General features: G+C 37.8%; 1 long non-coding RNA gene across 3 annotated transcripts; it reads right to left on the bottom strand.

The window, feature by feature from the left end:
* Window positions 1–13,114: 13,114 nt before the first annotated feature.
* LOC108544654 (uncharacterized) lies at window positions 13,115–49,691 on the bottom strand. 3 transcript variants are annotated; one of them, XR_001889916.1, is made up of 8 exons: window positions 49,610–49,691; window positions 43,536–43,688; window positions 40,056–40,146; window positions 20,186–20,279; window positions 20,022–20,102; window positions 17,207–17,292; window positions 14,580–14,673; window positions 13,115–13,259 (listed from the first exon to the last, which is right to left on the bottom strand). It is a non-coding gene; the product is annotated as an uncharacterized LOC108544654 (long non-coding RNA). The 3 variants fall into 3 exon arrangements; XR_001889915.1 differs by having other exon boundaries at window positions 20,022–20,279; XR_001889917.1 differs by having other exon boundaries at window positions 20,022–20,279; window positions 49,501–49,679.
* Window positions 49,692–63,033: the final 13,342 nt, after the last annotated feature.

The raw sequence follows: 63,033 nt of genomic DNA, 5'->3' as shown, positions 1-63,033 counted from the left end.
GATTTTCCAGGTGTTGTGTGTCTCAGTTCCCCTGGCTAGGAAAACGGATCCCCTTCCCCCTTGCGCTTCCAGGTGAGGCGATGCCTCGCCCTGCTTCAGCTCTCGCTGGTCAGGCTGCAGCAGCTGACCAGCACCGATTGTCCGGCACTCCCTAGTGAGATGACCCCAGTACCTCAGTTGAAAATGCAGAAATCACCGGTCTTCTGTGTCGCTCGCGCTGGGAGTTGGAGACTGGAGCTGTTCCTATTCGGCCATCTTGCTCCGCCCCTTTCTTTGCTTTTGAAATATGTAGTGTTCTGCTCCAGGAGTGGGTTGTTACTCTTTTTAACCAATCAGAGCATTTCCATTTCATTTTTCAGTTAGTGATCAAAGGGTTTGTTCCATTTAACTCAATTTATAACAATTAATTTTGGAAAAATGTTTCCTAGAGATTCCAAATGTAGAATATTTCTTGCAATTCTGAGAAAGCTACAACAGCCCTCTCCTTTATTGTAGAGAGAGTTGTGCACACGTGAATTTTGGAATTCTTATAGCCACTTTGCTACTATCACGGAAGACTTACAGATGACACTGTACAGAGCAGAATTGAGTTTTTGATGACAGAGTTGAACCCCAGAACAAATCCATGCAAAAACCCGGCCCATCCCTAGCATTTTTGGTTAATGAAGCAATGAATTCTCCATTGTTTTAGTCTGTTAGAATACGATTCTGTTATTTACAACACAGAGTCCAACTGATTTAACTGATTTTAGGAACTGTAGGTAAATGATTCTTACAATTCTCCCCACTTTTTTCTTGGTCCTATCTATACCCTTCCATTATCGGTTAAACTGAAGGACTCTGGATGATAATAGTTCATGTCTCTCTCTCTCTCTCTCTTTTTTTTTTTTTTTTTTTGAGACAGAGTCTCTCTCTGTTGCCCAGGCTGGAGTACAATGGCGCAAACTCAGCTCACTGCAACCTCCACCTCCCAGGTTCAAGCGATTCTCCTTCCTCAACCTCCTGAGTAGCTGGGATACAGGTGCACACTGCCACACCTGTCTAATTTTTTAGTAGAGATGAGGTTTCACCATATTGGCCAGGCTGGTCTCAAACTCCTGACTTCGTGTTCCACCCACCTGGGCCTCCCAAAGTGCTGGGATTACAGTCATGAGACACTGCACCCAGTCATGGTTCATGCCTTAACACTGCTTTCTATTGCCTATTGTTAAGAAATTTCAGACTCTGTGTGTGCGTGTATGTGCACATGCATCTTTTTAAATATTATACATTGTGTTTGAAAATTTGGATAGTCTCCAAACAATATTTTTTGTCATCTTTCCCATTCAGCTAGAGTAAAAAGAGAATGTCTCAGTCTAATCCAGGACTGAGATTACTTGAGGCTGGATTTCAGGCTTGGTAAACCTCAGTATGCCTCTGTTTCACCTGCCACACACCATCACCAAGGGAATGGCACTAAGACACCATGATCCTACACCTCACACTAGGCCCGACTTCCAACATTGGGGAGCACATTTCAACATGAGGTTTGGAGAGCACACGCATCTAAAGATGTGGACAAATGTCCACAGACAACTATTTCTCTAGGGACCCTAACTAAAAGTCTGGAATATTTACTAGGTTCCTCCTTTTTGACATATCCTGAACTTTATTTTTTCTCTTCATCAGATCATAAGACTGCCAATAATCCCACCTTGTTTCCCAGCATGTTTTTGTCTAAGCTCTAACCCTAAGCAGTTTAAGAATTTATCATGTGGAAAAACAGAGGGTCAAGCTTACTTTCTAGTGCTTCTCTTCACTATAGTAATTAGCCTCTCAAATCCTGGTTGCTTTGACAGTCCTGAAATCCAAGTTTTGTTTTTTCAGCACCAGACTGTCGCCAAAAGTTCTACAGGGTCCTTTGTCTTTTAGAAGGATCTCCCCCTCAGTTTTCAACTGCACACCTAGCACCAAGAGTCACCTAAATTTCAGAAGGCACAAGCAAAGCATAGGATGTTTGTTAACTTCTGATATGGTTTGGATATTTGTCCCCTCAGAATCTCATGTTGAAATTGTGATCCCAAGTATTGGAGGTGAGGTCTAGTGTGAGCTGTTGGATCATGGTAGTGGTTCCCTCATGAATGGCGTAGTGCCATCCCGTTGGTGACAAGCGAGTTCTTGCTCTATTAGTTCACAAAAAGTAGGTTGTTTAAAAGGAGCCTAGCACCTCCTGTCTCACTCCCTCTTTTGCCATGCAATGTACCTGCTCCCCTCTTGCCTTCTGCCATGATTGAAAGCTTCCTGAAGCCTCACCAGAAGCAGATGTCAGTGCCATGCTTCCTGTATAACCTGTAGAACCATATGCCATAACTTATTTTCTTTGTAAATTTACCCAGTCTCAGATATACCTTTACAGCAATGCAAATGAACTAACACATCTTCTTGGTGTGATTATGGCTTTTCAAGTACTAGCTGCCTCCCTCAAATGCCTTCAAACAGTTGTTTATACTATTTTTTTCTGATGTTCTAATTGCTCTCAGTGCAAATTTCTGTTTGATTCCAGATACTTTTTCACAGTTACATATGCAAGTCCCAAGTCTGAATTTCTCAGAACTTCCACCTTCTTACATCATTTATTTTTCCAGCTTTATCTCCCACTACTTCTAATATCATATGTAAAAAGTTTAGAACATTCGTCATGCAGTTTTAGAACTAAAAGAGCATATCCTCTGACACAAGTGTCTTTTTCTCCAGATGAAGAAACAGATACTCCAAAAGACTTTTCTCAGACCACGTAGCAGAGTTGATACCAGAGCCCAAGTTCACTTCCTCCTGCATAGAAGTGAGCAGAACAAGGCAAAGAGCAAAGCAGAAGAACCCAGAATAGCAAACTTATCTTCATGTTTCATATAAAGAAATATTCCAACTCCTTTTCCCAGTGAATAAGACTTATTGCTTTCTAACATACACTTCTTCCTGACACCACACTTCTCTCCTAGCATAAACTGTGACATTTTTCCCAAATTATTAATTATAACTGTCATTTCTGAGCCCAGAGCCAGAGATAATCATCCTGCTGAAAACCAAGCTGGTTCTTATACTAAAAATGAAGAAATGTGGAAAAACATCTATAAACCACCCTCCAACCTATTTTAGTCAAAAAGAAACCTGTGTATCTCAAATTTGAAAGGCAAGCTTATAGGATTACAAGCAGAAACATCATCTAATTTATTGTCTAAGGACATCTTTTGAGAGCAATAGAGAATGCTATTTATAATTACTCTACAACAGGAACCATAAACCATTACTAGTCTGGGCACCCTAGCTATCAGATAATTTATTTCTGAATCACAAAAACAGTCCTTCTCTAATATTGTCTTTAAAATCCAATCACTTTCATATTTGAAAAAATTCATTGCTAGAGAATGCATTTTTAAAAAATTAACAGACTTTAACTTTTAGAATAATTTTAGGTTTATAGAAAAAAATAGCACAAAGTACAGGGTTCCTATATGCCCCCTGATTCACCTCTCCCCATTTTCCCTTATTATTCACACCTTGCACTGGTGTAGTACATCTGTTATTATTGGTGAGCCACTATTCATACATTATTATTAACTAAAATCCATAGTTTACATTAGGATTCATTGTGTGTTGTACATTCTATAGGCTTTAACAAATGTATAATGACATGTATCCACTGTTACAGTATCATACAGAAGAATGTCACTGCCCTAAATATTCTCTGTGCTCTGCCTATTGGTCCCTCCCTCCTGCCAAACCACTGGCAGTCACTGATATCTTTACTGTCTCTGTAGTTTTGCAAAGAATGACATATGGTTGAAATCATACAGTATGTATGTAGCCTTTTCATATTGACTTTTTCCAGGCCTTTGTTTTTCAAATTTCAAATCCTTGGTGTTAAGTAAGAACACATTATTATGAACCAAGAAGTGATTATTTTAAATCATACCATACCATTTAAAGATTCCTGTTCAAGAGCTGGACACGGAGGCTCATGCCTGTAATCCCAGCACTTTGGGAGGCTGAGGCAGGTGGATCACGAGGTCAGGAGTTCGAGACCAGCCTGGTCAACATGGTGAAACCTCATCTCTACTAAAAGTACAAAAATTAGCCAGGTGTGGTGGTGGGTGCCTATAATCCCAGCTACTTAGGAGGCAGAGGCAGGAGAATCATTTGAAACCGGAAGGTGGAGGTTGCAGTGAGCCAAAGAGATCATGCCACTGCACTCCAGCCTGGTCAACAAGAGCGAAACACTGTCAAAAAAAAAAAAGGTCCTGTTCAAGAATTTAGGGAGAAAGGAGAGGTTTCTTAGAAAGTATACAAACCAAGGCTCCTAGAGGGAAAATTTGATAAATATTACTTTTAAATTAGAAACATTTGTAAGACAAAGTAAAAGACCAGCCACAAAGTAGAATATATTTTAAAACTTATATGTAAAAGATGACTGTAATCCAGAATATGAAAATGCTTTTATATTTTTAAAAGACAACCCATTAGAAAAAATATGGCAAAAGTATAAAGAAACAGAAAAAACACCTGACTTGTCAATAAAGCATTAAAAATGCTCAACCTCGCAATAATCAAGGAAATAAAAATTAAACAATGAAATATCACTCCATATCCATTAGTTTGACAGAAATAAAAAGACTGTTAATATTATGAAAATAAGGGCATTGGAATATGAATGAGAGTGTAAATTGATACCACCATTTTGGTGAGCATTTGAAATTCTCTTATAATGCTGATGATACTCCCTAAGACCCAGCGATTTCATGTCTTAGATATCTACTTTAAAAGTCTCTCTAATGTATGCCAAAGGAGACAGAGAGGATGTTTACTGTAGCAATGTTTGTAATAGGGAAAAAGAGTAAATACCGAAGTTGTCCTCAATTAGGAAATGCAGTGTAGCTTACTAATACAATGGAATGCTACATAGAACCATAAATAAATTAAACCTTTCCATCATGATACTGAGTTGGAAAAAGAAAATTGCCAATTAAAATATATAACATAATGCTATACACACACACATTTTTTAAATACCTAAATAATAGTATTTGTTATACAAGGTTAATAAGCAAGGTGTAAAAACATGGGAACAATATATTACAAGTTCAGGATAATTATGGGGTGAAAGGAGAGTAAAGGAATGAGACAGAGAGACTTAAGTAAAAATATCAGACAGTACTAATTTATATATTTAAAGATAAAGATGTGAAATTCATTTTGCAGAATATCAATAGCTGTTTAAAGTAATGGTTGACAATAACAGTCCATCATAATATTTTTTGTGGTTTTTTGTTAGTGTGGTATTTCCCATATCTAAACACTTAAAAGGTTTTGAAACATATAACCTCTTTTCTCTTAAATTCCCTGCAAGAACTACTAATTATAGGAAAAGCTCATTGCACAATATGATATGCAAAGAGAACAGAGAGTATTATTTGGAAAAAAAAAAATAAGTCATAAGATCTCAATTCCTAGCTCTTGCACTTACTGAACACGAAGCCTTTAAGCAAATCACTTCACCTTAATAAGTCTTAATTTTCTCGTGTATAAAATGAGGACACACTATTCATAATTATGCTAATATCTACCACAGAATTTTGGAAGCATCAAATAAAAAAAATACATCTGAAAACATTAGGTAAACTGAAAGTCAAAAATAAACACTAATTTCCATTATTGCTATTGTAGCATTTGAGAAAATACAATTAAATTGGTAAGTTGCATTTTTTTATTTATTCTACCTGGGTTCTGGCTGAGATGTTTATGATGAAAGAAATGACAAAAAATAAACAACAAGATTAATAAAAATTAAATTTAAAAGGCACATAATTTAGAAACTGTAAATATAACATTAAAATAAATTATACATATGTATAATGTAGTGTATGCAACAATAAATGTATATGTAAGATAAGATAAATAAAAATTATCCAGAGCTCATTGTAATTTTAAAATCAGAATGTTTTAAAAATAATTTCAACTTTTATTTTAGATTCAAGGGGTACATTCACAAGTTTGTTACATGGGTATATTGCATGATGCTGAGGTTTGGGATAGAAATCACCCAGACAGTGGGTACTAACCAGCAGTTAGTTTTTAACCTTTTTCCCTCTCCCACCATCCCACCTCCCCACCTCTAGTAGTCCCCAGTGTCTATTGTTGCCATCTTTATGTACATGAGTACTCATATTTAGCTCCCATTTGTAATTGAGAACATGCAGTATTTTGTTTTCTCTTCCTGTATTAATTTACTTAGGACAATGGCCTCCAGCTGCATCCATGTTGCTGCAAAGGACATGAATTCTTTTTTTATGGCTATACAGTATTCCATGGTATATATGTGCCACATTTACTTTATGCAATCCACCATTGATGGGCATCTAGATTGATTCCATGTCTTTGCTATTGTGAATAGTGTTGTGATGAACATATGAATAGATGTGTTTTTTAATAGAATGATTTATTTTCTTTAGGGTATACACTCAGTAGAAGAATTTCTGGGTCAAATGGTATTTCCGTTTTAAGTTCTTTGAGAAATTTCCACACTACTTCCCATAGTGACTGAAATACACTTGCAACAACAGTGCATAAGCATTCCCTTTTCTCTGTATCCTCACCAGTATCTGTTGTTCTTGACTTTTTAGCAACCATTCTGACTGGTGTGAGATGGTATCCCATTGTAGTGTTTATTTGCATTTCTCTGATAGATAATGAGGTTAACTTTTTTTATGTTTGCTGGCCACTTGTACATCTCCTTTTGAGAAGTGTCTGTTCATGTTTTTTGCCCATTTCTTAATGGGGTTATTTGTTTTTTGCTTGTTGAATTGCTTAAGTTACTTATAGATTCTGGATTTTGGACTTTTGTAAGATGCAGAGTTTGTGGTTATTTTCTCCCATTCTGTAGGTTGTCTGTTTACTCTGTTGACAGTTTATTTTTACTATGTAGAAGCTCTGCGGTTTAATTAGGTTCCATTTGTCAATTTTTGTTTCTGTTGCAATTGCTTTTGAGAACTTAGTCATAATTTTTTTCCCAAGGCTCATGTCTAGAATGATGTTTCCGGGTTTTTCTCTAGATTCTTATAGTATGAGATTCTTATAGTATGAGATCTTCTATAGTATGAGATATTTAATCCATCTTGAGTTAATTTTTGTATATGGTGAATGGCAGGGATATAGTTTCATTCTTTTTTTCTTTTTCTTTTTGGAGACAGATAATTTAGACTCTTCTAATTATTTGCAAAGCGAACACAAAAGTTTTAAACATATATTTCCTGTATTTAATTAGATTCTTTATATTTTAATGTAAAACAGTGCTACAAAAGTTAGTTTCTGACTTTCTGTCACATATAATTGGATTTTCATTGTTTATGTATCATAATGCATGTCATGTATAATGTTTTGGATATGTAAGTAAACACAAATAAGAATATTAAGATAACCTGAAATGACAGTTACACTCTGCAGTACTTCAGATTTAAAGTGTGGATCAAAATGAAAGTTATAATAAGATAAATTTTAAGAAGAAAATTAATTGATTCAACAGGAATCATTAAAAGAATATGTTTTTTGGCATGACATCCAGTTGATTCTACCTTTTACATTTTTCTTCACCACTCCCATTCTACTGCTTGGTTCTGGTATCCTCTGGGGCAATGACTTCAAAACTAGGTGTGTGAACTCCAGGATTTTCTATGATGAATCCCCGGGGTGTGGGAAGAAAGCACTGCATTGTCAATTTATAGTTATTTTTACCTTAAAGTTAGAAAACAATTGAGCTATACATTTATATACATTTATGTAATATACAAATGTATCTTCTACCCTTTCTTAGTCTACACATCAGATGTTCTAATATCATGTCAGGTTGTCAAAGGAATCTTTCAGAAAGAGTGTGAGTTCTACAATATGGAGGACTGATGTTATATCACATCTTTATTTACTTTGAATTTTTCCTAAGCATCACAGTACTTAGCGAGTAGATTTCTACATTAAATTATTTCATTTTAACAAAATCAACTCTCACTGGGTGACTCAGGTCTTGAAAGGATTACTGCAAAAAAAAAAAAAAGGGGGGGGGCGGCAAAAAACATAAACTCATAAACTAAGGGTAAACCTGAAAATGCAAGCACAAGCAAACCTAAGCAAATGGAAGCACAAATCATCCCCCTATGTATAGAGCAAGTTTGTTGTTAACTGCATTATGAAGTATAAACAATGAAAATCTAATCATATCTGACAAAGCTTCAGAAAGTTTTGAAATCATAAAGACCCTTTGAAATAAAGATTTATACCCATATCTTCCCGAAGTGTGTATTATGCCTTGAAATTCTAGCTAATTATAGTAAAAAGTAGCATAATAGAAAATATTTTTTTTCAAATTCATGGCATTCTTTTCTAATTTTATTTTGTGAGTTTTATGGTATATATAGTATATTAGTGCAATACATGTTCATAATTCATAACAAGCAAACATGTTTTGGGCTATGTTGCATCAAGAGTTTTATTCTGATGTGGTATGATCAAAAGTTTTTCAAGGTGATTATACTTAATTGTTTCTCCTGCCTTACACTGTTTCAACCAATCTCCTACAGTGCAAGGAGGGTGCTTTCTCAAATCAAAATTTAACCATGTTAACTTGTTCCAAAATCTCTCAATGCTACTTTGCCATCTTCTAGGCAACACATACATCTTGGGCTTAAAGAGCCCTTCATAATCCGACTGCTCTCATTCTTCCTGCTCTTCTATCTTCCCCTCCCCACCAAGCATGCTTGGCCTTGCCCTCTTCAATTCCTGGCCTCTTCTAAATCACTCCACATTCCCTCACACTACTAAGGCATTAGACATGAATGTTCTCTCTCTTTAAATGCCTAAGAATATATCCTGTAAAACACCAGTTCAAATATCTCTTTGTAACGCCTCCCTAAAGCAGAATGAGACCTCTCTCCCCTAAGCTTCCCCTGCACCCATGCGTGCCTCTATTGGAGCGTCATCACAACATCCACATTCACCATCATTTGTGGGGCACCGTCTAAGGGCAAGCAAACATTGTGCTAGTTTATAAAATCTGTTCTCTTATCAAAAATAAAGCAAAGAATTAACAAACTCAAGGTTACCCAGATAATAAATGATAGAAAAGTATTTAAACTCTGATTTCTATGACCCCGAAATTCCATGCACTCCACTGTTTCTTAGCAACATGATTCCTATTATATGCTTTTATGTTCTCACATGTGATACTCTGAAGGTGTTCATATTTGCATCATCAGTGTTTAGCACAGTATCTGGCATATGATGGGCACTAGACAGTTATTCCATTGATAAATAATTGAATGGAGGAATGAATGACTAGGGCAGTGAGAGAGTATGAGAAGTGAACAGGGGAAAGACTTTTGAAGACTTAACAATTTGCCTATCAGTTCTAACTTCTAATGAGTGGAAGTGAGTCTCAATTACGTGGGCATAGGGAAAAATACATAAATGTTTATTTTAATTCATATTTTTTCTTTTATTTTTAATTGATAAGAATTCTATAAATTTGTGGTACAATGTAATGTTTTGGTATATGTATACATTGTGGAATGATTACATCAAGCTGACAACATATCCACACCTCACATACTTATTATTTTTGTAGTGAGAACATTTAAAGTCTACTCTTAACAATTTTTAAATATACATTTTTATTTAAAACTTTTTTATTGTGGTTTGATTCACATAGTATATTGAACAAGTATTCAGTGTACCACTGAATGAATTTTTTACATATATACACTCACACATACCACACTCACTCAGACACCCACATTTGAGATGAATATAATAGAACATTTCTAATAGCTCAAAAGGCTATCTTATACCTACTCCCAGCCAGTATCCCCAAAGGTCACATCTGCTCAACTTTATTGCCACTGAATTGTTTCACCTGTTCTTGAGCTTAGTACAAATGGAATCATACAGTATGTACTATTTTGTGTCTGGCTTCTTTCATTCAACATTATGTCTGTTAAATTCATCTACACTGTTGCACATATCAATTGTCTGCTCTTTTTCAGCTCCCAATCACCCCATTTCCCCAGCTCTAGGAAACCACTAATCTACTTAGTCCCTATAGATTTGTCTATTCTTAGCATTTGATGTAAATGAAATCACACAATATGTTGTGCTTATGATTGGCTTCTTTTACTTAGTGTGTTTGCAAGATTCATTCATGCTTTTACTTAGTGTGTTTGCAAGATTCATTCATGCGTAGCATTTATCGGTGTATTTCTTTTTACTGTTGAAAAATAATTCATTGTTTAAATATACCACATTATATTTATCCATTCATCAGGTAATGGGCATTTGGGTTGTTTTCACCTTTTGGCCATTACGAATAATGTTGCAATGGAGATTCATGTAAAACCTTCTGTTTGGAGAGTAGACATATGTTTTCATTTCTTGTGGGTGTATACTTAGGAATAAAATCGCTGGATCATACGGTAAACTTTATGTTTAACTGTTGGAGAAATTGCTAAACTGTCTTCTAAAGTACCTGTACTATTTTATATTCCCACCAGTGGAGTGAGAATTCCAGATTTTCTACATCTTCACCAATGCTTGCTTTCTGTCTTTTTTATTCTAGCCATCCCAGTATGTGTGACGTGATATCTCACTGTGTTTTTTATTTACATTTTTAAGAAGGCTAATGATATTGAACATCTTTTCATGTGCTGGATGATCATTTTGTATCTTCTTTGGAGAAGTATCTATTTAGATTGCTTGCCTACTTTAAAAAAATGGGTCATCTATAGTCACTATAGCCTAGCTATGGAAGCAACCTAAATGTCCATCAACAATAGATAAATGGATTGAGAAAATGTGGTATAAATGCCCACCATGGAATACTATTCAGACTTTTAAAAAGAAGGAAATTCTGTCATTTGCAACAACATGGATAAACCTAAAGAACAATATGCTAAGTAAAATAAGTTAGGCACAGAAAGACAAACACTATGTTATCTCACTTCTATGTGGAATCTACAAAAGTCAAATTCATAGATGTACAGAGTAGAATGGTGGTTGCTAGAGGGTGCTGGGGTAGGAGAAAGTGGGAGACAGGAGAGATGTTGTTGTCAAAGTGTACAGTTTGAGTTAGACAGAGGATATAGGTTTTAGTGATCTATTGCAGGACACGGTGACTATATTTTAATATACTTTAAATTAAGGCATCATATATATTAAAATTGTTGATTTGAGATGGGAATGGAAATCAAGCAGTCAATAAGCATTTCTTGGATGCCTGTTGTACAGAAGTGGACCCAAAGCATGAGAGAAGTAATGCTTTAAAATACAGGTTTAAAAGAATTTACTGTACTTTTCTTCCCATGTCCTTCTATTCTTTTTGTATGTGTGTATTCTCTAAACAAAATGTTTGGTCAGAATTTTATAACATTAATGTAGTACTTCCCACTTACCTAGTAATTCACTATTGTTTCTCCTGTTTGTGCCTGCCAGTTCCTTTCTTATTTATTCAATAGTGGTTTAATAAAAAGGAAAACAATATCTCTGCTGTTACTGAGCTTAAAATCTGATGGTTTAGTTAGTAGTAACTAAAGACAATAAAATTAAAGCCTAGTATTCTAACTGTCTTGGTCTCAAAAAGAAATCCTCTTTGAGTATTCAGAACTATGTCAATGGAAACTTTTGCAACTGTACATTTCTTCCTTTAATCTGATGTTCACTTAACCATTCATTCAACAAATGTTGACTAAGTACTTATTGTGTATATAAACTACTCAGACACTAAAGAGACATCAGTGAAAAAGCCAAGCTTTGCCTTCATAGACTGTATGTTTTGGTGGAAGATAGACAAAGTTTTGTCAGAGAGTCAAAATTGGGAAGTGAGCACTTTTGTCATTATTGTAAGTTTATTTTCTCCTTTTTTAAAAGTTGATTTATTTCTAACCACATTCTATTTTATGTTATTCCCATTTTCTGCTAATTACCTATTAGAAGTTTAGGTGATAACAGTTCTAACTATCCTTAACATATATTTGATTTTTAATAAAGGCTCTTATGAAATGAAAGCTACAAAAATTAGAAATGTATGCACTAATCTCTGGTCCTAGTGGATACTTTAATGTATGTGGCTTGTGATTCTGTAGCTCAGATCTAAATGAGGTCTCTACTGATAATTGTTGCAATGTGAAAGTTGGGAAGTCCCAGAGGAAAATGGAGCAGAGAGGAAAATACGAAGACTAAGGGGAAGCATTTAATTTCTCTTCTCCCCAATCCTCCCAGAATAAAATAATAAAATAAATGCTTTAGGATACTTGGAAGTAGGGAACTCAGGAGAACAGGCCATAACTCCCCACATTTTGGGCTATGTATGTTCTTGCCAAGAGTCCAAAATAAGAATTGACAGTGACCTAAGCCAGAGTGGAGTCAGCACATGGAGTGAGAAGGTGAGTGGAAAGGATTCTAGGTTCCTTCAAGGTAGGGAGGGTGTCAAGTAAAGACTCAGGCCTGTCTCAGTGGCTCATTCCTGTATTCCTAGCACTTTGGGAGACCGAGGTGGGTGGATTGCTTGAATCCAGCAGTTCAAGACCAGTCTGGGTAACATGGTGAAACCCCGTCTCTACAAAACAATACTAAAATTAGCCAAGAGCGGTGGCATGCACCTGTAGTCCCAGCTGCTTGGGAGGTGGATGTGGGAGGATTGTTTGAGCCTGGGAAGTGGAGGTTGCAGTGAGCGAAGATTACACCACTGCATGTCAGCCTGGGCAACAGCGAAACCCTGTCTCAAAAAGAATAAAATAAAGGCTCAATGGCAAGAGTGGCCCTGGAAAATCACAGCTATAGACATCAGCATGTTTTGAATACCAGGATCCTCCACCCACCAGCAGCTGTGCTAGCCAGCACCTAAGGTTCTTTAATGAACTCAAGACCCTCCTGTGTGCTACTGCTCTGCCCAATGAAAATCTACCTGCCCTGCATCTTATTATACCAGAATTTTCCTTAGCTTTCTTCCACATTCAGAGGATCTGGCAAACTGTCCAGAAAAAAGTAAACGTGAATGATAACAAGTTATCCCATTCAGGAACATTTTCATTTGTGACATTACAAAAAAATCAGTCTCTGCTGAGTCAGCTCACATTAGTGAATAAAGACTGCTGGTGGAAGTAAAGCACAGACAAGGGTCTTCCTCAGTTCTCAAAATGCACTGCATTGGCAAAAATTCAGGCTTCTTACGTCAGACCAGCCTTCCTCTGGAATATGATCAGCAGAAAGGGAGGAAAATAAGAGAGCAGTCAGAATACAACCTGGAAACCAGTTCAGATGATGCCTACTGAATAACAGCGAATACAATACACATATTTATAGTGTACCCATCAGAGATATTGTGCACCATCTGCGATGGTTTATCTTTCCATGAAATAAAGGGCAAACTGTACCCATCTGTCAATTTTCTGGACAAAGTTCATATGGAATCTGGTGATTATGACTTAGCTCTGTCAATTGCATTTGTATTCATGAAGGAAATTGCAGCTAAATTGGTTTCTGCAACTCCTAATCCTAAGAGCAAATATTGTTGCTAAGATGTGCACATTACCTCATTCCCACAGTCCAGAATAGATCTGGCACATTTACTTAGAAACAAGAACACTACCTAGGGCAAAATTCTAGCTCAAAGGCAATCAGGTCCAGTAGATGAGGGGATCACTACAACCATAAAATAGAAACGTCAGATTAAGTAGAACATTTCTAACCCTCACAGGAATCTTATGAAATATTATTATCCCCATTTTTCAGAGGAAGACATGGTGGCTCAAAAAGTCAACTTACTACTAATTGAACATACAACTTATTAGTTGAGTGTGTGAACTCCACACTCAACTCCATAAGTTAGCATCACAATATCTCATCCACGTAACTCGGGATAAAGCAAGATAACACAGGTAAAAACACTTGGAAAATTAAACTGCCTATACTGATGATAAGCATTATTATTATGTACAAACTTTCTTGGATGGGAACAGACATTAAAATCTTGATCATGTGCAAAATTGTTCTTAATTTGAGAAGTTGTTCAACCCTGTTTTTAGCCCCAGGATTCTCTGCTTCTATGTATGAAGTGGGAAATGAAATATAGTCATGCAAGAGGCTATTTCTTTAATTTTCTGGATTGTCACATTCATTCAGCATGAAATTTTGTATAGAAAGTCAATTTTGGAAAGTTCCAAACTTAATTAGATCTTGCAGTTTTGTGATCTTCATTATAATTATCAAATACTGAAGAGCTAATAAAGGATCAACCTCTGGGCTGCAGAATAACCTAATATATTCATACCTCAATGACATCCTGAATTACAACTGTGGGCTGATGAACTCCAGTGAAGCAACCAGCCACCATAGTTGCCAAATTCAAATTGCAATACACAACTGAGCCTTGATCAGACCAAGATGAATACATGATATGTAAAATAACCCAATAAAGTTTATCAATAATACATGGGCAATCCAGATGAGACATACACTGGCATAGCAAGTCTAATTAAGAGCATTTCTATGATAAACTGAAGCTCTACCTTCCGCTATCATGCAATGATTCATTTGAGTTTGTTGTTACAAGAAGAATGAGCAGTGGGCATCTTCCTTATTAGTGATTCTTCTTCCTGATACCTGCAATTTAACCAAATAACACATATCACCCTTTTAATATTTCAAAGGATGTTTCAATACCCAGACATTTTTCTTAATGTAGATTCTGTGGAGGACAGAGTGGTGAATTCCGGATTATTTCTTTTGTTTTTTTGTTTTGTTTGTTTTATTTTGTCTTTTTAAAAAATTGCTGCAGATACTTTTCAGAAGCCTTTCCATAACTGTTTTGGACTAGTAGTATCTTAAAAATAAATGCTACCACAACAGAGCCATGATTTTAGCAATATTAGAAACCCCATTAACTCCTTCAGGTCCTTAGCACGTTGATTTAGTATCGCCTCTACAATTATCTCCTAGACTCTTGCCAAAATTTAACATTTGAAAGCCAAAGAAGTAGCACAGATATTGCATAGGAGAAAAATTCTAATTTAACTAAATATATTGGTGTATATTGGTAGTAACTTTGATCCTAATTTTGTGGAGAACTTTAAAGATAGAAGCTGGAGGAAAACCCACAATTATTTTAAAATGTACCTCTTTTATTTTAGAAGTATAGACTTTACATTTGACAAAACTGTTGCATTCAAATCCCTTGCATAAGTTTCTGAGTTGTGCATGTAAAATAAGCAAACTGAATTGTTTGTAATATAGGTGAACAAAGGCCAATCCAGAGCCAACTCCATATTATTTTAAGCCTTACAGGGGTAACTGAAAGGAACAGGTTAGAAATTCTTGAGGGCAAGAGTCATCTCATATTCTTTGCTTGTGTATGGATAAAGAAAGTACTGTGCCTGAGCTGTTGTTTGATTCTGTGAAACAAACGTGGTTTATTTTGTGTTGCTTGCATTTGTCCGTCTGTCTATTTGTTGGAAGCATTCAATTTTGTTTGAGAGAATCATTTGAGAGTTGCTTGCAGAAGCTAAAGAAACGGGGAAATATTGAAAGGGCTGCTATGAGAAACTTTGAGAAACTCCAAGCTTTGAGAAAGTCAGATGCTGAGCACAAGCAATATTGTTTTGCTTCCAAGAAATAATATATGCCTCAGATTCAGGTGGAGGAGTGTTCTCCCATCTATACAAAAAATCCAGCTGTGTGTAGCACCTTGATGAGTGGCAATTTAGAAAGAAAATAATAAAGCATTCTTGGCATAGACACTGGTGATCTCATGAAAGCAATATCAGAAATGGCAAAAATAGAACTTTTGCTCTTTTGAGAGAAGATGACTTTGGCCAAGGGCAGAGTTAGTAGGAGCGTAAGAACATGGCATACCTCCAAGGTGAAAGTCATAGGTTTATTGGCCTGTGAGCAAACATGAAGGACCAATATGGGCACTCCTCTAAATATATGGGGGAAATTTGTTGATAGGAGGTTATGAAATTAGGCAATAAATGTACTTGGGTTTTGAGTGATTGTAAATTTATGCTAAAAGGAAGTTGTAATATTATTATGTAATCATAGACTGGTATAATTATTGATTTCAAACTGGGTTTTTGACCAGTCTTCTATTCATTTTTACTTAAGTGAAAGAAAATTCTAAAAGAAAGATAACCTGTTAGGTCAAAGTAATGGTTTATCTATTTCTTCCAAAGTATGACTTTCCAGATGTAGTTAAAATGCTTTCCAGAGAATGCATCTTCCATTTACAGTCACGTGTTGCTTAACTATAGGGATACATTCTGAGAAACGTGTTGTTAGGCTATTTCATCATTGTGTACTTACACAAACCTAGATGATATAGCTTACTACACACATAGGCTATATGGTATAGCCTATTGCTATATCTAAGCTACAAACCTGCACAGCAGTTTACTGTACAGAATATCGGAGGCAATTATAACACAGTGGTAAGTATTTATGTCTCTAAACATATCTAAACTTAGAAAAGGTACAGTAAAAATATAGAACTATAGTCTTATGGGACCCCTGTCATACATGTAGTCTGTTGTGAACCAAAACATTGTTATTGGGGCACATGACTGTAGTTAAAGGTGTTTCACTGTTTTTATGAATAAGCCATAAAAACAGTTGTTTTGTTGTATTCAGCCAAACTGATTTGCTTGCAATTTCTTGAGCTGAACTTATATTTTGCACTTTTGCTGGAAACAATGTTCTTCTTTACATCTGTCTATCCAAGCCAATTCTTACTTAAGATTTCAATTTAAAATTCTAACTCATTAAAAAAAACTCCTAGGGCCAACTGAGGACAAAGCCCTTCTCTTTCCTCTTAACTCATTCATTTATTTGTTCTGTATATATTTACTGTGGATGACAATGTGCAACTCATCTATTAAACACTCACTTACGCTTTTGGATTGTCAGTTATCTTGGTACGTGTCTTGACTTTGTCCCCTGTGACTAGGATAAACAATCAGGAAATGGACAGTATTTTACGTATCTTTTCTCTCTGGTTTAGTGCCTACTTTCTTCAACACAGCAGGCTTTCAATACATGTATGATGGATTTGATTCAGATTCGAATCTTTAAATACAAGAAAATGTCAACTGAATTATATTCCTTTAACAAGGGCTGAAAGACAATATCATTGATTGAATACCTGTTGTGTGTCAAGGCGTTTTCATAAGTGATCTCTAATCTTTATGATGGTCCACTAAGACAGAATTTCAGTAGTCCTCAATGTGTCTATAAGGAAAGAGATACTGTGAGATACTGTTAAAACATTTCTCTGGGATACTCTGCTGGTAAGTTGCAGAATTGGCTCTGAAACTCAGGCTTATCCCCTTGAAAACCAGGAGGGTATTCAAGTGGGAAAAGATTCTGCCTCTGCAGTTGTCACTCTAACAATTTCCTTTACAGATGAGCCAACAGACATATATCTTAATATTATTCAGAAAATGTCACATTTGTCCAACTCTTTTTGTTCTTTCACCTTTGTGTGTTTCCTTAGCTAAGATTCTAATGATATTAATCTTTTTTAGAAAATTGAAATCGACCAAACAATAAACAGCACTTTCAGGCTGTAATATAAAAGCTACTGAGTTAATTATTTTTATTTCAAAAAGAAAAAAAGCTTTATTTAATTGCAATTACATACCCAATAATGGAGTGTTTTCTGTGTTGCTTTGGTGTAAATGTTCACCAAATGTATCAAAATATTATATCTAGGTATTTAATTTTTAGATTTGTTAGAATTGCTTTGAAACTGTAGAAACATAGGAAAATGTATAATTAAGAAGTATACATTGAAAAGAAGCAAGACACTAAACTGATTTTCAGAGTGGCTGCTATTCCTTATAGATGATAATACAGTAATAAGAGGGAGATCAAGGATAGCAAGAATCTTATCAATTCAAAATAATTGTTTATTACTTAATGATACTTTTAGTGCAGCATTTGTAATTATAGATTATCATTTCAGTGTGTTTCTTTATAAATGACGACTTTTAAACGATTTTCTAACTGTTGCCAACAACTACAAAGGCCCCCTTACAGACTTGTGAGGCCTTGAAAGCACCTAGAGGAGATGGGCTATAACAGGAATAAACTTGGTAAGTGGGAGAGGGAAGTGATCTACAGTCATAATAATGGCATCTAACGAGGCACAGAGAACTATGGCCCTATTCAAGTGGGTTTTGTTACTGAAGGACTATGACTCAGTGGGTAAAACTAGAAAATATGTTTCTCAAGGTCAGTGATTCTTAAATGAGGGAAGAAGAAGGTGGCATGTTGGAATTGCCTGGGGATATAGGGGGCATTTTTCTAGCTATTCTTAGTCCTCCAGAGATTTTGGTACTCCCACCTCCCTGCCAGTAGCTATTCATCAGCAGCTATTTATTGTCATACTGATTCGCTGTTTTTAGCCCTCTGGTATGTTAGAGATAAAAAAAAATAGTTAATAATTGCTAGTCTAGTCACTGGGGAAATGTGTAGCAATATGGGCAGTGTAGGTAGTAGCATCCACATAGCAGGAGATAATTCTGGTTTGAAGTGGGTCTATATCCTTAGTCCATCCCCTAAAGTGGAAGAACTGGCAAAGATTAATAGGACACTGGGCCAGAATGAGAGGACTCAGGCAAGGATTAGCTTTCAGCAGTTTGTTTCTCAAATAACAGAGGGTTTTAAAGGAAAAGACCGAGGATCAGGGGCTTTTACCACAGGCTTGGGACAATTTAATTTCCAGCTCACCAAGTTCTGGGAATGGCATTATAATATACTTCTGGACTTGGTTGTAAAGAAATAGATATAACTGAATTCTATAAGTTGGGGATAGCCAAGGACTGGAGAAGGCAGAAACAGAGATAAACAACATATAGATTTGATTATGAATCATTACTATGACAACACAAAATCTCTGGGCAGTAAAATATTATTGTAAAAATGTGTGTTAGGAAATAAAACAATGTGCACTGTCATTGCCTCTGTGCAAACCTTCCCTGGAGGTCCCAACCAATGTAAAAAGATTAGAAAAAAAATAGAATGATATATCAGGATTCAAAAAGAAAAGTGAAATTATTCTTTACAGACAAAATTACTTTCAATATAGAAAATCAGAGATACTCTAGAAATAAATGATTAGAAATCATCAGAAAATTCAACAATGATACTAGACACAAGATAATTATACAAAGAGCAACTGTGTTTCTGAATGTCAGCAACAATCAGATAGAAAAAAACAATAACAAGTATTCGTTCATGAGAGAAACAAAAATAATCAGCTATATAGAGAAAAATATTAACAAATAAGGTGAAAACATGTATGGAGAAAATTAGAAACATATTTAAGGTTGAAAAGATAAATAAGTAAAGTTCTTCACATACAATGTCATGAAGAGGTCAACGTTTTCCAAATTAACCTCAACATTAAAAAAAAAAATCCAACCAAAATTCCAAAAGGAATTCTACATTTCCTGAAGGGCACAGTAAAGCCAAGAAAACTTTAAAGAAAAATAAGATATGAGACAGTTGAGAACTCTTCTGCCATATGTAAAGACTTATCATAAAGCCTTAGTAATGAAGATAAGTTTGTATTGGCACAGATGTGAACAAATAAGCCAATGATACAAAGAAAAATTGCCCACAAACAAACTCTACTGGGATGAACAGTGCCTCATACTCCCAGTCAAATTCATGCCCACTCAGAACCACAGAATGTAACCTTGTTCAGAAATAGGGAGCAGTTGTAAATATTAATAGTTAAGTCATACTATATTAGGGTGGGCCCTAATTCAAAGACTGGTATTCTTATCAGAAGGCCATATGAAGACATGGAGACACACAGGAAAACGGCACATGATGATGAAGGCAGACACTACAGTGATGCATCTGCAAGCCAAGAATGTCAAGATGGCCAGGATGACCAGAGGTTAGGATAAAGCAAGGCTCTGCCAACACCTGAATTTAGAACTTCTCACCTCCAGAACTGTAAGACTCCAAAACTGTAAGACAATTTCTGTTGTTGTAATTCACATAGTTTGTGGTAATTTTTTGACAGCCTTGGAAAACAAATATACAAATGTGTACATTAGAAATTTATACAGGGCTGCCACATTGCATAGCTCCAAGGGATGCCATTTACATTATATTCTATGTGCTCCAGAATTTTGCCATTCATCTTGAATATGATGTGAATGGTGCCGCTTGGAATTGTACAGAGCAGCAGTCTTCTTTACCTAGGAGAAAAGAGGTAGTACAAATTACTGGATAAAGGACTAGTTTTTCAATGAATCATGCTGGAACTAAGGGCTAATCATGTGCAAAAAGGATAAAGTTACAACCTCATCTCATGTCATACAAGCAAATTAATTCTAGATGGATTGATGGCCTATATAAGGAAATAAAAACTGAGAATTACTTATTAAGCAAAACCAACACACACACAAACGTTTTGGTAAGACTGACGATTTTGAAATGTAAATTTTCTGTGTAACAAAGGACACCATAAACAATTTGAAAGTACAAGGAACAGAACAGGACGTATTTCCATTATGTATTCTTTATGAAAAATTGATATCCAAAATATTTAACTCCTACAAATCACAAGAAAAATAAAAATAGTACAAAAGAAAAGGAACCCACAAAGTATATGAACAGGTATATGAGGAAAGCCATCATATTTATGAAAATATTTTAACTCTGTTTATACTCAAAGAAACACAGATTTAAATACATGAGATTCTATTTTATGCCCTGAGGATTAGGAGTAAAGAAGAAGTCTGAAAATACTAGTGGTTTTTGCAAGAATATGGGTACATGAGAATTTTCATGCATTGCTAGTAGAGGTGTGTAAACTGCTACCCCTTTGTAAGGCCATTTGGCAATACCTGGTAAAGTTAAAGATATCCATTCCCTATAATCCAGTAAGTCCATTTTCAATTATCAACCCTAGAGGAACTTGGACATGGGCACAAGGAATCATGTAAAATGTGTTGATCGTGTACCATTTTTAATAGGAAAATTCTGTGCATAATCTAAGTGTCTATCAATAGGAGAATGTATAAATAAATTGCTTTATAATTATATAATTACATATTTATGTATTCTATATGTAATCATTGTACATCTATAAATAAACTAGAACTACATTTACATTAAAAAATCTCTAAATAATAGCATAAATTTTTTAAGATGTGAAAAATACCCGCTGTATAACATCACCACGTAAAATTTTAAATCTCACAGAATAATAATAAATATTGCAAAAATATGTTGTTTTGAATAAATACATATGTTGTGATGATTTAAATAGGGACTATAAGAATACAGTGGCCGGGCGCAGTGGCTCACACCTGTAATCCCAGCACTTTGGGAGGCCAAGGCGGGCGGATCACGAAGTCAGGAGATTGAGACCATCCTGGCCAACATGGTGAAACCCGGTATCTACTAAAAATAAAAAAAATTAGCAGGGCATGGCGGCGCATGCCTGTAATTCCAGCTACTCAGGAGGCTGAGGCGGGAAAATCACTTGAACCAAGGAGTCAGAGGTTGCAGTGAGCTGAGATTGCACCATTGCACTCCAGCCTGGGCAACAAGAGGGAAATTCTGTCTTTAAAAAAAAAAACAAAAAAAACAACAACAACAAAAACAGTATATACTAAATTCAGGATAAAATTCACTTGTTGGAAGATGAGAGAGGAATGAGATGAGGCACCTTTAGTCAAATATATAATGTTTTGATTGTATTTTTAAAATATAAAGGAAACATGACAAAATATTAACATTTATAAACTCTGGTTTTGGGCAGTACATGGATATCTTACATATTATTTCCTATTATTTTAGTAGAGTTGAAATATGTGGTAAACAAAATAGAGACAAAGAAAGAAGAAAAAAAGGTCAAAGAGAGAGGAGAAAAGAGTTGGAGGTGGGAGAGGACAAAGAAAAGAAAATAAACATGGTCTTGGAGACAAACCACCTGCATGCTAATTGTGGCAGGCAATGGGGTTTAGTAGAAGCAGCTTGGCAGTGTGTTCAGGTAAATGTATTTAATTTTAGCTTCTTTCAACTTGGACAAGTTAACTATTTTAGGACTCTATTTACCCATCAATAAAATGGATAGATTAAAATTTAACTGAAAGTGCTCTGTGAAGAATAAGCAGAAGGAAATATGTAAAATGCTCTGTGTTGTGCCTGCTGGGTATTTACTGAGCCTGCCATGGATAGTAAAGCCCTCTCTCTCTTTCTTAAAGCAGTGAGAAACAATAAAGCCTGTGCAGAAAATGTACTACCTTAACTCACTGGGTGGAATTGAATTCTTCCTTCTCATGAAGTTTTTTTTTTCTTCATCTCAGTAGAAGTAATTTTGAAAGGAGATTAAAATGCCTTTGGCATAGAGAAAGATGCATACTATGGAGAAAATTGCAGGGCTTCAGTTTCCACCAAACTATCCATTAAAAAGGTAGGTGAGGAAGTTCCCATGGTTCTGCATTTAAGCTCAAGTTGCTTATTTAGGGGATCATGGTTCAGGCCCTTCACCCTTAGTTGTTAATGACCTTACATTGAAGTATTGAATGGAATACGCAGTAGGGTCAATTGCAGACTCAATGACAAGAATTAACGCGCAAAGCTCCCTAATGAGATCTGTGCTTATTCCTTGTGGTTCAAGGAACACTGTGGTTAATAGTTTACGGCCTGCAGGGTCAATCCGCTTTCAGAAGCAGAGTTAACTTAGGCATTCCCTGGGCTGTATAAACAACGCTGTATGTAGTTGGAAGCTTAACCCTCCTTTCATCATGCCAGAAAATTATTGGACTGCTGCCATGGTCTGATATTTATGGTTCTATAAGCATTTGACTCTGAAAAGTCTCTTATTCTGGAAAATGGCCACTGGTCAGTTGCTAATGCACAAGTGGTAGAAGAAAAAGCCACCCTTTAAAGAAGAGAACGAAGGGAAAAACTTATGAGAATAACAGTGTCATGTCTACCAATAGGATAAATGTATATGCATGTTTAATACATACACACGAAAACCCTATATGTGTATTTCTACACAAAAATGCTAAAATGGTAAAAGAAATGCTTTTAAAAATTTAAAGTTACCAAAATAAAACCATTTCGCTTTTCTTTCTACAAAAAGAGAAAAACTGTGGCATATGGTATTTATCAAAGTAGTGGAATAAAAGAGCCAAAACTTGTATAGGCTTCTGTCCCAGTATGAACTCACTTTCTCTACCTCTATGGGCAGAAAGGAACCTTGAGGGGTTCTTTGATCTCTTTACCTCTTCTCTGAACTAAAATGGCTTCTCGGAGCAACCAAACAATTGTTTATCCTGTTTGTTAAATGGGAAAATATTTAATAAACATTTTTAGACATAATGTCTCCATGTCTAAAACAAAATTTCTCTGTTTTAAATCCATTATGACCCTTTCTAAGGATTTTTAAACTAAGCATAGAGAATCACATATCTAATAACTGAATCAGGAGTAGTGGTTACATACATTTTCTAAATGTCCTGTCTCCAAGGTAACCTGTTTTTTCCTGACAGGCTGGAGGGGCTAGAGAGAAGTGAGATGAGGGAGACAAGATGAAGTCACATCCAAAGATGAGGTGGCCACTGGCTGATGGATCGATTCCGACAAGAATAAAACAATTCATAGAAATCAATGTCACCGACCCACAGATGCATCTCAGAATTGATGCCAAACACAAGGGTTGAGTTGCAACCACTGCCCTGTTTCAGTAATACTAGCACCTCGTAGCCAGATTAGAAACTACCTATTAAAACTGAATCGTATCATTAAAAAATCACCCAGGGACCTTCAGAATGTTAGCCTGATCTATAAAATCCAGGCAGGGGATAGAGAAATCAGAGGCATCTTGCTGGAATTTACTGTATCTTGCCAGGAGTTTCTGATGTTATTCAAGGAAGAGATGGTATCTCATTTCTAGAAGCCCTTAAAAATACCCAACTTGCCTGCACAGGAATGCTCTCACCTGGGAAGTGGCCCAGGCTCAAACAGAGAAACAGAGCTGACTGATTATTGCAGGCCCATTCAAGGTGGAAACCACCCCAAACCTGGGTCAGCCTTGCACATTCTGCGTTGTAGAGGTTAAAAAATACCAGGCAGAGGCGTCTGAATATCCAGAGCTCACAACAGAATGCAACTCAGTTCTTCGCCCAGTGAAGCCCAGCAAATAATGAACTTATACTTGTTGGTCCTTTTCTGCCTTTATCTCCTTCATAATGTAACACCTCATTCCTACCTTTATTACCACCAGCAGCATGAAAACACACAGCTCCCAGACTGAAGGAGCTGTAGCATCTTGAAGACATCTGGCCTGCAGAGACAGAATGCTCAATAACACCTGTTCATGGTTACTGAGAAGTCACTACATGTTGAGCACTAGGCTACATGTTAACATTTAAGAACTATAACATCCTAATGAGTGAATGTTAGTATAATTATTCCTATTTTAAGGTTAAGGAAACTGAGGTTAAAGAAGCTAACTAATTCAAAGATATGCGACGAGTAAATCATAGATCTGGGAATCCAACCTTGGGAGTCCTATATTGAAGTTACATGCTCTTAACACCACATCCTGCTCTTAATACCATATCCTACTGCCTAATATTAACTAAGATTTTGCCACTTGCTAGATGGAGAAACTTGAGCCAATCATAGTCTCTCTGAATGTCAGTTTTCCATAAAATAGGATAACTATCCATTCTTTTCTCCAAAACAATTTTATGAAGTCTCTTTGGTGCACTAGTCTAATTACTGGGACACATAATTGAACAAAAGAGGGAGGGGGAAAGGTAGAAAGATTTTTTTTAAGTTAGAGAAAGAAAGACACAAAATAATTTTTTAGAGTGTAAAAAACAAACCGTGAATCAAATAACTGAGGGAACAGTATAACATGGTTGTGCATGACGAGTATCAATTTAAATGAGGTGGCCAGAGAAGCCCTCTCATGAAGGTGACATTTGACTCATTGAAGCCTTAAAAATACAAATGTCCCCTACATGTGAAGCCCATTTCTAGCAGTGGGGACACCATGTGCAAAAGCCCAAGGAAAAAGAAGAAGCAAGTGTGATAGAGTCTTCAAGCAGGAAAGTGAGGAGAATGAGGTTTGAGGGCTCTGGAGGTAAAGCTGGGGAGTTTGGACTCAAGTCTATCCTATTCTATTGATTAAAAAATTGTTTGTCAGTGGGGTGCAGTGGCTCGGGCCTGTAATCCAAGCACTTTGGGAGGCTGAGATAGGAGGATCACTTGAGCTCAGGAGTTTAAGACCAGCCTGGGCAAAACAGGGAGACTCCACCTCCACACACAAAGCAATTTTTTTTAAAGCTGGGAAAGGTGGTGCACGCCTGTTGCCCAAGCTACTTGGGAAACTGAGGTGGGAGGATTACTTGACCCAAGGAGTTTGAGGCTGCAGTGAGCTGTAATCATGCCAGTGCACTGAAGCCTAGGCAGCAAGCAAGACCCTTTCTCTCTCTCTCTCTTTCTTTCCATATATAAATATGGATATTTCCATATTTATATATACGGATATTTCCATATATATTTATATATATACACATATTTATATATATGTATGTATTTATAGCCTAAATGTATTGGTTTATCAGTGCAAACAAGGAAGACTAGATTCCTGTAAACAGTGATGAAAAGTCTCCAATGTAGAAATCTAGCAATGTAGATTGAGTGATGATGAGGTGTGAAAATGCTTCGGGAAAGCTAACGTTTTAGAACAGTTATTTTGATAGGGGTGGAGGAGGTATATGTTGTTTGTTCTGGTCCCTCTCTCTTTCATTGGAGGGCATATGCAAACTGAGGTGGTTAGTAGTGAGTGTGCATCTTATTCCGAGGAGGAGCCTGGAAGATGTTGTGGTGCTCTAAAGTCAAGCTCTTAAAACCTCTGTTAATTCATTTAACAAACTTTAATTAAGTGTGTTGCAGTCACTGACACCAATTGTCCTGGTATTTCTCGCTAATGGTACCCCAGCTTTTTTCGTGACACCAAATGTTGACCCTCAAACAGTGTGCTCAGTTCCACAATTTCCCAGCCTCCTTTCCAGGTAAGGAAGATCATATGCCCAGGTTCTGGACAACAAGGTGCCTGATACAGTTTGGATATGTGACCACCCAAATCTCGTGTTGAATTGTAATCTCCAGTATTGGAGGTGGAGCTTGGTGGGAGGCAACCAGATTACGGGGGTGGTTTCTCACAAGTGGTCTAGCAGCATCCTCTTGGTGCTGCTCTCACCAGAGTGAGTGAGTTCTCGTGAGATTTGTTTGTTTAAAACTGTGTGGCACCCTCTCCCTCTCTTGCTCCTGCTGCCATGTGATGTGTGTGCTCCTCGTTTGCCTTCTGCCATGATTGGAAGCTTCCTGAGCCTCCCCAGAAGAAGATGCCTCTATGCTTCCTGTATAGCCTGGAGAACGGTGAGCCAATTAAACTTATTTTCTTATAAATTACCTAGTCTCACATAATTCCTTATAGCAATGAAAGGATGGCCTAACACTGTGTCAATGGAAAAATCTCTGAAAAAAACATAGGCTTTCTGATATAAAAATGCCTTGCAGACCTTTAAGTACAGGTGATACAACTGACGGAGGCCCACAGCTGCTGTGTTCTGAAATCCATTTGGGACTTTCCTAGGAGTCTATGCTTCCTTAGGGTGCTCCCAGCCGACCAGTGTGGCAGGGACACTGAGGCACGCCCATTCCTGACTGATGAGGGATTTCTCTGACAGGTGGCTCTGCTGAGGACTCCATGACAGTCTTGTGAAACTGGATTACAGTCTAAGATACATCCACGTGGTATCGTTTGAATGTTTGTTCCCTCTAAAACTCATCTTATAGTTTAAGCCCCAATGTGCTAATGTTGGTAAGTGGGGCCTGATAAGAAGTGTCTAGGTCATTAGGGTTCTACCCTCATACATGGTTTAATGCCTTAACCAAAGGGCTTTCAGGAGTGCGCTCTCTCTTGGCTCTTCCCCTCCTCTGCCATGTGAGAAACAATGTGTCTTCCATGCAGAAAATGTAGCGTTCACCAGGCCCTCAACAGACACCAAACTGGTAAATGACTTGATATTGGACTTCCCACCTTCCAGAACTGTGAGCCAAGGCCTTTCTCTTTATTATACATCACACAGTCTCGAGTGTTCCGTGATAGCAGCACAAAACTAAGCACCACTCAGCCTTCCTCCCTTGTCTTTCTCTCAGAGTCAGATTTGCACTGTGGTCTGACAAGTCTTCCAGCCTTTCCTGGTCACTTAGTATTTTCCCTGACAGACATTTCATACTATAATTTTTACATGTTCATTACTATCTTGGCCTCCACTTCTCAGAGAAGCTGAACTAACACAAGAAGCAAATCATTTATATAATGTTATTTTAAAACTCCCAAGGTATATTAAGTGAAAAAAAATCAAGGCTTACAACAGTATGTAAAATGTGCTACCTGTTGTGTTAAAATGAAAGAAAAATAAGAATATGAATGTATGTTTGTTTTATATGCAAATATAATTTGGATTCATGTGTATAGGGATGAGTCACAACAGAAACTGGAAGGCAGGTGGAAGACAGGGAGATATATTTTAACTCTATATCTTTGTGTACATTTTTAATTTTAATGAAATGATATTACATATATAATTTTTTAATAAAAGATTCAATGTTTTAAGAAACAAATACAGACTTTCTGGGTTCTGGTTGCTTTGGAACTTATGACACATATTCTCAATAAGGCAATTTAAGAGTTAGAAAAGATTTTCTGTAAGTCATAATAAGACATCAATTATTCAGCTTGGTTACTTGCTACAACCCTAAAGCAGCGACACTCCTTATGAAGCTGTGAAAACTATTTAACACCCTTCTAACAGGATTCTACCACCACTCACGGCACACACAGCCACATCCACAGAGACTCCATTCAGAATTCGAAACTAACATCTGAATTGATTCCTGCCTAAATTTAAATTTAAATATATGGCTATACATCCCAATTCTAGTCTACAAATTCTAAAGATGACAGGTTTATATAGCACCGCAATGACTATTGCAACTTCTACTCTAGAAGGTGGTTGTTTAATAAGGCAAAATGCTGTTTCCCATGCTAAGCACATCATTTGGAGCTGTAAGATGAGCTTTCATCTACCCTAAACCAGCTTGCAAGATTATGATACTTATAAGAATGGAAGCCAAATTATTAATAACACTTTATTAATAGGCTCAATAAAGGCTTTATTGAAAAATAGAATGTATTTCAGAGGTAGACAGTTTGGAGAAAAAACAACATATGATTTTCTGTGCCATTTCACACTAGGATTGACAAAAAATTATTTGACCATGATTTGGGGAAAATATAACTTGCAGTATTGTCAAGCAGAAGTACTTCAAAATTTCAGAAATTTCAGAAATCCATCCATTATATTTGGGAGAACACTGAGATAGTTTTAAGAGCAATGGTGTGGGAAATTGAGCTCATACAATTTCCCTGTATTTTAAGCTTCCAAAAGTTATCTGTCATGTCTGTAAACATAAATTCTTATATTACAGAGTATATGTGTTCTGCAAGGAAAATGTTATCCTCCAGAGTCCATTCCCCTATTAACTCTCATGAGAACTTGAGAGATATCTCAGGGATAGCATTGGGAGTAAGGACTATTTTTTATTGAGCTCCATCATGTTCTAGATCTGTGTTAGGGAATTTAAATGTATCATCTCTAAATTTCATGACAACCCTATGAACTAGGTATTATTTTTCCTTTTTTACAGTTGAAGTCCTGACATTCATTAACACAGATGAGGCAGAGCGAGGGCTCAGACCCAAGGTGGTCTGCTGTGAAGCTGATGCCCTTTGCCCTCTGTGAATTGTCTCACAGCACAGACAAGGGGAAAGAATCTTTCGCTGCAGCCTTCGCAGAGCATATGACCTGCTAATCTCGATTTGTTACTTGCGTTTTATTCTCTAGGTACAGAATTCACTCATCTGTCCTAAAGTTGTCCAAATAATTGTATGTCCATACGCTCCAAGTATGGATGTGTGGCAGGCCTAGGAAGCCACACAGGAGAGCATTCCTCTTTCCATGCCATTCAGGTCATATTTTACAGCCAGACTGGGACCAGTGAAGGTGAGTCTCGCTCGTTGAGGGGAGACTCCACTTTGTAGGGAAGACAGCTGGCCCTGTGTTACTGTTCAATGCTGGACCTGTGGTACTTTAAGAGTAGAAGTTACCCTGCAGTGAGTTTTTCTCTGCCAATACCAGGAGACATGCCATAGCAAGGCTGTTCAGCACAGGTGAGCATCACCATGGTCCAGCTCTGGTTAATGTCCACCAGGCCTTCCAAAGAAAACTGAGTTCATATGAGCTTAATAGGAGCTCCAGAGAATTAAAAACTTAGGAATAAAATACCTTAGAATTCTGTGGTCAAGTCAGGACACTGGGTACCACTTTATATTATTTATTTTAATGTTTTATTAAACTATACAACACATTGCTATGTAGCAGTGAAAAACACAATACCATAATACAGAAGATTTATTCAATATGAAAAGTAAAAAACATTACTAACAATTTTTTGTATATCCTTCTATTTTGAAATGTGTAATCGTATATAAAGATATATCCTCTTTTGCCTCATGTGTGATTATATTATTCTCATTATTCTGCATCTTGCTTTTCATGAACTGTGTCTTTGAGATTTTGCTCTATGTATACATACAAGCAACAGAAATCTAGCTGACTGAGGCATAATGGCATTTATGTAAAGTATCTGGGGAGCTTTCTGAATGAGATGGCCTGCGAACAACAGCTGGAGACCTCACAACAGGAACTACTCCCAAACTTCCTTCTTGAGCTGCTCTGCTAAAGGCACCACCTCTGAGTATGGCCACTGCTGCTACTTCCTCAACTGACATGACAATCACTGACCCCAGATGCTGCTGCCAGAAACATTGCCCCTGCTACCCCTGAAGGAAGAGCAAGCTGCCACCTCTGTCACCACCCTGATGGGAATGGATTTTTGCAGCCCTTGATACTTTACATCACAAGCTTCCAATTTAAAGTTTGTGGCAGTTCATTCTGAATGGAAAAGTCTAAGATCTATGCCCGTGTCACAGTAAAGGGAAGCTTTAAAAGTGAGTTTCCAGAATTTTCTCCTTCTGTAGTAAATGTGGTCCTGACAACTAAGGCCAGAAATCTTCAAATATAGTCATAGGTCCAATGTTGTTCTTCCAAATAAAAAAGGACAACCATCAAGTAAAGAGATACCATTTTTTTAAATTGGTACATGTCATGTAGCTTTAATATGAAGTTAATCAATCCCTAATTATGAGTCTAAATAGCACTTCAATAGGCATCCTTGTAGATAATTTTGCAATTATCTCTGCAAAATAAATTCATGGAAGTTACATTCAATGACCATCAAAGAGCATGTGCATTCTAAGTTTGATAATTATTAATAATTGTTACTCCTATGACTTCTAAAATATTGTTCCAGGCTGGGCATGGTGGCTCACACCTATAATTCCAGCACTTTAAGAGACCAAGGCAGGCAAATCACCTGAGGTCAGGGGTTTGAGGCCAGCCTGGCCAACATGGCAAAACCCCATCTCTACTGAAAACACAAAAATTAGCAGGTGTGGTGGCGCATGCACCTGCAATCCCAGCTACTCAGGAGGCTGAGGCAGTAGAATTGCTTGAACCTGGGAGTCAGAGGTTATAGAACCTAGATCACACCACTGCACTCCAGCCTGGGTGACAGAGTGAGACTTCACCTCAAAAAGAATAAATAAAAAATAAAATATTGTTCCAACGCACACTCCCATGTAGCAGTGTGGAAGCGAACCTCACGCAGCATAAGCTGGTCAATAGTGAATTAAATGGGTTAATTTTTGCCAATCTGATCGAGAGAAAGTGGAAACTTGCTGATCAAAATTCAATTTCTTGAATTATAGAGTAGGATTGGCATCTATTATTCATATCTCCATTATTTTCTATTAACCACTTTGCTATACTTTAATATGAGACTCCATTGCCTATTCCTAAAGTAAACAGCTGACTTATTATGATGCAGGACAGGAAAGCCTCAAAATTGGGGCCTACCCCAGGAGGGTTCTTGGATTTACCCAGGAAAAAATTCAAGAGCAAGCTGTTGGTGTTAGGCAGCAAGATTTTATTCAACAGTACTGCTCCTTGCAGAGCAGGGCTAACTCACAGGCAGTGCGCCCAGAGTCAGCAACATATGGGTTCTTGGCAATCGCACTTATACTCTAGTAAACCTACTTTCAATTACATGCAAATTAAGGAACAGGTCAATGCAAATTGAGGGTTTGGTTATTTAGCACTTTCTTGGAAAGGGATGGTAACTTCTAGGTCGTTTTTATGGAAAGGGGTGGTAACTTCTGGGTCATTGCCATGGAAAGGAGTGGTAACTTCTGAGTAGTTGCTATGGCATTTATAAACTGTCATGGCACTGTTGGGAATGTCTTATGCTAATGAGCAGTGACGGCAGGTAGAGATCAACTTCATCACCATCTGCTGGTTCCTGTTGGTTTCTTCACTTTATCCTGTCTGGACCAGATCCTGTTTTGGTCAGCAGAGTCGTGACCAGAAAATAAGTCCTGGTCTCCTACCTCAGTTAGAGTTAATTTCTATCCTGAAACTGCAGTCCATCATTGGGAAGTTGCTAAGTTGCTACCTTCAAGTCCCACAAAAGGACACACACCTTTACTGGTGAAGGTCTTTCTCCCAGATAATTATTTTAAGTCAGTGTCACCAAGGACATATTGATTTAACATCAGGGACTACTTGTATATGTTAAAGGCCAGGTTAGTGGAGAACAGTTGGGGAAAGAAGGAACATGATCCTTCTTTTGCTGAGTCCAATATTTAATACTACAATGGCAGTAGTCCTGCCCAAAAGGAAGGGCCTCTTTCATAAAATCCCTTCATCAACCATTACAATTTCATTTCCTTCCAATTTTCTCTTGAAGTGGGGAGATTTGGAAACCCAAGTCATTCAATAGCAGTATCTACAATTTAGCATTTTTCATCATGTGTGTTGGCATCAACAAAACATGTAACGTGGGGCAAATGGAAAGAGATGACTTGGCTTGCTTAAAGTGGAATAGTGTTTGCAACACACATAAAAGCATCCAGATTGGATGAGCACAGATCATAGATGGGTGTGCTTCAAGTGTGCCCCGCCCCCCTCTGGCCAGCAACATGAACATCACCTGACAACTAGAGCCCACTCTAGACCTATGGAATTCAAACCAACTCAATAGTCCCATAGACAGTTTTTTGTTTTTGTTTTTCGGATAAGCATTGAAATTGATCCTTGTGGTCTTAAAGCTTGGAACTTACATTTGTTTATCTAAGTTTCTTTCTCAAGAAAGGTCTCTCAAGTTTCACAAAAAAAAAAGATCAAGGAACTGAATTTCACCAATCATGGCATCCAGACAATAAGATGCTAGACCCCTCATTCATCGTGATTGTTTCGTTGTTCCTCTCTAGTTCCTGTTTTCTTACCCATTGCTACATTCTTTCCCTCCTATATAAACCCGAGTTTTAGTTGGTTAGGGAGATGGATTTGAGACTGAGCTCCCATGCAGCACCCAATTAAAGCCTTCTTTCTTGGCAATATTGGTCATCTCAGTCATTGGCTTTCTGTGCAGTGAGCAGCTGGACCTAGAGGACCTAGACTTATCCCCTGATGTTTCTGCAACAGAATCAGAAACAGGGCAGGGTATGGGTCCTGACAATCTACTTCAAGGAGCCTTCCAGATAATTCTAATGCAGGTTACAGTTTGAGAACTGGGCAGTGTAAAGAAAGCTGTGGCGGTTCAGCTTTTATCCTTTATCTGGCAGTCCCTGTCGAATTTCTTCTCTCAAGAGAAGACATTAGAGGAGAATTTGCTGCCCCACAAAACAGTAACAGTTAATGCTAGATCCCTTGGATAACCTGTCCTATTCAGGAGTCATGGAAAACTGCTAAAGCAAATATCTAGAGCAAATTTTACTTCCAGCCAAGCTTTTGAAATTTTTGCTGTGATTTTAACTCTGTCATATCTAATGTAAGAAAGGAGCATTGCAGGCTTCTATGCTTACACATAACAGACACAACTGTGTCCATCAGTAAAATCACCACCTACAGAGCATAGCTGGCCAAGGGAAGTGAAGGATCTGCCTCCATTAAGTTTGCTCACTGTGTTGCCACTATATTTCTGGACTCCCTCTTATCACAGTGTGACATCCATTTGCACACCACATTTTTCCAGTGACTGAAAAGTGATCACTGCAGCTTGGCATCCTGCACTGCAATACAATCATTTATTTCTCACAGCACTTTATCCTGGACATTCGCATTGAGCATAAAGCCTTTGAAGTCTATGGTGCATATAATTCATCCGACAGTGGATTGGATTGGAGTCCATCTAAATAAAGCCCAAGCCTGAGTAGGCATCAAAATTTCTCTTCCATAATTGGCAAGTGCTATTATGCTACTGGGCTATTAAAAAAAAAAAAAAAAAGGCATTTACTTGGCCACATGTTTTATTGACTTTTGCTGTAATAAATATTTCTTTACTTTTGAAGAATTTTTTTAATGTCTCAAAATTTCCATCTGCCCTAACAAGCTCTCAAACTTCGCCTCAGTTTGTATTTAGCAATATGCCCACTAAGAAAACAAGGAAATGTTTGTAAGAATTTCCTCAGGCTTTTTGACCTATGAGGATTGCTTTGGTTTCCCCTGAGCTTTTCTGCCTAATTTGTGTAAATCCTTTTTAAATTGGGGTTCATTTACTTAATGTTAGATGTTTGCAATGACTTCCTAAAGCTAATTTCAAAAGATGAGCGGTTCCAGGAGACAGCTGCTTCTCCAAATGGACTTATGAGAAAGAGAGGGTAAGGAGAGAAATTTTGGAAACACAGAGACCAAGGACTTGAATTTATTACAGCCCTAACGTGGCAAGCACTGAAATAGTTACAATAACAACCCTTAGCTTTCAACTTCTTCCCCTTTATAGACCCTAAGATAAGATTTGAAATGTTCTGCCTATGTCACTATTTTTAACTTCGTGTTACAATATAAGTAAATCTGGCCTAAGAAACACCTGGGGTAATTCAATAATAAAGCAGGACACAGAAGATGCTAACAGTTGGCACTAGGGCATAAAAAACACAGAGAATATAAAATGTAATAGCAATTGCAAAATGTAATACAATTGCATGAAAATGCAATTAAATCAGGTTGGATAAATAGCTTCCAGGATATAATAGCAAGAAGAGAGAGTTCATTTCAATGAAGTGAAAATGGCAAAAAACTGAATAAATAATTTAAAGCTGGAAATGAAAAAAGTTCCACGTGGAGTTTAGAAGACAATTGAGCTCATCTGACCTTGTGCAAGTCGGTTAACCTCCTGGAGCCTCACTTTCCTTATTAGGAGAAGGAAGAAACAGGAAGGAGCATTAGATTACTAATCTCAAAAGTCTATTCAAGTTCTCTCCCTCTCCCCTCTGTTCCTCCTATCCCCTTCCCCAGCCACCTACCCCAGACTCCCAAGTGAGTGGTAATATAGGGCATCAGTACAACATTAGTGGCTCTGCAACAGAAAATGCGTATATGCAAACTGTAAATTTGGGTTTCATGCAAAGCAATTATTTTGATATGCTCAGATTATTTGTCATTCTTTATAAAAACAAAAGATAAGAATAAATGCCTGCAATGGTTGAATTTCCCCATTTTCATCTTTTTCTGGCTACAGTTTTCCCTTATCTGGGGTTACAAAAAGGCATACTGATAAAACAGTCCATGTGGATAATGCCATGCTGAGGTTCCAGGCTCAATCATTCTCTCCACTTTTCTTCCCATCTGATGTTTTTCTTTCACCTGATCCTCCAGGGTAGAGAAGTTAGCTGGGTGCTAATCAGTAGGTAGGGAAAGGAGAAGCATGTGTTATTGCAAACTGGATGGATCATGGATCATGGGTCAATCAAGCAAGGACTCTAGTGAGAGCTGTTAAAGAGTTAAGTCATTTAACCATGAAGACATATAGAAAGAAAGCAATGCCTTCATGCAACATGTAGATATCAGTCAATTGCAGAGACCAAAGGGGAATGTTTTGTTTATCATGCTTATTTATAAATCCCTGAGATCTTGAGAAAATCAAAGAGTTATTTCTAATTTCCATGTTTCACTTTGGGTTTCTTGGCCTGCAGTATAATATAAACAGTTAGTAAACTCTGTGTTCTTCATTGTCAGCTGAGGATGCATATCCCACCCTTCTCCACTCCAAGTCATTTATCAGCAAACGTGAATGTTAAAAAGGATCATTGGGCTGGGTGTAGTGGTTCATGTCTGTAATTCCAGCTCTTCAGGAGGCCGAGGCGGGCAGATTACTTGAGCTCAGGAGTTCAAGACCAGCCTGGCCAACATGGCGAAACCCTGTCTCTACCAAAAATACAAAAATTAGCATTGTGTTGGCGCATGTCTGTAACCCCACCTACTCAGGTGGGTGAGGCATGAGAACCATTTCAGCCCAGGAAGTAGAGGTGGCAGTGAGCTATCACACCACTGCACTCCAGTGTGACTTTGTCCAAAAAAAAAAAAAAAAAACTATCTTTGTAAATGAAACGTTACTGACCATGACCAGTAGTTTAATGATCAAATTTATGATTGGAAATGAATCTATTTGTTAGTTATATGATGATTATAATGGTGGACTGTTTAACAGCATTAATAATTTCTCCTTAGTAGGAGAAAAATAGATGATGTACTGGTAATTTAAGTTACTATAACACAACAGCAAAGAGATTAGATGTTGCACTCTGTAGTCAGACTACCCGGGATCCACTGCTTCCTGGATATATGACCTTAGGCAAGGTATGTCTCTGGGTATTAGTGTCCTCAAATGTAAATACTGAGATAGAAATGTCAATAGCAACAACTATCTCATAGGTTTACCCTGGATTAAATGAGCTACCATAGGTCAAGTATTGGAAACAGTCCTGGAACACAGTAAGTACTGTATGTGAGCAATTACTGTGAGAAAGAGGCTTTAGGAGGAACCACTAACAGCAATAACAATGGTCTTTATCATAATTTCAAGGCACAAATAGCCTTGAATTATGTGCAAAAGTCAGAATTGCAGAGTATCTATGTCTAGTATTCTGTTTCCCTAGAAAAATATTCCCCACCCCAGTTAGATTATTTGAAAAGGAATTGGAAAGGGATCCCTATGAGTGTATGCTATGTGCTGTAGTTGGTGTTCTGTTTGTGGGAGCAAGATAGGGAAGTTATTGCATACTTTCAACAGAGGAAACTTGGGCTTGTCTAATTATTTCAGGATAACTTTTTTTTAAAAGTCAGATTATCAAAAACAATGAGTTAATCTTACAGGAATACATGGCAAAATGTAGCTCAGGAAGTAGTCTAGCTTTAGACTACAAACCAGAGTGAATAAACAGTAGAATTCTTACTCAGAATGGAACAGCAGTCTGTAAGTCTTTTTTTTTTTTTTTCTCATGACTCAGCTCCTCTGACTCCAGCGTCTCTCTCTTTCTACTTTTTCCAACTACCATTTGGTAACCTTAAGTATTTCTTGTACTCAAACTCTTCCAAAAGGATCTAGCTGGTTCAGTCAGGTTTTGTTTTTATTTGTTGCTTTGTTTTTGCAGGAATTAATGGAGCCACTGAGCAAAATTCCCCAAGCCAATGTCTTCATAAATTCCCATCTAATCCATTCATAGTCTTCAACTGAAGAAGCAACCATGGTCTATGCAGTTGTGCTCAGTGTGTAAGTGTCTTGCAGAATAAAGCATGGTAAGCCATACCCAATAAATGGCTTCTTGGTTGCATTGTTTAGAAACAATGAATTTAAATCAAGTCGTCCCATCAAATAACCATTTGGACTCACAGCAATTCAGTTAACCTTTGGGGGCTTTAATTTCCTCACATATGATGTCAGGAAAGTGACCTGAATAACATCTAATATTCTTTATAACTCTAAAATGTTATGATCCATTTGTTCCCTTAAATTACCTTTCACTAAATGGTTAATGGCTTTGAAAATAAACATTCTTTAGCTTGTGTACTTTTAACATTTTCTATCTTCAAAAATTTATATTTCCTTTATATTTAGCATATATAAAAGCAAATATTGTAGTATGAGTTTGCTCAGTATACCCAATAAAGTAAAAACCAGAGTCAATCTCAAATCTTATCAGGTTAATATCCAATTGGGTTGCTACTGTCACTGTCCCAATCTTACTAATATTTCCTTTTCTGTTATTATCAGGAGGAAAGGGTAGATATTCCAGAAATGGAATCCCCTCCATTTTTCCATTAAGGATTTCCCTAAGAACCTCTTTCATGTCAAGTATTCTCAGGGTTCCGTGAAAACAAAAGTGCTTCCTCTGCTCAAATAAAAGGATTTGACTGAAGTTGACAGGAAAGAGTGCAAGGATCAATGAGAAATGTTTACCATAATAACACTATAAAGGAGTTGTGACATTTCAACTGTATAACTGCCAATGTAACTTTGGGTCATTTAAAATACATTAGTGAGAACAGGCTAGGTCATGCTACGTTAACAAGCAACACTATGATCAACAACAAAGGTTGATTTCTTGCTCAAGCTACATACCTATCATAGATCAACAAGGAGGCTTTGCATATCATTGTCATTCAGACACCCAGGCTAACAGAGTAGCTCCCACTGCAAACATCACTGTGTATATGCCAAAGAACACAGCAAGACTTGGAAGTCTTGGACAATCAATTAAATGCTCAGTCCTAAGTTGACACACATCATTTTCCTTTACAATGCATTGTCCAGAACCAGTCCCATCGTCCCTACATCCACAAGGGAGCCAGGAGGTAAAATAAACTCAGTATTTCGGAGGTAGAGAGCTGGAAATAATCAGAAAGCAGTACTGATGAGTACTCTAGAATATTATCTTAATGATAATATTTAGATACTACTTTCCTGGAGGTATCTAAAATTTAGGGTCACTGGAAGTCCTATCCTTATGCCTTAGGAGATGTTCTTTGTATTAAATAAACCAATGCTGAAGAGACCAAGGTCTTGGGCTCTATCACTTTAAAAATCATTTGCATTTATCTTCATACTATCATGGCCATGGCTAGAAGCCCTCTTTAACTCTAAACAATCCAGACAACCTGTATAAGACAGACTGAAGCCAGATGGTGATAGATTGGCTTCAACAAGTATCACAAATAGAAACATAGCACCAACACTTGATCCACAACTACAGAAGTATTATCCAGTTTGCATTCTTCATATAATGCACAGCACATTTGAATCATCTCACTTTTGGAATAAATCCATGCAAAAATGCATTAGGAATAAAAGGTGCTACCTTAATAGGCATCATTACTTTGATATTCCACACATATTATAAACAAACATTTATATTTTTCAAATTGGAAAAGAAATAAGATATGCAACCACATTTTCTGAGCTATCATCAATTATAAGAAAATACTGAAATATTGTTCACCTTCTGTGCTTAACCCACAACTCACAAGCACCCAAATATTTGCTGTTTCATTCAGGGTTGAAAGAGTAGAAAGTGAAGGACACTCATTTTACTGGAGTGAGCAAGTATAGACAACCCTACCTCTTAAGGCTGAGGAAGCTGAGGGGCCAAAGAAAGAGGCTGACAAATCCGGTTTTCTGAGAAAGAAAATATTTACTAGGAACCTGTGAACTGAAGCAATATCTCAAGTGGCTGAGGGAGGGTGGATCCCTGCACCCACTCTCCAGAAAATATTCTTTATATAGCAAGCTTTTAGGGTAATGACATGTGCAGCTGATTATGTCTCAAACTATTTTGCAGAAACATGATCACTGGGGAGGATAAAGATAAACATCTTTATGAGGGGGTATCTGTGTTAAAGGTATTGTTTCTTTATGAGGGGTTATCTGTGCTATAGGTATTATTTAAAGACCCTGCTGTAGAACACCTATCCAGGAGTCAAACATTAGTCATCATGGTGATTTTGTTTCAAGAAGGCATTACTCTTGCCATGTAACATGCTGTTTCCCTATGCCCAAGAAAGATATTCAATTAACATGATCAATATAGACATTCATATCAGGTATTTCAAATTTTTTAAATCTACATTGTGATCTCAATTATCTGATTGATTTTCCTAATTAATTGCACCTATAGATTAATTGTTCATCTTTTTTTTTTTTTCATTTATTATGGTCTTAATGAAATGTGAGTCTAGTTAAAGTGCAAATTTCTTTTCTTTGTAAGGAAATGTCCAGGCTAGATGGGAAGCACATTTGTAGCTGACTTCAATGCCCTGTCTTTAGAATTCCCTATACTTTATCTGGAATGTCCTCCTTTCCTTGAATTCTAGTGGGCATTCCAACTGGCTACAGGGAGAGGTGGTCTCTGATAGAGAGTATTGAGCTCTTACTTTCTCTTGTCATCTTCAACTCCAACTTCAACTTCAACTCTTGTCAACCTCAACTCTTGTCAACTCCAATATGCAGTTGGAGACAGAAACTAAAGGTCTCTTCCAAGGTTGAAAGCAACCTTGCTCTTTGCTCCAAAAAGGGATACTACTTCTATTTTCCAATGACTTTCACTATACAAACATCCTTGGAAATATAGTTCAGAAAAAGGCAGTCTGTAAGTCTGCTCACAAGTCATACAGACAACTGAGAGATTTATGGATAATTATCTCTCAATACTATTTCTTAGAAGAATTTTGATCTAAATATCCTTGGAGAAAGACCACATCAACTTATCTGCATCAAGTTACTGTTGTCCAATTTTAAAAGGACACTTACATTTTATTCTTTTTCTAAATCCTCTCTGTCTTAGGAAAATCTAGATTATGCTACAATAACAAACAACCTCTAAAATCTCAGAAGTTTAATGAAAAACATTTTAGTTTTACTGACATCATTCTATACAAGGCTCTTTTATACTGTTGCTCAAAAAATAGATAGAATTTTACCTTCTTATAGATGCACCATGTACAGCACTGTCTCCTCAATGGCCCTGGCATCAGAAGAAAGACTCATACATGGACTTTTCACTGCCTTATCCTGAAAATGACATAGGTCATATTTTATTTGCCAGTGCCGGTTACCTGGCCAGATCTAATGTAAAAGTGATGGGAATGTAGGAAGACTAATGGAATACCAAGTGAGCATTCCTCTCTCAGCCACACTTCATTTGGACTTCCAACCATTCTTCCGTTTTGTGTTTTTAGGAACAATGTTAATCCACTTCTTGACTTAGATTACTAGATCTGTTTTGTCTAGATTCACAGGAATCTTTCTGATGATATATTCACTCAGTCCTCTAGAACATGAAATCAGAAACCTATCCCCTAGCCGTTATAACATTAAGTGGCCTTGTCATTCTTTGCACAGGCAAAACATACTTTCCACCAAGGTGAAAGAAAGGTTGCCCACTCAGAATCTAAGTTTCTTATTGGTTTAATTGATTGTGGCTGTTATTGGGCTTCAGAAATAGATTACAAAAGAAAAATACCAGGACTCTGGGAGTCCTTAGAGTGATGGAGGGAGAGGACACAGGTAAGCCAAAAACTGTAAAATAACAATGTATGGTATTTGCTGTGATTTAGGTATGCATGGGGTATTTGGAAAGCTCAGAGGAAGAGGCATTTAATCTAGGTGAGGCATTTAATCCGAGAAAACTTTCTGATTTTTTAGGGAATACCTGAATTGACATTTGAAGCACACGTAATAGCTAAACTTATTTTTTTAAGTGAAAGTGGCTGGAAAATCATTCTAGAAATAAATAACAATTTACCCAAGGACAGAAACATGAAACAGCATGGCTCTGTTTTTAAAACAATGTGAACTCTTAAAGGATTTTAAGTACAATGAGAGTTTTGTACTATAAAGATCATTCTGACAGCAAATTAAGGGATTGGAAGGAGGTGAGACTGAGCCTGTAGCAGTGTCAGGAGGCTTTCACAATATCCCAGACAACAGTGCAAGTATAGATAGAAAGGAGGAAATTGATGTATACGATGGTAAGTAGATAGACTATCAGAATGTGATAATTAAGTGGACATTGGGAATGAGAAAGAGAGAAGGCTCAAGTGTAACTCCAAAACTTCAGAGTTATATGGAAAAATATAAATTTTAGGATGAAAATAAAGTTTATCCTTTGATTGGCAGCTGTAGAACATAATGGTATACATTCTGATCTGGAGTGATTGGCAGCTGTAGAACATAATGGTATACATTCTGATCTGGAGTTCAGTGGAAGTCATGGATGCAGACAGTGGAAATTACCCTGGGAAAGGGAAATGAAAGGAGGAGAAAGGGCTGAGGTCAGCAACATGACAACATCCTGAGAACAGCCACAACATACGTGTGCCTCTGTTAATAGGATATGCAAGCTTTGTGTCCACCTATGAGTTGAACAATGTGAGCTTTAAAGACAAACCAAAATCACCAGAACAATTTCAAAATGCTTTGCCTCACCAACTTTCACCTTCTAAGCACATTCAACATGAATTCAGTGATGAAGAAAATCACATATTTAAAGTAAGTGGCAAATTGAAAGCATATGTTAGTCACCAGCAAACACTAAATATGTTTTATACTTCCAAATCTCTTGTCTTTACTGGTGCACTGCTGGAATAATCATGATAAACCTCACAAAACTCCCAGGAGGTAGGAAATGAACGTGGCAGTACTCAGTGGCATCCTTGTAAATAAGAACAGATGCTCATCCATCCACAAAACCATTTTGTGCCAGACTGCCTTAGGTCACAGGGTGGTTGAACAGAGGAAATTCCAGTCTTCTACCTGTCCCAGCTCAATGAGATTGGCATTAGATGTAACTGCTGTTGAACCAACTGGAGTCAGGATATCTTTCACATAGAACAACACTTTGGGATATTAGAATCTTGCCAAGGAGCTCAAAGCACATCTGAGTCATTGATTCACTAACTCCCAGGCAGTCCTTGCGGAATAGAAAATGGCTTTGCATACAATTTTAGAAGAGCTGAATCCTTAAAGTCAGCAAATTAGTGGCCAAGCCCGGATCCCAGTAAAGTCCTTTTTTTACTAAATGCAAACACTTGGCACTATCACCTAAGTGCATAAGGAGGTCTTGGAGGATGCATCCCTTGGAAACTCCCTCAGTGAGCTCAGTTATATCTCCAGTTTGCTTGGTACAGAGCCATTTTGACTCACCACCTAAAAGCTGTAGGGAGGAGAGGTGGCCCAGTCTCCACTCTATTCCTCTTTCTTGTCATCCTCTCAAGAACTGCTGCTACTCCTTTCAGCCTGGTTCCAAGCCAGAGACCCTGCTGTTTTTATTGGAGGCAGAAAATGAGTAAGGAAGAGTGATAATTGCCTTCAACAAGTACCCTGGGACATTCACTTGTTGCTTTGGCATGGTACCTCATGATATTTTGAGCTTCTACTTCATTAAAACGAGAATTTTGATTACACTGCTCTGCCTCCTAGGCATATTATGTGCTTCTTTAAAGACTAATCTAAAGGCATTTGGGCTCAATGACTTCATATAGTTTACAAGTTTTGATAGAACAGAACGTTCTCAAAAATATGTCTTTCAAAAAAATCACTTCTTTAAAAACAGGGGGGTGGAAATCACAGCAGACATTATCTGTTTCTACTCAGGGCTGAATTGTTCTTCTGAGAGTCTCTTCCATTGTGCTTTTAAATATTGTATTATGCGACATCAAATCCTGTTTTAATGCAACATATTGATTCTCTTATAGGCTAGGGTATTATCGTCTTAAACAGATTCAAAGTAAATGATTAAACATAGCTTATGCCGTTGCAGTCGCCAGCAATTTAACATTCTCTTCTGATTGGCATGTTTAGTGGCTGGCTGCTCAAGTGGTGAAGGATAGCACATTTTACACTGGTGGTTGTGAAATGAAAGTCAAAGACAACGTAAAGCCTCTCATTGCCCCCTTTCCATAAAATAACTAACACATATTAACTTTAAAAATACAGTAGGCTTAGTTCCTTTAGGATAGGAGGCTTATTTCTCCACCATTGGTATAGCTAGAAAAGAAAAGAGGAGAAGGTAAAAACACTCTGCTTTATTCACTGAATTTCTGAACAATGGCTAGGGCTAAGCTGGTGTCCGGCAACCTGAAATATGTCTGTGCTCAGTCAAAGCATACCTTTTCTGTTGTTTTAGAAAGCACAGCTCTGTGGGAAAGCATTTTGGTAACAATTGAATTTCCTTACCAGTATCATCAACATGTAAAATGGAGCCAGCGTTTGTATCATAGAAAACTGCTAAATAGAGAAGATCTGGGAGGGAAGAAGAGATCAAAGTTCTGTTCACTTGTTTATAAGGAAAGTGTGACCTAAACCAGCCCTTATGTGAATGACACTGTCACCTGTCCTACAGAGGATACAAAATCCAAAATGAGCTCCCTAAGGTACTGGGAGGATTGGAGACTACTTACCCATGATAGATCCTTGGGAGCCAGCTGTGCAATGGGGCTGAGTTTCAGCTCTCTTCATGCTGGTCACTCCTGGGACATGAATGTCTCTCAGATTTCCAAGGAGGTGCAATAGTGGAGGGAGGAGTAGGATCAAGGGCATACAGGTTTTAAAACCTGAAAGGCAGAAGGCATCACTACATAAAAGGCAAAAAGCATGTTGAAAAGAGACTTTTTACTCAAGGTGGAATGATGCATCTTTTTGACCCTTTCAGAATTATCCTAAAGTGGGTATCCTAAGAGGGGCTGCTCCCGAAGGGTGCACTGTGTCCCTTCCATTAATGACTCTTGCTATATCCTCTGATTTATTTCTCAGTTTACACTTGAAAACATAAGGTTTTGATTAGTTGTGACTTGGCCACAGTCACTCAGTTTGTCCTTGTTAGTGCTAAGGTCAGACTCCAAGCTGACCTTCCAGTGAGCTTCCCATTGCACTGGCATTTCCATTTCAGCCCTTTACTCTTTGACTGAAAGCTGTCTCCTTTTGTCAAAATATACAGCCCATTTTAGATATTTCAAAACAAACACGATCACAAAGTCAGCCTCAGTGGTGAAGTGAAAGAGATAATAAATGGCTTCAAAAGGGTCATTTCCAAATTAGTAGGAGATTTAAGAATTGGGGGAATGGAAGGAAGCAGCCAACCTTTTCTAAGAAAAGAGATATGCCCTTTCATGGACAGAGTGAGGTGGGATGGAGCAGTTGTCCATCCTTGAGAGTGGAATATCCCCCTAGGTGGTCAGAGGTGGGGTTTGTGACAGAGCAAGGAGAACAGTCAGGAAGAAGCTGACAAGTGTCAGCCCGGCACAATTGATTTTCTGATGAAATGAGGCTTTCCTACTGTAAGATTTTTTTTTTTTTTTTCAGTGGGCTTTTTTTTTTTTTTTTTTTTTTTTCAAGACGTAGTCTCGTTCTGTCGCCCAGGCTGGACTGCAGTGGCCGGATCTCGGCTCACTGTAAGCTTCGCCTCCCGGGTTCACGCCATTCTCCTGCCTCAGCCTCCCGAGTAGCTGGGACTACAGGCACCCGCCACCTCGCCCAGCTAGTTTTTTGTATTTTTTAGTAGAGACGGGTTTCACCGTGTTAGCCAGGATGGTCTCGATCTCCTGACCTCGTGATCCACCCATCTCGGCCTCCCAAAGTGCTGGGATTACAGGCTTGAGCCACCGCACCCGGCCTCAGTGGGCTTTTGAGATGAGAGCTCTAAGGAAGAAAGAGGAAGTGATATCCTGGAATAAGCATTCTGGAGAAGAATGGTTAGGTTTAGACAAAGGCTATCTGCTTTTAAAAAAATAGATTGTATTATTATTCAGGGACAGTGAGGCCAAAAGGTCAGAAGACTACTGCCATTGAAAAGATTATTACTCCAAGTTCCTGTCGGGGGTGGGGCAAATCATGCCACCCAGGGTCACACTGGGAAGCACCAGGGTCAGTCAGGAGGCAAAGGAAATGAGGGCCAAGTATGGGCACAAGCCTCGACTGTGGTTTCCCTAGGAAGGAATGGGCTGAGCAGGGTAAGCTGGTGTAGGATTGCGTAGCCTGAATAATTTGCGTGGGCTCTGGAGTATAGGGACTTCTCCAGTGTTCTTGTTGGCTCTGGGATGATTAGAGGAGGGGAGTAGTGGCCAAGAGTATAAAAGCCTGATAGAGTAGGCGGTGGGTTGCTGGGTCCTAGATTGGTTAGTTTGCGCATGAAAGGTCGCAAAGGAGTGAGTTTTTTTGTTATCTCTGGAAATTGACTTGTCTTAGGAGGGTCAGTCTCTCCAGGTTCGGCAAGGTTCCAGGAGTCAAAGCCTCAGAAATACAGAAAATAAAAGTGTGATTAATACACCATCTAAGGGTAATGTCCCCAAATTAGAGAAGGAAAGAGACTCCTTCCCTGATATGATATTGGTATCATACCAGTAAGTGGTATCCTTGTGAAAAGAAAGTGCTTAATCTAATTGGATATGTTTTGAGAGGTGATAGTATCCAGGAGAGTGAGGGCAATCCTAGGAGTGAAGAGGTTGCCCTGGGTAGGGTAGGAGTAGTCATCTGCAAGAGAATGTGCCACAAAGAAGTGGCATGGATACTCTGCTGAGGGCTCCAAGTGCAGAGGGAAATTGACCCAAAATAGGAAATGATAAATGGCATGACGGATGAAATCATAGCTCTTTCAAATGGAAAGTAACCACCTCCTACAAATAATAATCTTGAATCTGTGGCCTAAAACAACGGGAGCATCACCATTGCTTTTTTTTGTCTGGTGTTACAACCAGAAAAGCAGTGGTTTCAATTGGTTGGGAAATGCAGCATCTACACAGAGCAACACAGTAGGCCTGTTTATCTTCCAGCTTGTACTGTTGGGTTTACAGCAATATTTCCTGCATCTTAGTCAAAGAATTTTACTTGTCCAGTGTTGAGCTGTTAGAGGAAAATTGACTTGTCTATTTATTTTTAGCAAAATTAGAAAAACAAGCTGGGGAGAGGGGCTGTTCATTCTCTCAACCCCACCTTTCTCGATACATTTCTCAAATTGCACACCCCCTGGGAGGGTTTATGACAACAGAATCCCCCCAGATTTAAATCTAGACCTGAACACTTGAAACCAGGCATGTGGTATTGGAGAAGTGGCTTTCAACCACCTTGTGAATGAGAAGTGGCAGCCAGCAAAACGCAACCATGAATCTACTCACAAATCATGAAAGCTGTTAACTTCCTCGTTTATTATGTTAGAGGCTTAGGGGAAAATAAAAACTGCAGGGTGATTTGCAGTCAAATTTCTACTGCACCACTGGAAGTTACAATGGTGGAAGGTGGGGGTAATTTTCAGCTCTGATGTTCTGATAGAGCTGAGTGAAGGGAGTGGCAAGCTGAAGGACTTTGAGTCCTGGGCCATTCAACCCAGTTTTCATAACTGAACAACCCACTCCCCCATTAGAAAAGTCCTCTCCTTAACTGGGCTATAGCTACATTCTACAGATAATGCAGCCACTGGATACTAAAAGCCACTAGGTGGCATTTGTGATTTATTACTTTGGAAGCTGAGATTTTTCTCCACTGATCCTTTGCTTAGACTGAACAAGACATTTAACATTCCTAAGCATTTCATTCAAGAAATGCATAGTTGGTTCTCTTTATCAAGCTCAAAAGGGATGGGGGAGGCGCAGTGACTGGCTTGAGAAGTCGAATTTCAAATCATCTACATTCTTCTGCAGGTCCTCTGTGACCCCACACCATCAGCTTACACAAGTAATTACTTGTCTACAATTAAGCTGTAAATAATGCAATCACTCCATTCTTGTCCCATCACTCCAGTCCCAACCACAACAAATAGTGCTAATCACATACTTATTCAAGTGTGTAATTATTCACAGTTAAACTTCTGTCACTTTCACCCTGTTTGGAAACAGCAGAACACAACCTGTAATTAGCAAATGTGGCTCCAGGCACTTTTGCTTGGGAGTACGCCAGGGATTCAGCACCTAGGCACTCCTTTGATCTGGAAGCTGGCAAGGCGCCTCACCCTGAGGCCAGAGTGCTATCAGCACTCTGCAAGTCACTGAGATCAATGAATATGTCAAAGGCATCTATCCCAAATCACATATTACTTCCCTTTCTCACTGTGGTTTCTGCCTTTAGTATATATTTCATAGACTTTCCTTTTTCTTTTTGAACCCTTTGACTTCAGTTTAAAGGGTTACCAAAAAGGTCTCCAAGCCCCTGTGTTTTCAACTCCGGTTAAAATGAAAGTCCCAGAAGTCCTGATTGATGGTCCTTGTTCTTTCTTAACTCTGCAGTTTTCTTGAACACAGCACAATGGAGGAGGAATGGCCTTTGCCACCTCACCTGGACCACAAGTTAGAAGGAAACCAAAGACTTTAGTCCAACCCTGTGTGAACCACTTCCCCTCAATCCCTAGCTAAACCACCCTGCATGAGTACTCTAGTTGCAAAGGCGACCAGGTAAACTTCTGATGTTTTGTAGTACATCCATTATATTTCATCAGAGCAACAACTCAGCAGCACAGATCCTTCCCGGGGAGAGGTAATCGTGTCTTCTTAGGTGGAAAGCAGGATTCAGTAGCCAGCTTCTTTCCACACAGGGAGGCCATAGGCCTTGAGCTATGAGGTAGTTCTTTTCATGAAAATATATTGGGCCCACAGAAAAGAATAGTGAGGCATAAAGGCCCAGTATGTACAACCATGAATTAGATTTTTATTTGCATGTCTTATTAAGAATTATAATTTCTTGTTTGAGGAAAGATTATTCTATCTTCTTTAAGACCTTCGATGGCAATTACCTAATGAAAATAAGTTCGCATATCTAGCTAGTTTAATGTCTTCCTTTTCTGATATATCCAATTAAGACAGAGCTTTTTCACTTCAACCAAATGTGAATACGCCTCACAGTAGAAGGGTAAACAGAACTGTAGTACAGTTCTTTGTATAGAAACATGAGTTAGCTTTTGGTTCGAAAAATAACAAAACCAGTTTTTGAAATAATATTTAGAGGTCTTGAAGAGAAGAACAGCTATGCAAGCTTCTCCATCAAAGAAGATCGTCCTCAGAACAGAAATCTTCCCAGGGTAGAAGGTGAAGTATGAGCAGTGTAGGGATGTGCCTGGCCAACTAACTTAACCAAATGAGCCAAATTAGCCCTGGCAAACAGTGCAGTGACAGATGTGTGAGCCAGATTGCCAAGATGTTTTTATTTTATAATTTTTTAAAGATGAAATACTATGACTGCTTCTATGTGAGCAAAGTGGAACAGTGCTGAGTAGTATCTGGTGATTTTGATTAATACAGACTGACAAGCAATCTGGAGGATTAGTTAAAAAAACAAACCAAAACAGACTTCTATTTTCTCCAACAGCAATGATCTTCAACACAGCTTCACTGATAATAATACTGATGATTTTTAATTTTTTTAATTGACAGATAAAACTGTGTGTATTTACCATGAACAATATGATGTTCTGATTTTTAAATCTCCACTTAATTTAGCTCATTTGAACAAGCAGGACTCTATTTTTTTAAACTAATTTTTGAAAGATCTTAATATGCAGTCCACTAGCATAATAAGATGGCAAAAACCACCTGCACTCCTGGCCTGGAAGATGGGTGAAAAGATGCTTCACCTGCACTGCCCTGTCTGCCTTCCCAAGACTGAAAAACTTTTAAAAAACTCATTTCCTTCCTGACTTCAGGGCACAATATGACATTTAGTCAGAAACTGCATGTAGATCTGTATCTATATATAATCTATTTTTCTATATTTATATCTATATCTGTCTACCTATTTACCTACCTGTATATCATTGGACAACTAGAACACAAAAGTCATATTCAGCCAAAATATAACACGTTAATCAATCCACTTCCTGTCATGCCCACTCTCACCACCTTGGCCAGGGCTACTGTCATTCATCATCTGGCATCTGGTCTTTCTAACTCTCCCTCCCCCCATTGGACACTCGCGTTCCTTTTTTTTTTTTTTTTTTTTTGACAGAGTTTTGCTCTTGTTGTCCAGGCTGGAGTGCAATGGCACGAACCTCAGCTCACTGCAACCTTGAAACTTCTGCCTCCCAGGTTCAAGCGATTCTCCCTTCTTAGCCTCCCAAGTAGCTGGCATTACAGGCATGCACCACCACGCCTGGCTAATTTTTTGTATTTTTAGAAGAGACAGGATTTCACCACTTTGGCCAGGCTGGTCTCGAACTCCTGACCTCAGGTGATCCACCTGCCTCGGCCTCCCAAAGTGCTGAGATAACAGGCATCAGCCACTGCATCCAACTTCACATTCCTTTTAGGGCATTCTCCTCACAGCAGGGACACTGATTTTAAAATATAAATCTGATCATGTCACACTTTGGTTTAAACGTCTCCAGTGCTTTCCTTTGCACTTAGAATACACCTTGTCATGACTTTCAAGGTCCACCTGATCCTGTACCTGCCAGTTCAGTTCCCCATCTTCATTTTGTAATCCACTCCCAGGCCAGCCTCACTAGTCTTTCAGTTGTTGAGGTATGCCCAGAATTGTATACACTTTGTGTGTTCACCTTGAGTTGCTCTTCTCCAAGCTCTACCAACAGCTTCAGCTTACATGTCTGGCCCTTTATGACTGTCCTGCGTAGAGTAGGTGGTCCGTTCTACACCTTCAGTCTCAGCCCTGTGACTGATTCTTTTATGACACAAATCACCATTGGTAACCAGTCTATTTGCTCATTATATATTGGTACCTACTAGAATGTAAGCTCTTTCAGGCAAAGTAATGATCTTATTCACTACTGGATCTCCAGTGCCCATTCCAATACCCACTCTATAGCAGATGCCCCTAAAATTATTTGTTAAACAAATGAATAAATAGAATATAATCAATCAGAAGACTAAAGAATGCAATGTGGAAACTGCCTTGTGAGAGTTCTTTGAGTAATTGCAAGTAAATAAAGGCAACGAGCAACACTTTTCCCCTACCTTTTATTTTGAAAAACTTCAAACATACTCATGAAATAATTTTATATGAACACCTTTCAGATTCAGCCATTAACATTTTATTATGCTTACTTTATCCCATAACTGTCTATCCATCCCTCTTTCTATATTTTAATCTGCCTGATTAGGGGTGTCTTTCAAAGCAAATTGCAGACAGTGTGCATATTATTAACTAGAATTTAGTATTTGTTAAATTTTTTCTTTTGGTTTATAGTTTATATATAATAAAATGCATAAATTTGTGCATAAAGAAAATTTTCACTTACTTTTACTGAATGCACACAACTTTGTAACCCAAATTTCTATCCAGATCAGAACAGTATCTATGCCCTTTAATAGTTGATCTTCGATTGCGACTGTTAGAATTTTTTCCACCAGAAATTAGTTTCACTTACTCTAGAATTTCATATGAATGGAATCATGCAGTATATATTCTCTTGTTTATGGCTTCTTTCACATAAATAGAATGTTTCTGAGATTCATTTGTGTGGCTGCATATATTAGCTATTAATTTCTTCTTACTGCTGAGTAATATTTCATGTGTAAATGTACTATAGTTTGTTTACCCATTCTTCTTTTGATAGATGTCTAGTTTATTCCCACTTTTGAGCTACTATGAATAAAACTTCCATGATCACTCATAAACAAGAATTTTTGTGAAGATAGTTTTCATTTATTTTGCAAGAATACCTAAGAATGGAATCATGAGTCATAGGTAATATTCAGTTATAAGGCATATGCTTAGTTTTATAAGGAACTTCCAAAAGTTTTTCCAAAGTGATTGCACAATTTTATTTTCCCATCAACAATGTATGAGTTCCTTTACAATCGTGGTAACACTTAATGTTATCAATCTTTTTAATTTTAGCCATATTCATGGATGTTAAAGTGGTATTTCATTGTGGCTTTAATTTGCATTTCTCTGATGACTAATGATATTAAGTACTTTTTCATGTGCTTATTGGTCACTTAGTATGTTTTATTTTGCAAAATGTTTGTTCAAATATTTTTTTCATTTTCTATTGAGTTGTTGGTGTTTTTATTATTGAGTTGTGTGATTTCTCTTTTCTTCTGTTGCCCAGGCTGGAGTGCAGTGGCAAACATAGCTCGTGGTAACCTCAAACTCCTGGGCTCCAGCCATCCTCCTCCAGCTTCAGCCTCCCAAGTGGCTGGGACTACAGATGCACCACCACACTCAGCAAATTTTTAAATTTTTTGTAGAGACAGGGTCTCACTGTGTTGCCCAGGCTGATCTCAAACTCCTAGCCTCAAGCAATCCTCACACCTTGGCCTCCCGAAGTGCTGGGATTATAGAGTGAACCACCACACTCAGCCTGATTTCCTTATATACCCTGCATATGCGGTATGGAGTCCTCTGTCAGATATGTTTTGCAAATATGTTTCCTCAGTCTGTTGTTTACCTTTCTTTTTCCTAAGTGAGCTTTTGATGAACAGAAGTTTTAATTTTGTTTTAGTCAAATTAATCAACTTTTGTGGTTATTGCTTTCTATGACCTAAGAAACCTTCCCATATCCCTAATTCCTGAAGATAGTCTTCTATATTTTTCTCTAAAAGATCTTATCTTTAGATACACTCCACCTTGAATAAATTTTGTATATGGTGTAAGGTAGGAATGGAGGTTTTGTTTATTTGTTTTGTTTTGTTTTACATGGATATCTAATTGTTCCAGCAACATTTGTTAAAAAGACTTTTCTTTCCCAAATGCCTTATTTCGGCATCTTCATCAAAAATCAAGTGACTATCTAAGTGTGGTTTGATTTCTAGGCTATCTATTGCATTCCTTTGATTTTTATGTTGATCCTTATGTCAGTACTATTCTTGATTAATGTAGCTTTATAGTAAATCTTAAAATCAGACAATTTATGTTCTTTGACTTTGCTCTTTTTTTTTTCAAGACTGCTTTGATTATTACAGGTGGTTTGTATTTCCATATCAATTCTGGAGTCAGCTTGTCAATTTCTGCAAAAATTCTGCAGGGATTTTGATTGGGATTACATTAAATTGGGGACAGCACTTCTTTGATGCAATTGTAAGTGTTCTGAAAGGCATCCTCTAACCAGCCCTCTCTTGCTCATTGAAGGGTCCCATCAGATTCCCCTTAAAGGTTATTTGAATTAAAATGTGTAATTGGGTTCCTCCTACTATAAACAATAACTACTATTTTAAAATGTACTTAAAGGGCTTTGCATTCATAATATTATTTAATCCACATGCAAAACCAAACCCTTTGAGTGGTAATTTATTTCTTTCAAATTACACATGAGATGCCTGAGGCCCAAGGAGTTTAAATACTTTGCCCAAGGTCAGACAGCTAGGAGGGAGAATTTGAATTCAGATGCCTCTTACCCTGAAGATTAAATGTCCGAGGAAACTGAATTTTATTATCCTTTGTTGTCCATCATCATGTGAGTGTGGGGATTTGTATCATCTGGGATCCAAATACTAAAGGACAGGTAAATGAAACAAGGTCCTTTGGTGATGTTGAAAGAAGCAATGACCTTCACAGAGAAAGCCTGTGCAGATTTATCTTTGGATACCCAGGGTCAGAGGACACCACTGAGGACCAGAAACTGGAGTGATAGGGACACTGAAGGCAAAGAGACTCTCTCCCGATTTGGCCTGCGGAGGCCCTAACTGGAGGATGACCATCTAAAAACAGCTTGTTCTAATGCCTTTAGCTGCCTGAGAATATTTTTATCTTGAGAAACTCACAGGCGATACACTTGGCAATAGCTTCAGGGCACTGATTCCTCCTCCTTCCCTCAGATGAGCTCAGGGCAGCAAAGAGAACATAGAGATTCACAAATGAGCTTTCTTTGTAGGGCACTGTCTGCTTTGAAATTCTTCATTAAATCTTTTTCACAAATAAATTGCCCAATGTCCACGGGGAATATTTCCATCTTTTAATCATATGCAGTTTGAATTGACTCTAGAGTTGCAGTGTACGTGGCAGGGTTGGTGTGGAGGGCCTGGACAAGGGCGGAGGAGGGGGCAGAGCTTCAGAAGCCCAGCCCTTGCAATCTCTTTTGAATGTAAGTAACAAAAGGAGGCCCCAAAGGGAGCAATTGGAGTGAGCCCATATTTCGTAATGTGTTTAGCACCCGTTGTGGCTGGATTTTTAAAACCGTGAAAGTTAATTATGCACCTCACCTATTGGTTTAATATTGATTCCAGAAGTGAAATCTTGGGTTCAACTTTCCTCACACAGGCTGGTGAGCCATGCTAGATTAATAGTTTAAATAAAATGTCAAGTATCGGATTGCCATGGAAACATTAATACAAAGTGGACCCAGTGGCACTTTGTGCTGTAGAATTACAATGATATGAATTACCTTGGTCTCCAGACACCTTCCGAAATGGCCAGGGCTGCATCCCTGAAATATGGGTCATGCAAGCACAAAGGAAGAAATGGTGTGGACTGCTCCTACTCAGTCATGTCCCCATGCGCACAGCTATGAGTTGGGCAAATGCCAGTTTCTTTTAAAAGACAGGCGCAGGTAATGAGCGCAGATGTTACTGTTATGTGGTTCTCCCTTCTCGTGGAAAAACCAGTGAGAATGGGGTGCCAACTTTAGTGGTCTTCAGTCTTGGGGGAGGGGAGAGTGTGTCAAGAGTGTGTCAGTCACCCAGGGGTGAGAGCTCAGGAAGGCGCAGCGTGCACTTTGGGGCGTGCTCCAGGACCTCGCTATGAAACACATGTTCCAACTGCCTCCCCCCGCCTGATTAGCAGAGCACTGCTGATTATGTTATGCAAATGATAGGAGATGGATTTCACATTTCCCCCAGCCAGGCTTTGCACAGCTTTGCATTTATTATCCCCTTTAAAATACGGAGTCCTCAGAGAAGGGGAATGGCTCGTTTTTATTTGATCGCCAGCAGAGTTGGCACAGACCTGTCAAGCAATCATCCTGGGCTGTGATCTGCAAAGCTGCCCTTTGTTGTTCAATTCCCCCCACCCCCCAGATTGTTTACAAGACACACAGAGACATCTGCATGCCTCAAAACAAGTTATTTCCTGATTCGGCACAACTTGTCAGCCTGGGTGATGAAAATGTTACAGCATTTGCTGACAAGCCATCAGATAAGCCTGCAGTTACGTCCCCAGCACCTTGTCCTCATTCACGGCTCAGGATGGTAAACATTAGCAGGTCCTGGTTCTAGATGATTGTGCAATCAGCCATCTGCCCCTTAGCACTTCTGATAGTGCTTTCTACTCAATGGTGTTTGTCCATCACCAGAAAAACAGTGACTACATTTCTCTCTGTTTGGAAATAGGAGGATTATGCTTGTCTTTGCTGCACTCCCAGTAAGATCTAGAAATCAAGTTTGGGTCTTTTGATTTTAGATAAAAGTCTTGAGTGTCCACAATTTAAATATTTCTATGCCCCTTGTCATAGTAAGATGTTTCCTGCCTTTCCTTCTGTATCTGTGAAAGCCAAAAAAACATAGTATAGCTTTCTGTTAGCCTTTCTTCCCTCCACCTCTCTTCCTCCCCATCGATTCTGCCCCACTTCCCACCCCGGGAGGAAGTAATATAATTTGTATAAAATGATCCACTGGAAATTAATGTGGCAGAGATTAGCTGACATATCCAACTCCTCCTTCAGAAGAATTTATATGATGATTTCTCCTGATTTACAAGACACAACCTAGCAACAGTATGAGCTCATCGAAGTGGGGAAAAATGGCTGCTTGTCACAACTTGGTAAGAGCTCCACAGATCTTGTCAAATGGAAATAAAACTCTGTAGCTCTAAAAAGGTTTATTAAATCAGAGATTTATAATTCGGCTTTGCAAATAGCTACTCGCCACCTACTTCTGGTGAATCACATCTCTTTCCAGACGTGTGGCATAGAATACGGATACACACACACACACACACACATCATATATAAAAATATATATGCACACATACACATCATATATATACACACACGCACATGTATACATATATACTTGTGCATACGTGAGAAGCGGATATTATCTCCATTTTTTTTTTTATCTGAGATGGAGTCTCGCTCTGTCGCCCAGGCTGGAGTGCAGTGGCGCAATTCCCGCTCACTGCAAGATCCACCTACTGGGTTCACCCCATTCTCCTGCCTCAGCCTCCTGGGTAGCTGGAACTACAGGCACCCGCCACCATGCCCGGCTAAGTTTTTGTATTTTTAGTAGAGACAGGTTTCACCACGTTAGCCAGGATGGTCTCGATCTCCTGACCTCTTGATCCACCTGCCTCGGCCTCCCAAAGTGCTGGGATTACAGGCGTGAACCTCCATGCCCAACCATTAGCTCCATTTTTTAGATGGAAAAAATAAGACAGAGAAAGTTTGTATGACTGTTTGGGTTGTAATGTAATGTAGTCAGAATTCAAATACAGGTTTGTGTTGATTCAGTCTATGGTTTATACACCAGTGAGAAAACTTGTAGTTTCCAGTGGCAGCAAACCCAATGCAAGTTGATGTAAACAATATAGGGAATTGATTGTCTCCCATAATTGAAAAAGCCAGAGGTTAGCTTCACTGGAAGCTTGCTCCAGCAGTTTAAATGACAGTGTAAAGGCATAGTTTCTTAGTCTATCTACACTTATGTTTCTTAAAGGAGGTTTATCCTCAGGTTCCACATTGTGGCAAAGCAGCTCTTCCTCTCCCAGCAGGATGCCACAGTGCTTCCCCGGTGGTTCTGGATGGCACATCTTCAACATGCCAATCAGAAAAGAAAGACTGATTTTTAACTCCCAGAAAAGAGGAAGCTCCTCTTTCCTAGAAATATCTTCTATTAAGTCATAGAATCTGATACAATTACATTCCCATCCTAGAACCAATCCCTTGATTAGGGGAAATGGGTCAATCAAGGCTGACATCTAACATTAGAAGTGAGAATGCCACAGAAACCAAATGGCTAAGAATGAAGAAGAGAGGTACTGTCCCCCAACACTTGTGCAAAACAATAACAGCAAGACAAAAAACAAGTGTTTTCCTCTTTACCCTTCTAATATGTGGTAGAGACAATGAAGCAAAAGACATCTATGCAATGGACTTAAGAGCACATATAAAGCACATTCAAACATGGAAAGTAAAAAAGAGCAGAGAAAGAAAACTGAAGGAGTTCTTTAAGTTAGATAAGAAATAAACAAAGGCAAAGTTCCAGAACAGAAAGTTTAAGTAGTTTTATTATTGTCGGTAGCGGGTAGTTGTTTTGTTTTTCACAGGAAATAGCCAAGAGTTGTAAGGAAAAGCTGAAGTGCAAAAGTGGAGAAATCAATCATCTCAGGGAAAGAATATACATACTCTTTACTGTTAGAGAAGTCAGAGAAATGATTTTGGTGGGCTAAGTGATATATACTGAAAAGCTGAAAAATCTAGTTTTCTAATTATATGCAATGTCAAACTGCTGCAGATTTTGAACTGAAAATTAACATGTTAAAATGTTCTGGTTGAAGAAGATTTTCTATTCTATTATGCATTACATGGGCTAGAGTGCAGAAGTGATCAATGTAAGGAGAAGACAAGTGGAAGGAAAGCGAGTCAGTGCCTGGGAGGTGAGGTCATCCTCTGCAAAAACATATGTTAGGCACATTCCACACCACGAGTCAGGCTGTGTGCTAGTCTCAATATTAGGAGAGAGACACAAAGATTAATTAGAAATAGACACTGTCCTCACAGAGCTCACAGTCTACAAGTGGAGGTAAATGTGTAGATATCAATCACAATCCAACATGGTAGATAGTATATGAAGGGAGAAGAAAAAAACACCATGGGGTTCACATGAACAACAGACTCAACTAGAGAAATTCAAAGAGTCTCCACTTGAGCTGGGTCATATGGAAGTATAATAGCCTAAATTAGCATGATGGTCTTGGAATATAAATGGTGGATCATAGCTCAGCTATTATGTTTCAGGGGATGCAAGTTGATGAAAGAAAGAAAAGGACAGAGAGAAAGGAAAGAAAGAAGAAAGCAAAAAAGGAAGGAAGGACAGAAGGGAGGAAGGAGAGTGAGGAGGAAGGGAGGAAGGATGGATGGAAGGAAAGGAAGGAAGAAAATACAATTGCCTTCTTACTTGGTTGCATTTGTTTGTTCTGTGGTTAAATAATCCAGGCCTTCCACTTTTCCTTTTTCAAACTTTCAATAGACCTGGCCTTAAAATGTCATCAATGATGGCAGAAAATGAGAATAGATAAACTAACATTTACATTTAAAGTCAGCAAGAGAATGTGGTTGGTTAGGGATAATGTAATGGAATTAGTTTGTATACATTTTTTATCTTTCTACCCTCAACCTATGTTATATGGTAATTTTAACATAATTTATGACATCACCTAGAATAAAGGGTTGTTTTTTAAAACTGAAATATTGATTTGGCACTAGGAATGAAAAACATATAGCAATTAATAATTTTTTTTTAATAATAATATTATTTTTCCACTAATTGATACTCTGCCAAGACATGAATGTATGCTTGTTAGAGAAAGTGAAGATGACAAGCTGTTGTTTTAACCTTGTAGAATAAAAGCATTATAAAGAAACAACTTCAGACATTAGTGATTTCATCTGAGAATTTTTCTCTGCTGTGATTGAGAAATGTCACCCTGTCAGGAATTTCGGAAAGTGAATGAGAGGTGAGGAGTAGAGAACTGGTAACAATTTTGCCTAAACTGGAGATGTGTCATTCCCTAGCTCTGGAGTTTCTTGTATTCCTATAAATATTCACTCACTGTAAGGTGTAACTAAGAGACATATACACTGTATCTATGTCCTACTGAACCCATCACTTACTAATATAGCAGTCAAGCAGTGCCAGATTATACTGTTTCCTCTTGCACTTTATGGCTGGCATTGCAAACTTTCTGTTCTCTTCTGTCCACAACTCATTTCTGTTCAATTATTCATTGAAGTAGGCTCCCCTTGAAATTTGGAAGAAATTAAATGTTATATTTGCATTCATACCAAATTAATTAATCATGATTAATGTTCCTACAATGAATACAAAAGGAATTAATCATAATTAGAAACATACTGAAATGTGAAGCTCAGAATCTGAAGTTTCTCCCACTTGGTATGCAATGTAGAAACCTTGGAAGGATGTCCAGCTTCTTTGTCCTTTCTTCTGTTTTTGTGACTGTTCTAGGTCATTTACTAAGGTTTGTGGATATGAGTGTTCATAAATAAAAGGGGATAGTGATCGTACTCCTCCTGGGATTCAGGAGCAACTCCCTTATACAGGTGGTAATCATAAGCCTTCAGACCAAGAATTGGTGCACTCTGGCCCATGAGTCAAGTATAGCCTACTGCCTGTCTTTGTTTGTCATTTGTGTATTGTCTATGACTGCTTAGATGCTACTATTACAGAGTAGAATAGTTGTAACAGAGAGATACCATATGGCACAAAGCCAAAAATATTTACTATCTGGTTCTTTACCAAGTAAATATTGGCCAATCCCTGCTTTATTTAAATGGGCATAGTAGAACAGACATCTCATTTATGATTGTTTTTAATTACCTTAACTCCTTGAGGATAAGGACACTTAAGTGGTTCTAATGGAAATGTCCTTGAAGATAGTGATTCTAAATTTGCCTACCATGCCATGCACAGCATCCAGCACAGTACTTGGCACATAACAGGCCCCTTCTATATAAGTGAATGAATAAATGAATGGATAAATGTATACTCCATAGTGCTTGAGCATGGATTTTATCCTACTTTAATGCCGAATTTTTATACCTATGAAATAGGGAGAATTTGTTTTTATTATGTAAAACATTTTTTGATATTGACACAATTATATAAAATATTATACAGTTCTACAGGACTTAACTTTTGCATTTTAGTTATTCAGCGAACACATGTAGTGACAATAATGTGCCAAGCATATGTACTTTGCAAATATTAATTTATTTAGTTCTCATGCAACCCTTGACTATAGAGTTTCAGATGAGAAAAATAAAGCACAGAGATGGGAAGTGACTGGGTCAAGGTCACACAGGTACTAAGTTTGGACCTCATTGCAAGGCCCCATCAAGAATGATCTGTTAGTGCTTAGTTTCTCCAAATCTCTAAATGTACATATGAATTCAGCATGCCCTTTTTATAACATGGCCTAAACTGGTCAACAGATATCCTTTGGAAAAATATATTTAGTCCTTCAAGAAACGTATTATATCCTATTAATTCTTGAGATGAAGATTTCAAGATTAGATAAGTAGAATTTCAGATACTCATTGAATCTATCCATTTGATTCACTTCAGAATCAGTTTTAAGGACATAGATAAATGAAGAAAACATAAAAATATGGGATTCCCTATATCAGCCAATTCTCAATTTCAAGCAGCAGTAAGCAACAAAATTAATGAGGAAAAACAATTTCCTAGAAGGATAGTAGGTGGTTCACAGACTTGACCCCTGAAAAACCAGGCTCCAATAATGAGTGGGAACTAAGGGAGTCTGAGTATCAGGGGATGAGCTAATCTCTGAGCAAGATAGCTGTCCAGGTGGGGAACACTACCCAGATTCTATGATTCCTGGCCATGTTCCATTTCCCTAATTCACTTCTAGGAAGTTAGCTATTCGTTGTAAATATTTTCTGAATTGTCCACGTATTTTTGCATCACTACCTCAAGATTTAAAGACCTAGATAGGTGAAAGTTGCATTTCTTAGCTGCCCAGTGGGTGAAGAGCAAACGTAACTGCTTTTCTATCACTAAGCTTCACTGAGGATATCTCAAAAATGAGAAGTGGTTAGATACTGGGGAGCCAGCACATACACACATGCACGTGCATATGTGTACATATACAGACACATATATATCCATACAGATATGAATCTCACTAACAAGCCTCACCCCTACTACTTAGCTTTCTGTATTTTTCTCTATTAATACAATAATTTTCAAAATAATTTCCCTTTCTCTAGTTCTCTCGTCAATAACTAAAAAATGAAAAATTTTAAATGATGATTACAATTTCAACAAGTTTTTTTTGTTTGTTTGTTTATGTGGCAGGAAGTTTGGATTTTGGAATAAACTTTAAGCCATTATTTTTAACACAAAGAAAGTATGTTAACTTTATGTGGTTTAATCATAAGTTAATGGGAATCTACAATTACTCCTAAAGTGGTTCTTTATATGCAGAGAAAAGGTCTGTACTTATCACTTACTTTACTGGGAGCAAATGTTCAATCAGTATCAAATATTTAAAAGCAAGGAGCTAAACAAGGGAACTCACAGATGTGCTGAAAGTATAATTCATACTGTTGGTGAAGAATTAAAACCTGCAGTTCAAATTTGCATCTCATTTGACTTTTTGTATTTGAAATTGGATTATATGTCATTCTTTCTTCTTTCATTCATTCAAGAAAAATTCATTGAGCTTCTCCTAAGTGCCAAGTAACGTGCATATAGGAGACCTACTAACAGCCACATTCTAGAAGCAGAAAGCACTGCTCTTTGGGAAATTATAATCTACATAACTTTGGTAGACTCTCATCTATCAAGATTTCTATTGTACTTCTTAAGTAAGTACAATTAAAGATTTTCTAAATCAAAAAAAGTGTTTTATAGAACGTTATTTTGTGTCATTCAAATAACCCCAAAATATGATAGGTTGATAGAATAATGGTTGCTAATAAATCATGTCCTTTGCGATGCTTGTTGTCACTCCTCTCATCAAGAATGTTATCATTTTCCCACCTATTAAATCTGGGCTGGACATATGAGTTTTGTTGACCTGAAAGTGGCAGAAATTATGATGTATACATTCTGAAATCTAGGTCTTAACAAGCCTTGCTGCTTCCTCTTTCATTATCTTGGCACCCTGAGATGATACCAGATGATAAGGAAGCCCAGTTTACCCCATTGGAGAATGGATGGCCACTTGGAGGACAATTGGGTGTCCCAGCAACAGCCAGGGGCCAACTGAGAGATTTATAAGGGATGTCATCTGGGACCTCCATCCCCAGCCAAGCTGTCAGATGATTGTAGCAATGTGACTGATCTCAGGTATGAGCAGCAGAATGGCTCACCCAAACCTCAGTTGTGTAAAATAATAAAATGTTGATACTTTAAGTTACTAAGTGTATAGACGGTTTGTTTGCTAAGCAGCAATGGACAATTGGAATAGGAAGTATTTATTAAATATCCGTTACCACTAAATTTACTATTCTTGGATTCAGCTTCTCTAGTCAGATCCAATTGCTTTATATTCATCTGTAATTGGCCATTTCCTCAAGTTGGGTAGAATTTACTTACCTGATGAAATTAAATATTTCCAATGAGAATTATACTGGAAACACTTTGGTTTTCTCTTTGTATATTTACCCTTTTCTCTTGGCAAATGATCATGAAATTTTACATAGTCACAATAAAGGAGATTTAGAGAAAAAAAATTACACATTCATTTTCATAATTACCTAGAGTCATAATTCCAGGGAAGTAAGGATACAGGCAGAAAGAAACATCAATGACACCTTTGGATGGCATGACTATAACTTCCAATGTGACCTGAACATTTGTAAGTCTCTGTGCCATGCCCTGTTTTTAATGACATGAAGGGTGCTTGTGTATTTCATGTTTATACCTTCCCCAGCATAAATCACAAATACCCACAAAGAACTCAGATTTTAATAAAAGGCATCAAGCTTTGTTTAACAAAGAAGTGTTTTTATGACCTGCTAAATGAGTTGCATAATAATTACACACTTATGAAGACAAAAGAAAAAATTAAAAGTACACAAACACAAAAACACTTTCTATGTGTAACCCTCCCTTTACCCCCCTCCCCCCCATATATCTATATATATTCTCATGTTCAGGAAATCCCAGTAACTCTGTCCTGGTCTTCAGCCAAACGAAACTGTTTTCTGGGACAGTATCTCCAGCCCTTTCCCACCTGAGTTTGCACCTGAAGTAAATCTGTGCATTCCGGATCACTTGGAGGAGTGGATGTGAGCATAAGAAATCACCAGAATTATCTTTTTCAATGCTGAAGGAAAGACTGTTTTGCTCTCTGTAGGTAAACCATTGGAGGATTATTTCCTAAAATGCTCCTTATGTCCTCTTTTTGTTTTAGAGCAGAACTATTATCACCATCTGATCTGCACTGGAACATCTACACAAACTCAAGTACCATGAGACAGCGAACATGTTAAGCGTGTTTCTTCCTGTCAGCTACATGAGGGAAACCAAAATAGCAATTTTTCTCCTGCACTCTTGTCTGACAGGTAAAAGCTTATTAAACAGTGCCTCAAATTGTCTCATGGAAATTAGGCTCATTTTTCTAAAATTGAAAAGATCCACCCAATCTTGCCTTATTACACAGCAAGTTGATAGGCATATTGAGATCACACTTTTCTTTTCCGGCAAGATGAAAACTCAAGGTTTATCACTTTTCAGCTAGAGGTTATTAGAAATATGAAGAACAGTTAAAATAATTTTAAAGTTATGATATAAAGAAAGAATATAAATTTCAAGCATGATCTTTTAGAATTCAAATTGTTGACTTGAACTGCATCTCAGAATTTAATACATCCAGCCTCAAGGTAAATACTGTTAAGCAAGCTTGAACTAAGCTTAGCAGAGTTTAACATGCTCAGTTATATTTGCTTAAGAAGAATTATTTCTAGCTCTTCTTACAGATATATATTTGCTGCAACTCTTTAGAGCTTTGCTTCTCAGTGCAAGTCCTATGCCTCAAATAAAGTGCTCATTACTCTATCTGGGTAGGGAGGAGGTGCTGGTGCCTTTACTATCAGGATAACTGGGGAAATACTTTATCTCAGTAATCTACATGAATCACATTTAATAGGATGAGTTCATCTTTCAAAATCCACTGTATTTGTGATAAACAATAGCTTACTGGATGTATCCAAGCAACAGCAACATTTTCACCATATGTATCAAAATGACCAGAAGGAAATATTTAAGCTATCTTCAAGTACATAATACTTCCTTCTATAGATAACACTGACCAGATATT

Source organism: Rhinopithecus bieti, unplaced genomic scaffold (genome assembly GCF_001698545.2).
Source record: "Rhinopithecus bieti isolate Rb0 unplaced genomic scaffold, ASM169854v2 scaffold_21703, whole genome shotgun sequence".
NCBI classification, from domain to species: Eukaryota; Metazoa; Chordata; class Mammalia; order Primates; family Cercopithecidae; genus Rhinopithecus; species Rhinopithecus bieti.
This window is presented reverse-complemented; position numbering and strand designations above follow the sequence as displayed.